Source organism: Geotrypetes seraphini, chromosome 2 (genome assembly GCF_902459505.1).
Source record: "Geotrypetes seraphini chromosome 2, aGeoSer1.1, whole genome shotgun sequence".
Classification (NCBI taxonomy): Eukaryota; Metazoa; Chordata; class Amphibia; order Gymnophiona; family Dermophiidae; genus Geotrypetes; species Geotrypetes seraphini.
Window position 1 is genome coordinate 15,164,585 of NC_047085.1, and position 72,089 is coordinate 15,236,673.

The following is a 72,089-nucleotide window of genomic DNA, read 5'->3' on the forward strand; positions in this document are numbered from 1 at the left end:
TTCGATGACAATACCATGTGCTCTCAGCTGTTTCCCCGGGATGGTTGGTGGGTTGTTTGGGTGAGTGTGACTGGAGGGTATGAATGGATGGGTGTGTGTGGAGTTTGTTGGGTAGGATGAGATCCCATTCTGTGGGTGGGAGGTAGGGGTTCGGTTGTCTTGTTTACCACGTGCTGAGCGGCATAAGAACACAGCTTGCTCAGCATTCTCTTTTCTCTCTTGCTGGTTTCCGGTTATGGGTTGGTGCTTCAGGTTGGGGGTTCAGGTTGGGGTGGGAGTTTGTGCTTCAGAGGGGGGGGGGTTGGGGGATTCTTTGGGGGGGGTGAATAATAAAATTGGTTGTACGTTTGGTGATCTCGACCTTGTGAATGTTGTGTTGTATTGTGTATTACTGATCGTGCACCAATAAAACATGATTTATACTAAATTATTAATAAATTTTACCCAGAGATGTTAAGGACAATAGTATTTTATTTGACACCTGGAAAACCTTGAAATTTATTAACAACTTAACAGATATTCCAGTAGAGAAATCCACGTGTCAATCCTGATGGCTAAACTCCAAGATTCAAATTGGCGAGTCTAAGATCTTCTGGAAGCATTGGATGCAGGCAGGTATACGGACACTAGATGATGTGATATCTAATGGGAAAATGCTTGATTTTTCACGACTGCAACAATCATTTGATATTTCAAAGTCTCAAATTTATAAGTGGTTGCAATTGAAGCACGCCATTCAGAAAGGGTTCACTGATTGGCGAAATCTAAAAAATCAGTATAGCTTGCCGGTCCTATGCTTCCGGACAGATTTCCTAGGGCATCAGGCAGCCCAGTGGTATAAATTAATATCTGGTTATATGAATAAGAAACCAAAAACTAGTCTTAGAGACATTTGGAGCATTGAGATAAAGCATCAGATTTCTGCGTCTCAATGGCCACGAATTTGGACTTGGAGGATGAGATGTAAGGCGTCAGCATCTATGAGAAGTTTTTGGACCCCTGTTAGATTACAGAAATTAGATAGTTCTAAGTCAAATAGATGCTGGCACTGTCATCTAGACATAGGAACACTAGATCATCTGTTATTCTATTGTCCTTTGATACTTAACTTCTGGAAATCTATTTGAGGACATATTAATTTGATTTTAGAAACCGTGATTCCGTTATCTTATGACATAGTTATTTGTGGAACATTATTATCCTCTAAGACACCAATAGACAGGCATAAAAACCGACTGTTAGGAATTATGACTGGGATAGCTTGAATTTTAGTTTTTGGTGGCACTCATTATATTTTTGTTATAGGTTGGAAAAAATGATTAATGATCAAAAGGGTAATACTAAGGTATTCAACTAACTTAATAATAATAATAATAATAATAATAACAGTTTATATACCTCAGGACTGTGAAGTTCTATGCGGTTTACAATGATCAAAAGGTATTACAGATTGAGTGGAATAAACATAGTTCAGAGTTGGCGAATAACAGTTCTAAAGATCATTTGTTGAGGACTAAGATTGTGAGGACTAAGATTGTATAGGTCAGTTACCTAAGTACTTCAGGAACAGATGTGTTTTTAGGCGTTTCCTGAATTCCCTATAAGTAACATGGGGTCTGTTGACTGATTTTATTAATAATAATAATAATTGACTGGTTCATTAATTCACTTCTAATTATAACTTACACATCCAAGGGGTGGGTGGGAGGGTTGGGGTTTGATTTTTACAGAGAAGGAACCTATATATTTATGTTTTTTTTGATTAGTCATTTGGGTGGGTGGGTGGGAGGGAGTAAAAATGATTGTTCATGTATTTCTGAATGATGAATGTGCTTTTTCTAACAAAATTATTCTATGTACAATTGTTTATTGCATTTTGATAGTTTGGAAAATCAATAAAGATTTAATTTTTTTTAAAAATGTATTCCAGGTGGAAAGAAGAATACTATTGTCCTTATATATTCTAGGCAGCTTGATACTCAAAATATGGTTAAGATGTAATGGGGACAGGAGATGACTCTCTAATATCAGCCAATCCGGTAGATTATCCATGGATGCAAAATGAAGTTTGATGATACCTATAAAAATTTGGAAAATTTGCCCTTCCTGCCAATTGTGATTTTTGCAAAGATACTAAGGCTATTCTAGCAGTTTTACCCAGCCAAATAAATTTGTAAGAATCCCATTTAATTTTTTATAAAAGGAACTTTGAAAATAAACTAGTAACATACTCATTTGGTAACAGACCACAGGCAAAATCATCATTTTGACGGTTTGGACTCTCCCCCAAGAAAGATGTAGTGGGTTCCAATGCTAATCTAATCTAATCTAATCTAATCTAACCCTTAGGTTTGTATACCGCATCATCTCCACGCTGCGCTAGGGAGACCAAGTTTCTGGATGTTGTAGGCGATTGCTTCCTGGAACAACTTGTCAAGGAAAATACAAGAGGAAATGCAATTCTGGACTTAATTCTAAATGGACTGTGAGGACCGGCACAAGGTGTAGAAGTAGAAGGGATGCTGGGAAACAGCGATCACAACATGATCCGCTTCGACCTGGACGCAGTGGCGAAACATCGGTCCAGAATGACGGCCACAGCACTGAACTTCCGAAAAGGGAATTACAAAGGGATGAGACTCATGGTAGGGAAGAAGATTAAAAAGAGGATAAGCACTGTAAAAACGCTAGAGCAAGCTTGGTCCCTTTTTAAGGACACAGTCACCAAGGTGCAAAATCTATATATACCGCGTATCAACAAGGGATCCAAGAGGAAAAAGAAGAAGGAACCAGCGTGGCTCACTGTAGAGGTAAAGGAAGCGATCAGAGACAAGAAAACTTCATTTAAGGAATGGAAACGGTCAAGAACGGACGGAAACTGGAACAAGCACAAACAACATCAACGCAGGAGCCATAAGGTGGTAAAAGGGGCCAAAAGAGACTACGAGGAAAAAAATAGCCAAGGAGGCGAAGAACATCAAGCCGTTCTTTCGATATATTAAGGGGAAACATCCCTGGGTATACCAGGAAGGTGCCTAAGACCTCTCGCAATTTAACAACTGAATAAGTTTGTGTCATCAGGAAATTTTATTATCTCACTAGTTATTCCTATCTGTAGATCATCACGTGTAATGTTCCACATCTTATATGTGAATTCCGCAGAGCCACTTATAAACCATTTCATCAACTCCTGGTCAATGTCAGCTAGAAATTTAACAAATAAACTAAAAAAAATTTTTTAACCTGTATAAATCACTTTGAAAAACTGACTTCCCATCAAGATTTCGTTCCTCTAGATAAATTTTTATTGATTTGCTATGGCAGAACATACAGTAAATAATATCTGATAGCATATCCCATAGATATACAGGAAGGAAATAAATGACTGAATCAGCAATATGTCAGGTGCAAGGTGATATCACATGACTGCTTAATATACAAATGAAACAAGTGAAAGACCTATGAAGGTCATATCCAAGTGGGGCAGAGATGGGATCTGGGATGATGACCTTGCCTTACGTGCAAAGGCCCTTGTCACGTACATATAATGACCAAGGAGTGGTTTCTCTATTTATTTACCAAACCAGCCTCTCAGAAATAAACCCTAGCAATAAAGAATATGAACCAGAACAGGAAAGTAGCTCATTCCACTTCCTTGTGCAATTAGTGGATAAACGATAGAGCGAGTGTGAAATCTGCCTCTTCTAGCCTGAAGACATCAGCTGAAGATGAGAAACTCTGCGCTTACCCTGCTGGTCACAGCTCTATGTTTGCACACAGGTGAGTGAGATGCAACATCTGAAGATCAAGTTTATTAGTAAAATGGGAAGGATTATCTTGTTCCCCACTCATCTAGTGTCATCCATGCTTAAAAACTTTCTAACCAGTCGAGATTATGGGATGTGCAAGATATAATAACTTTAAATAAATAAATTTAACACCATTCAGTGCATCAGCTGAAGAGAATGAGAGAGAATTAGAGACGGGAGGAAAAGGAGAGAGATTTGGAGGAATGGGTGGAAAGCCAATAAGGTTGTGGGTGTGACATGTTGAGTATTGCAAACCTTGTGAAGGATACATTTTATGAATGGTGGATTAAGCTAAGTAATTAAGTACAGCTTGGAGAAGAGACGGCTGAGGGGAGATATGATAGAGGTCTACAAAATACTGAGTGGAGTGGAAATAGTAGAGGTGAATTAGAGAATGACACGGGGACTGTTTACCGCGGTAAACCGTGGTCACCACAGTAAATCCACAGGAATGGAGACATTTGCAACTGGTTTATCGCAGGAATGGGGCCAAGACCTTTCACTGACCCATAGGAGCGGTGAAAAGTCTTGCTCCTGTGGTAAAAAAAATTGCGCCCGTGTCAGACTCAGCAACTCCTCCCCAGCTCCTCTTGCGCCTATTTTACCTTCAGGAGCCAGTCATGCCACAATGAAGACAGAAGGAACCCAAAACCAAAGCCTGAGACCAATGTGATTTTTAGAATAAAATTACCAGACAACAAAAAGTAGAAAAAAAATAATTTATTTTATATTTTGTGATTAGAATATTTCAGATTTGAAATATGTGTCCTGCTAGAGCTGGTATTAGACATAATTGAGGACCGCAAAGCCCAGGCTGTGCTTCTTTAGCTTCCAGCTGGCTTAGGGTTCTCTCTCTGATCAGGGGGCAGTTGCCCTCCCCTAACACTATTCTTGCCATGTGTGACTGAACATATAAAAACATAAGAACATAAGAACTACCATCTCCGGACCAGACCTTTGGTCCATCAAGTCCGGCGATCTGCACATGCGGAGGTCCAGCCAAGTGTACACCTGGCGTAATTTTAGTCACCCATATCCCTCTATGCCTCTCGTAAGGAGATGTGCATCTAGTTTGCTTTTAAATCCTAGAACGGTGGATTCCGCAATAACCTCCTCTGGGAGAGCATTCCAGGTGTCCACCACTCGTTGCGTGAAGCAGAACTTCCTGATATTTGTCCTGGACTTGTCCCCCCTTAGCTTCAGTCCATGTCCTCTTGTCCATGTCACATTGGACATTGTAAATAATTTTTTTTCCTGCTCTATTTTGTCGATTCCTTTCAGTATTTTGAAAGTCTGGATCATATTCCCTCACAGTCTCCTTTTCTCAAGGGAGAAAAATCCCAGTTTCTTGAGTCGTTCCTCATATTCCAAGTTCTCCATAATTTTTATTAGCTTTGTTGCTCGTCTCTGCACCCTCTCGAGCAGTTTTATATCCTTCTTTAGGTAGGGAGACCAATGTTGGACACAGTATTCCAAGTGTGATCTGACCATTGCTCTATAAAGCGGCATTATAACTTTCTCCGATCTACTCGTGATTCCTTTCTTTATCATGCCTAACATTCTATTTGCTTTCTTTGCCGCTGCCGCACATTGTGCCGACGGTTTCAGTGTCCTATCTATCAGTACACCCAGGTCCTTTTCTTGTTCGCTCTTACCCAGAGTTGCACCTGACATTCTATACTCGTGTTCCTTGTTCTTTCTGCCTAAATGCATTACTTTGCACTTTTCCACATTAAACTTCATCTGCCATTTCTCTGCCCATTTCTCTAACTGACACAAGTCACTCTGGAGTTCCTCGCTATCCTTCTGCGATCTGATTGCCCGGCATAGCTTTGTGTTATCTGCAAACTTGATGATCTCATTGGATGTTCCTTCTTCTAGGTCATTGATGAAAACATTAAATAAGATGGGCCCAAGTACCGAGCCCTGGGGCAAACCGCTAGTTACTTTCTCCCAGTCTGAGAATTTCCCATTTATGCCCACTCTCTGCTTTCTGTTCTCCAGCCTATCCATCTTAGTATATCTCCCTCTATTCCATGGCTTTGTAGTTTCCTGAGAAGTCTTTCATGTAGAACAGTGGTTCCCAAACCTGTCCTGGGGGACCCCCAGCCAGTCAGGTTTTCAAGATATCCCTAATGAATATGCATGAGAGAGATTTGCATATAATGGAAGTGACAGGTATGCAAATCTCTCTCATGCATATTCATTAGGGATATCTTGAAAACCTGACTGGCTGGGGGTCCCCCAGGACAGGTTTGGGAACCACTGATGTAGAACCTTGTCGAACTTTCTGGAAGTCCAAGTATATTATGTCCACCAGTTCTCGACTATCAATTTGTATTCTGTTAGCTTGATTTTTCTATGTAGCATTCTGTAGTAATTTGGTTTGTTCAGTTTTCACAATAGTGAAGGGGATATTTGTGAAATGGAGGGGAGACAGGGATTTTGCTGATCCTTGCTCTGTTTTGTGTTTATAAAATGACAATTGTACAGAATATTGTCTCTTTTTATACTTTAATAAAATAAGCTCAGTATAAAATCATAACTATTTGAGGCTTGTATGGATGGGATCTGACAGTTTGCAGGGCGGGGACAGGGACTGAGCTCATGGGGACGGGACGGGGTGGGAACGGTGATAAAGTTTTTCCCCGTGTCATTCTCTAATGCAGGGGTAGGGAACTCCGGTCCTCGAGAGCCGTATTCCAGTCGGGTTTTCAGGATTTCCCCAATGAATATGCATGAGATCTATTTGCATGCACTGCTTTCAATGCATATTCATTGGGGGAAATCCTGAAAACCCGACTAGAATACGGCTCTTGAGGAGCAAAGTTCCCTACCCCTGCTCTAATGTGAATCACTTGTTTGATGCGTTTGGGATTCAAGATAAGGTGCTTACTTGGTTCCAAGCATTTTTGAAGCTATGTACCTACCGTGTTCGAATGGCTAATGTCTGTTCTGAAAAGTGGAAGAATCCGTGTGGCGTTCCTCAGGGTTCACAATCACTAAATAAAGTGAAGGCAACATTGTGCTCAAAAATAGAGTACAAAATCAAAAATGAACACACAAAAAAAATGGTAATAGATGTCATCTAGGAAGGGGAAAAGACCTCAAATGTCCCTGTGCCAAAAGCTCATGGCTTGGTTTAAGGGCACCTATGGGGGCAAGGGTATTATCACGGGTCAAAAACCCCTCCTTTTTTATATATACTGTATATATTCAAATATAAACTGGGATTTTGGGGCCCAAAAATTGGCCCAAAAATGGGGGTCCCAGTTTATATTCGGGCCAACGCCCCCTCCCAGAATTTTTTAGGCCGTCGTTGTCACCGCCACCAGGCTCTGCCCTATCCTCATACTTCTGTCAATCCCTGGTGGAGGTGCAGCGGGCAGGAGCAAGCTTTCCGAACTTCTGCCCCGCTGCTAACCGGCTGCGCAGATCCAGTTTCTTCAGCTGAGTGACACGAGCAGCAGCGCGATTTGACGCTGCTTCTCAGCACTGAGCGGCTTCCTTATTGGCTCCTGCGAATTCTTGTGCGAAACAGGGAAAGATACGAGAGAATCAGATGAAGTTCAGATTTCAAGCAAAGCAGTTTAACCAGCAAAGTTCAGAATGGAAATTCAAACCAGCAAAAAAATGAAGGAAGGCACTTATCTGAAATCCCAACGGTGGCCTTAACCGTTTCACCCATCGGCTTCTTCAGGGGATATAATAAGAAAAGCTCATCCATAAACAATGCTGGTGAAGAAAATTCACAGCTTGAAAAAAAGGACCTTGTATGCGTTGCCAGGGATATGCCTTGATCCACTTGACTGGTGTGTAGAGACAGACTTTACGCTCAGATATCTATTACCATTTTTTGTTTGTGTGTGTTCCTTTTTTATTTTGTTCCTCAGGGTTCACCACTCTCTCCCCTTCTATTACATAAGAATAGCCTTACTGGGTCAGACCAATGGTCCATCAAGCCCAGTAGCCCATTCTCACGGTGGCCAATCCAGGTCACTAGTATCTGGCCAAAACCCAAGGTGTAGCAATATTCCATGGTACTGATCCAGGGCAAGTAGTGACTTCTCCCATGTCTTTCTCAATAACAGACTATGGACTTTTCCTCCAGGAACTTGTCCAAACCTTTCTTAAAACCAGCTACGCTATCCGCTTTACCACATCCTCTCGCAACGTGTTCCAGAGCTTAACTATTCTCTGAGTGAGAAAATATTTCCTCCTATTGGTTTTAAAAGTATTTCCCTGTAACTTCATTGCGTGTCCCGTAGTCTTTGTAATTTTTGACAGAGTGAAAAATTGATCCACTACTCCACTCATGATTTTGTAGATTTCAATCGTATCTCACCTCAGCTGTCTCTTTTCCAAACTGAAGAGCTCTAACCGTTTTAGTCTTTCCTCATACGAGAGGAGTTCCATCTCCTTTACCATCTTGGTCGCTCTTCTTTCTTGAGATAAGGAGGCCAGAATTGAACACAATGCTCCAAGTGAGGTAGCACCATGGAGCGATATCGGGGCATTATGACATTCTTAGTCCTGTTAACCATCCCTTTTTTAATAATTCCCAGCATCCTGTTTGCTTTTTTGGCCGCCACTGCACATTGGGCAGAAGGTTTCATTGTATTGTCTACAATGATACCCATATCCTTTCCTTGGGTGCTAACCCCCAAAATGGACCCTAGCATCCAGTAACTGTGATTCAGGTTATTCTTCACTTTGCATCACCCAATATAGCAATGCTTATGTTCTAACATAAATGAAAAAAAATATAATTAACACCAAGCAAAATAGATAAATCAAATAACCATTCAAAATATCTGTGGAAAGAATATATGCTCACTGGATCGCAATTGAAATTTATTCTAAACTTGTTCAACAAATAAAGAAAATGTTACAGAAAAACTCTGTTATCATAGGGACCAACCCAAATCAGAAGATACATCACAGGAAAAAAAAACCTCCATTACAGCTACTGTTAAGAGGTGATAGGCTCCGGAGTAATCTAAGGAAATACTTTTTTACAGAAAGGGGGTAGACGCGTGGAACAGTCTTCCGGAAGAGGCGGTGGAGACAGAGACTGTGTCTGAATTCAAAAGGACCTGGGATAGGCACGTGGGATCTCTCGGAGAGAGAAAGAGATAATGGTTACTGCGGATGGGCAGCTCTATGACCTCACAATGCAGGTGTAAAGAGCCGTAGCCAATAGAAAGAGGAGATGCAAATGTTAAGAGCCTTAGCCAATAGGGAGAGGAGGAGAAAGTGGATACTGCGGATGGGCCATTTGGCCTTTATTTGCCATCATGTTTCTATGTTTCTATATAAAAAAATAACCAACAAATATTCAGAATAGAGCTGCTAATAGTGGAAGGTAACAGGCAGAAAGGCAAGTAACCAACATGGAGAAAAAGACCTCAGTGTTTCAAGGAAACAACCAAGAAACTATATGTTCAGTTATAAACTGCCATACAAAACACATCCCAGGTCAAAAAACTCCATGGAAAAGATTCATAAAGATACAGTTTAAAATACACCAATTAAACTGCAAAAAACTGTAAAAACTTGCACTTATCTTGCATTCATCTCCCACAAGCAGTGGAATGAAATATCCGTTGCTCCAATATGAAACCAAACACACTTTTCAAAGAATGAACTCAGTATTCCCGACAGGCCCTGTTTCGCCAAGTGGCTGCGTCAGGGGAATATCTTTAGAAAGAGATCAACAGCTTCAAAAAATTCACCGTCACCTTTTCAACCTGTTTGGCCATCTTAAGATCATCACAAACAATCCCACCCAAGTCCCGCTCTTCTGTCATGCACATAAATCCTTCACCCCCCCTAAACTACCATTTTGTAGCCCAAATGCATGACCTTGCATTTCTTAGCATTAAATTTTAGCTGCCAAATTTCAGAGCATTCTTCAAGCTTTGCCAGGTCTTTCTTCATGTTATTCACACCTTCCTGGGTGTGTACTCTATGACATTTTTTGGTACCCTCTGCAAAGAGGCAAATCTTACCCGACACCCGTATTTATTCATTGCCTACACACTGAAAAATCTTGAGTAGAGAATGAGTAGGCAGAATCAGGCAATTTGCTTGTTTAATCTATATTCTTATCTTGCAGTCCCTGTCAATAAAAACTCAGAGTCTTGGAAGAAAGCACCTATATCTGCCCATAACCACCTTTCCCCACATATAACCTGACTGGCACAGAAGCAAAAGCGAAGGGCTAAGGAGGTCACAGTCACTACATGAGATTTTTTATTTGCGACTGAAGTCCATTTCTGTGGAACAAGCTCTTTCTGGCTGAGAGAGCAAGTCAAACAATTCTCAATTTCAGCAGGAGCTGGAAGTGTTTTCCCGGATGGACCATTCAGGTTTTTTTAATCTGCCATCATTTACTATGTTACTCACATTTTTTCACGTCTTTTTCTATATTTCTTTATTCAAATTTTTAGTGTCATAAACAAGAATCAACTTGCATAAGGATTGGAAATCAATATCGTAATCGCAATGATTAACTACTGTACAAGAAAAAGGTGAAAAAACCAACACTATTATTTAGTTCACAATTTTGATCCAAGAACAAGGAAAATTAAATAAAAACTTAAGATAATAATACAAGAATTTCAAAAATTAAGCGGAATAGAGTACTCAAATCTACCACCCAGACAACCGGTTCATTAAACTATGGAAGGAGATATTGAACCACCCCTCCCCCTTCGCTAGCCATTTTAAATTCAGATAATTGCTTTGGTTCAAAAATTAGAAAATTCTTCCCATCAATAGAAACGTGGAGGGGCATAATCACAAAAAACATCTAAGTCCTCTTTTGGCCTAAGGGTCTTAAAGTCCCTCCTCGAGGGCCGCAATCCAGTCGGGTTTTCAGGATTTCCCCAATGAATATGCGTTGAAAGCAGTGCATGCACATAGATCTCATGCATATTCATTGGGGAAATCCTGAAAACCCGACTGGATTGCAGCCCTCGAGGAGGGACTTTGAGACCCCGGGCTAGTCTGACAGAGAAATTTAAGCAGACAAAGGGCTAGATCAGACATGGGCAACTCTGGTCCTCGAGGGCCGGAATCCAATCGGGTTTTCAGGATTTCCCCATGAATATGCATTGAAAGCAGTGCATGCACATAGATCTCATGCATATTCATTGGGGAAATCCTGAAAACCCGACTGGATTGCGGCCCTCGAGGAGGGACTTTGAGACCCCTGGCCTAAGGCCCTAAATGCTGAAAGTAGCAGCAGGGAAATGTCCATTCTACAAAAAAATGTCCAAAATGAGGTTTTTTTTCGAAAATGGCCTACCTCTACCTTCAGCAGTTTAAACACCCAGACCACCCCTACGTCTAAACTTACAAAACATTATCAACCAAAAAATAGCCTAAATCCCAAATACCCAAAACAAGACCTTTTAGGCGAAGGAGGGGCCACCGTCGTCAGAATCTAACCCCCCCCCCCCGCAACGATCGTGGCAGGAGAGATGGCTCATCTCCCCTACCACGATTGTCCCACCCCCGAACTGCTGCGACCCTTGGCAGGAGAGATGCCCAATCTCTCCCCCCGCGATCCACCCCCCCCACCCCAGAACCAATACCGACAGGAGGGAGCCTAACTCCTCCTGCTGAGGTGCGAGCCCCGCAATCCCCCCACCCCCCTTAAAATACAGACAGGAGGGATCCCATGCCATCCTGCCCACGGCGCCCCCCCCCCTTAAAATATGGGCAGGATGGAGCCCAACCTCTCCTGCCCACGGCGACCTCTCCCCTTAAAAAACTGACAGGAGGGATATGTCTAAAACCAGCTTTGATTATCAGTATTTGGACTGGCTTTTTGATCGTCCAAGTACCGATTTAGGCCCCTTTTTGGACATTGTTTGGGTTTTTTTTTATTATTAGCCCCATAACATTTAGCAGGAAATATATTTTATTCATTTTGAAAGTATTACTATGTAACTTCATCGAGTGTCCCTTAGTCTTTGTACTTTTTGAAAGAGTAAAAAAAAAAAAATCAATTCACTTTTACCCTTTCTATACCACTCAGGATTTTGTAGGCCTCAATCCTTTCACCCCCTTAGCCATCTGTTTTCCAAGCTGAAACAGAGTGGACGTGCTCGAGGGAGTGGAAAACATGAGACAAGGCGCGCTTTTGTCGTGCGCGCATATGTCTTGCCTGCATTTGTCATACGTGCATTTGATGGTGTACCGCATAATCAGTGGGGTTGTAAGGGGGGTAGGGGGCTCGGTTCACCATAGGCGCCATCGGTAGGGGTGCGGCATCCGTCCCCTGCTCCTTCCCCCCCTCCTACTGCTGAGCGCTTGTGCCGCTTCCCTTCCCCCATACCTCTGTAATGTTCCTGGTGCAAGCAGCAATTCCCAACCTACTGTTGTGCCCACATCAGCTAATGTCACTTCCTGGACCCACACCTAGGAAGTGACGTCAGAGGGCGCACGGCAGTGGGGGGGGGGAGGGGGGAGGTGGACGTGGAAGGAATGTGGAGGGGGCGGGGGAGGAGCATGTAATGTCTTGAGCTGCCTTTGGCCAGGGAGGGAGTTCCATAAGAATTGCCCCAAGAGAAAAGAAAGCACTGTTTCTCATTGGATGGGAGAAATAGATGGAAACTGTAGGAAGAGTCTAGTTGAGGAGTAGTCTAGTCTAGTCTAATCTTCATCGGGTCATCTTGTGGTAGAGCTCGAATCGGTTCACAAATAATTAAAATCAGGTAACATATAAAATGCGAACATGAGAAGAAGATGTTAAAACACTATTAGTTCATCGATTCAGAAGGTAAGTCATTAAGATATTGTGAAAACAATACTGTTTTAAAAACGTTACGGAATTGTTGCAGATGACCTATTAATCTAACTGGGAGTCAGGGAGGTTATTCCAAGTTTCTACCAGTTTAAACACAAGAGATTGACTAAACTTCCCAACAGATTTAATTCCTTTAAAATAATAATAATAATTGTATTTTTATATACCGCCTAACCAAAAAAGGTTCTAGGCGGTTTACAACAAATAAGCACAAGTCATACAGTAGAGCGTACAATTTAAAAAGGAAAAAACAATTCAAAACAAAATACATTAAATAAGAATTGGTCCTACAGTAGAAAATATGATTTAAAAGAAAAATGCAATTTTAAAGAATGGTTCCAAGTGGATTACAATAAATAAGAACCGAGCATACCGTAAAAATGCAATTTAAAAGAAGATACATTGCATGACGGAAGCATCGAATTATTAAACGAAACAACCAGTTAGGATACAAATTTTTCAAAAACTTGGGTCTTCAATAGTTTTCTAAAATCAAGATAAGAAGAGGATCCTAGCAAAATTTTACCGAACCAATCATTCAATTTGGCAGCTTGAAAAGAGAGAAATCTTTTGTAACAACATAATTTAGCGGAAGGAAAAGTAAACGATAGTTTATATTTTTGTATAATTCTCGAGTGGTAAGATCTAGAAGTATTCCAAGGTAAGGGAACAAAAAGGTCAAGAATTCCATAGAGAAACTTGAAGACAATACATGCACACTTAAACTGAATCCTAAAACGAACCAGAAGCCAGTGAAGCTTTCTCAACAAGGGAGAGGCAAGATAAGGAGCTTTGCGCATCGAGGTAAAATTTTGAATTTAATCTGATAGGTCAAGGTTGTTGAACAGAGGGGGTCACATGGTCAAACTTATTGGTCTGACAAAGGACCAAGTAGCTACATTCAGGATAGAGTGTAAGATAGGGAGTGTAAACCGAGGTGGAGTACCATATACTCAAATATAAACCTATCCAAATATAAACTGAGGTAACCCTTTCCCCCCCCCCCCCACAAAGAGGGAAAAAAAGGTTGACTCGAATATAAACCGAGCTTGTGGCAATCTTACAAGATTACTGTGGGAACTCAGGTCGACTGTTTTGAGTAGTGAGACTGCACGGGGCAGGAGCATAGGAGGATCGCTCTCGCCCTGGCTCACCACTGGACCAGCAGGGCTTAAGGTAGGCCCGAGGAGAGGCCTGAGATGAGTCCATATCAGTTTTATCATTCCATCTGTGAGACATTCCCTAACCTCTATTTGTCCGTCTTAATTAGATTGTAAGCTCTATTGAACAGGGATTGTCTCTTACATGTTTAATATACATCGCTGCGTACGCCTAGCAGCACAATACAAATGCTAAGTAGTAAGATTTGAATATAAACCGAGACCCCCATTTTTGGACCATTTTTGTGGCCCCAAAATCTAGGTTTATATTTGAGTATACAGTACTCCCCCGATGGGGGAGCCTGAAGAGGGCAGCGGGAGAGGGCAGCAGGAGAGCAGCCGGAGCGCCGCGAGTGCAGGAAATCACTCGTGGTACGCTCCGATCGCCTCTTCCTGCATTAAGTCGGGCCTTATCCAATCAGGAGCTGCCCGACATAATGCAGGAAGAGGCGGTCAGAGCGTACCGCGAGTGATTGGCGCTCCGGCTGCCCTCTCCTGCCTCTCCCGCTGCCCTATCCTTGTCGGCAGTTTGCGGTCGGAAAATACCGCGAATGACCGGGATCGCGAACTGCTGACCTTGAACGACCGGGGGAACACTGTATAAAGTAGTTAAGATGGGAGATTAATGAGGCTTAAGTTACAATGTGGTATCTAGAAGACCATATACCAATCTGAACCGACACAATCTTCAGAAACATTGATGAATTATATGGCAGTGGCACCCCCAAATACCCTCCTCATCATCCTCCCACCCCCGCACCTTCCGCACCGCACTCGTGCCCTCCCTTCCCCCTGCACCTCTTAAAATCTTCGCCAGGGCAAGCAGCTTCTGCAGCCTGCTGCTCGCGCTGGCTTTCCCTTCTGATGTCACTTCCTGGCCCTGCGACCCAGAAATGATTTCAGAGGGCGCCAGGCCAGGATAAGCAGCGGGCTAGAAGTAATTGCTCACGTTGGTGAAGATTTTAAATAGGTACGGTGGGGCAGGGGAGGGATGGTGGAGTGTGGTATGGAAGGGCGAAGAGGTGCTGGCACCCCCACCAAGATGGCACCTGGGGCGGTTCGCCCCTCCCCCTACACCACTGATTATATGTGCTACCTGTGGTTCAATAGAACATCCCAAGTACCAAAATGATTCTGTTAAGAGGTGCAAAGCAACAGAAGCCAAACTAGATCTCTTTGAAAAATTAATAAATGCTTTGGCAGTGTGACTAAACTGGGGAGCAGACAGGGATGTTGAAATATGTCATATGTTTTCCATTGCAGCTCATACTTTGAAATGTTACTCACGTAATGAAAAGCAAAACAATACTGACTATCTAACGGAGTCTCTCTGCAAACCATTTGAGACCTACTGTAAGACCACAACATTATCTTGTAAGTCTCACCACATTCAGCTAAGATTAAAATATGTGTGTGTATGTTGGGGGGGGAGGAGAGGGGGTGAAATGACCAGGTGGCTCAATGATTCTGTGGAGAAATGATGTTCCTGAGATGGACTTTATTAATATTAAAATAATATTAAAACTTGGCAAACCACATAAAAACCTCTAGGATGCAGTCTGCTGAAAAGCTTTGGACCCTGGACCCAACACGGTCCGTGTTTCGACAGAATGTCTTCTTCAGGGGTCCCTATGAAGTCCTATGGTAAAGATACGTGGATAAAAATGCCAGTCGAAAATAAACACACAGAATCCAGCAGCGAAAATAAGAGCAGTGTCATAGTAAAAGAACGCTGGATGGACGAAACTTCAACGCTCTCACTCCCAGATACAGACGGTAACCTACTCTCGGTAGATCAAATACAGTGACGAGAGTCCTCAACTTTAAAGGCACAGACTTCGAACACATGGGAGATTTTGTCCACCAGGAGCTGCAGAACCAAGCACAAACCGACAACGTGGAGAATATGTGGTCGACTCTGAAATCCACCTTGCATGAAGCAACAAATCGCTATGTAAAAAAGGTCAGCAAAAGTCGGAGAAACAAGAGACCCCAGTGGTTCAGTACTGAAATTTCGGACCTCGTTAATGAGAAGAAAAAAGCATTTATCGCCTACAAACATTTAGGAAAGCAGGAGGCAAAAGAAGACTATCAGGACAGGTCTAAAGCTGTCAAGAAGGCAGTCAGAGAGGCCAAGCTCCGAATAGAGGAGAATCTAGCGCGGAACATTAAGAAAGGGGATAAATCCTTCTTTAGGTATATTAGTGACAGGAAAAGAAACAAAGATGGGATAGAACGACTCAGGAAATCGGACGGGAATTATGCAGAATCGGATTCCACTAAGGCCGAGCTACTAAATGAATACTTCTGCTCGGTTTTCACCTGTGAGGCACCGGGATCCGGTCCACTTTTACAGACAAGGGAAAGCCAGAAAGACCCGTTTCAAGACTTCAAGTTTACGCCCAGTAGCGTCTACTGCGAACTTTCAAGACTCAAAGTGAACAAAGCCATGGGACCAGACAACCTACACCCCAGGGTGCTCAGAGAGTTGAGTGAAGTCCTGGCGGAACCATTGTCTGTGCTCTTCAATCTCTCCCTAAGCACGGGAAGAGTCCCCTTGGACTGGAAAACAGCTAACGTTATTCCACTCCACAAAAAGGGCTGCAGGACAGAGACGGCAAATTACAGACCGGTAAGTCTCACATCCATAGTATGCAAGCTCATGGAAACACTGATCAAACAGAAACTTGATACAATACTGGATGAAGAAAATCTACGTGATCCCCATCAACATGGATTTACCAAGGGCAGGTCCTGCCAATCAAATCTGATTAGCTTCTTCGACTGGGTAACAAGACAACTGGATGCCGGGGAGTCCCTGGACGTAGTGTATTTGGACTTCAGCAGAGCTTTTGATAGCGTCCCACACCGCAGGTTATTGAACAAGTTAAAATCGCTGGGATTAGGGGAAACACTAGCTGCATGGGTTAAAGATTGGCTGAGCGGTAGAATTCAGAGGGTGATGGTAAATGGTACCCCATCCAAAACATCAGATGTGACCAGTGGAGTGCCACAAGGCTCGGTCTTAGGTCCAATCCTATTCAACATATTCATAAGTGATATGACCCAAGGGCTCAGAGGAAAAATATCATTGTTCGCCGATGACGCCAAACTGTGCAACATAGTAGGTAAAAGCACTATGCCTGACAGTATGACGCAGGACCTACTACTATTAGAACAATGGTCATCGACTTGGCAGCTCAACTTCAATGCTAAAAAATGCAAAGTGATGCACCTGGGTAAAAGAAATCTGTGCAGGACTTACACGTTAAATGGTGAGACCTTAGTTAGGACCACGGAAGAACGGGATTTAGGAGTAATCATTAGTGATAACATGAAAACTGCCAATCAAGTGGAAAAGGCTTCCTCCAAGGCAAGGCAAATGATGGGTTGTATCCGTAGAGGTTTTATCAGCAGGATGCCAGAGGTCATAATGCCACTGTACAGGTCCATGGTGAGACCTCATTTGGAATATTGTGTTCAATTCTGGAGACCACATTACCAGAAAGATGTGCTGAGAGTTGAGTCAGTTCAGCGGATGGCCACCAGGATGGTCTCGGGGCTCAAGGATCTTCCGTATGAAGTAAGGCTGAATAAATTGCAGCTGTACTCACTTGAAGAACGAAGAGAGAGAGGAGACATGATTGAGACATTTAAATATATCACGGGTCGTATCGAGGTGGAAGAGGATATCTTTCGTCTTATGGGACCTTCGTCCACCAGAGGGCATCCGCTGAAAATCAGGGGAGGGAAATTTCATGGGGACTCCAGAAAGTATTTCTTCACTGAGAGGGTGGTCGATCATTGGAATGAACTCCCACGGCAGGTGATTGAGGCCAACAGCGTGGCAGATTTCAAAAATAAATGGGATATTCATGTGGGATCTCTGATGAGGTAAGGGCAGGAGGTTGGGGAAAGGGTCACTGGAGTGGGCAGACTTGGTGGGCTTTGGCCCTTTTCTGCCGTCATTTTTTTCTATGTTTCTAAGTGCTTTTCCACTTGCTCGCCAAACCTAGATACAGTGGAAAAGCGCTTCTGTATCTGGGAGTGAGAGCCTTGAAGTTTCGTCCATTCAGTGTTCTTTTACTGTGACACTGCTCTTATTGTCGCTGCTGTGAGTTTATTTCCAACTGGCATTTTTATCCACGTATCTTCACCATAGGACTTCATAGGGACCCCTGAAGAAGACATTCTTTTGAAACACGGACCGTGCTGGGTCCAGGGTCCAAAGCTTTTCAGTGGACTGCGTCCTAGAGGTTTTTATGTGGTTTGTCAAGTTTTAATATTATTTTAATATTAATAAAGTCCATCTCAGGAACATCATTTCTCCACATTGTTTTTTTTGTTTCTTCTTGGACTTGTCTGTGGAGATCATTGGGTCAATTCTCTTATTTTCGGCTCAGTGATTCTAACAGATCAAGACTGCGTTCACAATATTTGGGAAAACTTTAACAGTGAAGAAATCTACCAGTATAATAGCAAAAAAGAAGCAGACTGGAAGGGTTACCATATGGCTCCAGAAAAAGGTGGACGGATCGAGACATCCAGGTTTTACTTCTTCTGAAACCAATGGAAGTAAAACCTGGATGTCTCAATCCGTCCTCCTTTTTCTAGAGCCATATGGTAACCCTAAGACTGGTAGACTTACTTCAGGATTCAGAGTAAAATGCAATCTCTTTGCTTTGTATGGTGGTCTAGAGCAGTGGTTCCCAACCCTGTCCTGGAGGAACACCAGGCCAATCGGGTTTTCAGGCTAGCCCTAATGAATATGCATGAAGCAAATTTGCATGCCTCTCACTTCCATCATATGCAAATCTCTCTCATGCATATTCATTAGGGCTAGCCTGAAAACCCGATTGGCCTGGTGTTCCTCCAGGACAGGGTTGGGAATCACTGGTCTAGAGGCCTAGTTGGGGCAGGAGTGATCCCCAGTTGCTCGTGCCCATGCTGTCTCTGCCATCAAAATGAATGCTGCAGCATTCAATGGCAGTCTTGTGAGATTGCTGCTGAAGGTCACAGCAGCCATTTTGAGAGGAGTGACTGAGGATCATGTCTGCCCTGACTAGGTCACTAGAGCACAAGGATTTAAGGTGGGCCCAGGGAGGTCTATAGGTGGGTCCAGAAAAGGGGAGGCACAGGAACATGAGGCTTGTTCTGTTTGGAGGGGGGATGGGTAGAGAGGGAGGGAGGAGGAAGGACACAAGGTTCCTTCTATTTGAGGGGCAAGGAATGGTTTGGGGGACAATAGAAAAACAAATAGGCAGTTCCTCCTGTTAAAGGGGATGGAGGGACATATAGATGGTTCTTTGTAAAATACATTTAAGGCTATGAGAAAAGCATGTGTAGTTGGCAGCATGTACGGTAGAAATGATGAAAATGGAAATTCAATAGACATTTATCATCAATAACAAATGTGTTTTCTTCTTCTTTTTCATTTTTGTTGGTTTAGGTTTCTCTGGAGTTACTACTTTCAGTACCTTGTGTGCTATGCTTTGTTTCCCAGCTTTTGTAAATCTTGGTGTAATAAATTTTTCTGTTTCCTGCTGCAAAACTGACCTATGTAACTATATTGAAACAACAACAATTGCTGCAGGAAATGGAATAACTAGTGGACCAACAACTATACCAACATATGAAGGAACAAATGGAGGAATGAGCACACCAACGAGTGGAGGAACGTTTGGACCATCAAAAGAACCAACAAATGGAGGAATGAGTGGACCAACAAGTGGACCAACGTATGAAGGAACAAGCGGACCAACAAATGGAGGAATGAGCAGACCAACAAGTGGAGGAACTATTGGACCAACAGAAGAACCAACGAATGGAGGAACGAGTGGACCAACAAATGGACCAACGTATGAAGGAACAAGCGGACCAACAAATGGAGGAATGAGCAGACCAACAAGTGGAGGAACAATTGGATCAACAAATGGAGGAATGAATGGACCAACAAATAGCTCAATGAATGCAGGAACAAGTGAACCAGTTAATGGAGGAGCAAGTGGACCGAGTGGAACAACGAGTGGAGCAATGAGTGAATCAACAAGTGGAACATCAAGTGAAGTAACAAATGGAGCAACGCTCGTGGGCATCAGCCACCTGTTCTTGGTCATCTCAATGGGATTCATCAGCACTCTGCTGTGAGCTGGACTCTGATATGGGATGGAAGAAGCAGAAGAACTAGTTTATCCAAGACTTCTTCCTGTTCTGAGCCTGGGATATAAAGTTCTCTACAAAGGCTCCCACATGTGCTTTAACTTTAGCTGCCTGCATCTAACATGCATTTGTAGCACTAGATTCTCATGCAACCAACTCCAAGCTATTTTCTGATGTTTTTTTTTTCTTTCTTTCAGTCCTATATTATAATACAAATAAAATTACACTCATTAAATGAAAACATAACTGGTGACTTAGGTGGCAACTGCTGCACTTGAACCTGGGGAAGATCCCCAGGTTGACACACAATTTAGATCTTCTGATCCTGGGCTAGGTTAAAACTGAAGAAACTGCAACTTTGCTGCTCTTGTATAACCAAATCCAAGTTGTTAGATTACACTATAGCAGAAGTTCAACACCCCCCTCTGCTGATGCACCCGCCGATAATCCTCATAATTTCTGAGATTATGCTTAATTGAGTAAATATAACACACACACTCACAGTAGACAAATTTCTCAGAGAGAAAATCCCTTCTGGGTACAGCTTTCTTGTTCCAGTATGATGCAGAGGTGGTGAGGGGGAGAGGTAAGGCAGATACTGAAAGGTCCAAGTGCCAGAGAGGATAGCAGGATGATTCTTGCGTGAGGTCAGATGGAATAAAGGTGAAAACGATGCTCCTCTAATGAAAGAAGGACATCAGGGTGGTCTGAGCAGCCATGCGGCCATAGACCATGTGGTCAAACATGTGGCCAGAAGCATGTGGCCAGGAGTGTCTTCCAGTAGAGCTACAGCATGACTGAGAATAGAACAAAGGGTCTGCCGGGAAGTCTCCCAGGTAAGATGAGGAGTGTGTGTGTGCAAAAGAGAGGTCAGTCAGAGCTGAGATTAGCTCTAGGTGGCTGAGGAAAGGAAGCACCTTGAATGACCTTATCAGGCAGAGGTCAGAGATGGCCATATCAAATCCTAGATTAGTTGACCTGAGCTCTCACTCTGGCTCTGAAGATTATCAGCAGTTTAAACTCATTGAACCCGTCGCTTATAATACGAGGGTCATTTCATAAATAATGCACACTATTTTATTTTATTTTTTTAATTTACATGTTTTATTTTTTTTCAAGTTTTTCTTTTCAATATAGTCTCCCTGCTTTGCAATGACCGAGTCCCAACGTCCGGGAAGCTTCATTACTCCATCCATGACACTGTTTTTGTTCAGTTGCCGAATGGCTCAAGTACCGGTGGAAGAAAGCTCTTCCAGAGAAGCAAAACGATGTCCACGCTTAGGTTGTTTCAACTTTGGAAAAAGGTCGAAGTCTGGTGGACTCGTGTCTGGACTGTAGGGAGCATGGGATGACACCTCCCAGCCGTGTTCGCGTAGTTTTTCAATGATGACATTCCCTATGTGTGGATGAGCATTGTCTTGAATAATGAGTGGCCCAACCAAGAACAACTGAGGTCGGGTTTTTTGCATTTTTCTGCACATTTTTTTTGCAAAATAATCACAATAATACATTGCTGTGACACTTCTTCCACATGGAATTTTGTGTGTGATTATGATGCCTTCATGATCATAAGCAAAAATCATCATTTGTTTGTCTTTTGATTGAGCTCATCAAAATTTTTTGGGTCGTGGGGAAGATGGAGCTCTCCACTCGTCATTGATAAACTATGTGAATACAGACTTCGACCTTTTTCCAAAGTTGAAACAACCCATGCGTGGACATTGTTTTGCATCTCTGGAAGAGCTTTTTCCGCCGGTACCTGAGCCATTCGGCATCTGAACAAAAACAGTGTCTTGGATGGAATAATGATACTTCCCGGACGTTGGGACTCAGTCATTGCAAAACAGGGAGACTATATTGAAGGATTGTAAAGAAATACTTGAAAAAAACTAAACATGTAAATTAAAAAAATAGTGTGCATTATTTATAAAATGACCCTCGTGTTATCAGACTGGACTCTGTATTCCTTACGTAAGACCCCTTGGGTACCCAGCTACTATGTAGGGGCCGTGAGCCAGGACCAGCGCTAAGCTGGCAGGCCGTGGCAAGCACTCCTCACACTGTCTCTCGCTCCTCCAAATAAGCCAGACTATTCCAGCAGTGGTGAAAATAAAGTCCAGTTTTATTCGTTGTTCAACGGGAACAAGAGATACTTCAAAACAATAAAGCTCCAACTGCTTCAACTGCTATTTACAGTAGGGTTACCAGTCGTCCAGATTTGCCCCGGACGTATCTTCCTTTTGAGGACACGTCTGGGGATCCGGATGGCCTTTCAAAACCCGGCACTTTGTCTGGGTTTTGAAAAGCCTCCTCTCAATTGCATCAGGCAATGGGGCAGAGCTAGTGTGGGAGATGGGCGGGCCTGGGGGCGGGCAGCGGCAGGAGGGAGTGGGCATCCCTCCTGCCTCTCTTTATTTTTGTTCTGTGCTGTGAGCGGGGTGCCACTGGGGTGAGGCCATCATGGGGGGGAGGGGGGGGTCAGCACAACTTTTTTTTTTTAATGGGGCAGATATTATGCATGTGTTACAAACATACAACGTCCGTGGCCCATAGAAAAAATATGGCAGACCTGTCAGTAATACAGATACCGTATTTTGCTTGAGATCTTTATTTATACTATACAGCATTCACACTATATTCATCAAAAATATAATTTGGACCCCTAGTAATCCAGATACCGACAGGTCTACTGGACCTGTTGGATTTGGGGGGTTGGTATTAGCAGTCGCTAAAATTCATTTATGCCTTTGTCATGTTAGGCCATCGATCGGATGGCTCATTATAATATTAATGACCTCATATTAATACTAATGAGGTTGTTTGCGTGGCAGAGTCGGAGAACGTACGAATGCACAGAAAACCACGCGGTGAACTGCTCTGTACGTCGGGTCGGCAAATTTGGTCGGTCGCGACTGCATCGTTAGACGATCGGCGTATTTAGGCCTGATCATTTCAGGCTGCCAACTCCAAACTTACACACCATTTCCAGTGCTTGCCGTCACGGGGAACAAATGCACTGCGCCTTACCGCCAGAGCATAACATTCACCCAGGGCTACACTTGTCACTGGGACATTTTCAGGTGGTGAGGAGTGGCCTGTTACCTGAGCACCCTGAGGTCATGGGATCAAATCCCAGCACTGGTCCCTGTAACCAAGTTTCCACTGGTCCCTGTATCCAGTGCTGGGATTTGATCCCATGACCTCAGGGTGCTCAGGTAACAGGCCACTCCTCACCACCTGAAAATGTCCCAGTGACAAGTGTAGCCCTGGGTGAATGCTATGCCCTGGCGGTAAAGAGCAGTGCATTTGTTCCCCGTGACGGCAAGTACTGAAAATGGTGTATAAGTTTCCAAGTTTTCCAAGTTTATTATATAATTCGATTAATCGCCTATTCCAAGTTCTAGGCGATGTACAATTGCTAAAATGGCCAAATATGGGTAACAAATCGCACAGACATAAATCTAATCAAATTAAAATGACAAATACAAACATTCCTATACAAAGTTTAAATTAATTAAATTAAGTGACTTATACATACAATATCAAAATAAAGGGAAAATTATTAAGGGATTACAATCAATTTTTAATTCAATATATTTAAGGTAAAAACATTAGGAGGGGAAACAAATATGGTTTACAATGAAAGATTAGAGAAAAAGAGAAAAAAAGCATTGTGTTTATTCACCAAAAGCATCTTTAAAGAGAAAAGTTTGGTCTTGAATTTGTCCAAATTCTTTTCCTCTCTTATCTATAATGGGAGGTCATTCCAGGACTGGGCAAGTCATTTACCCCCCCTACCCCCCCCCCCTCCTTTTACAAAACCATACAAGCGGTTTTTAGCACCGGCCGGAGCGCTGAATGCTCTGCGCTGCTCCTCTGCTCATAGAGCTCCTATGAATGTTGGAGCCGTGCAGAGCATTCAATTCGCCGGCCAGCGCTAAAAATCGCTTGCACGGTTTTGTAAAAAGGGAGAGGGTTAATTCTCCATTGCCCCAGTACCTGCATATTACATTACATATTACACATTACATATTACATTACATTAGTGATTTCTATTCCGCCTTTACCTTGCGGTTCAAGGTGGATTACATAAGAGTTGTTATGACAATAAGAAGTACAAATTGTTAAGAAATTAAGAGGTACTTAAGGAATAGTTTGAGTATTTTCTAATTTGTTAAGGAGTATTTGGTAATTGCAGGAGGAGCCCGTTTGGTTGTGTTATATTGGTTTCTTGTCAACCACTTTGCATGTGTAAACACAAAAAGGCAGTGTGGAAGCCCCATCCCCCTTTCTTTCAGGAAAAAAGGGGGTCATGGGTCTGGATGTTCATTCTAGAAGATCTGGTAACCCTAAGTGATGCCATGCCCTTATATGGCAGTTTGACCAAGAGAATGACACGGTGACAAAATTCATCACCGTTCCCGTCCCCGCGGATAACTGCGGGAAATAATCCCATGTCATTTTCTAGTGTCTATTTCAACCTCGGTCCTTCTACACCAGCATTCTTCAAAGCAAAGCTTGCGGGTCAGTGGTTGTGGCCATTCATACTCTGATTCTTATGTGAGCCAAGGATAATGAAGCCATTGTGACATCACTGATGTGATTGGCTCTTAGGCACTGGTGGAATGAGGCATTATGACATCACAATATCTGCTCTGGATACCAGAGACTGTCATTCTGTAGTGTCTGTTTCAACCTCGGTCCTTCTACACCAGCATTCTTCAAAGCAAAGCTTGCGGGTCAATGGTTGTGGCCATTCATACTCTGATTCTTCCCTCTCTCCTTAAAGAATGACATGAAGATGGGTTACCGCAGTTATCCACGGGAACGGGAACGGTGATGAATTTTGTCACCGTGTCATTCTCTAGTTTGACCCTTACGGAGACTATCTCTTGAGGTCAGAGCCACCATTTTGATGGTGGAGGAATCTCTGGGGATCACTGCTATGTATGCTTCTATTAACCCACTAAGGATACCCCTAGTAACTGCTGGGCAGGGAGGGGGTCTCAGTGCTGATTAAGGGCTGGGCAGAGGGGTTGTGGGAATGCTGATGGGAGGGTGTCAATGCTGATGAAGGGGCGAAGGGAGGAGTGTTTTGGAGATTCCTGTTAGGTTTCTTTGAACAGCATCGCCACAGTAATACCAGTGTACTCAAGGCCTCCTCTTGAGGAAATGTTGCTTATCGTGCACCTGCTCTGTTAACCACTTCCCCTTCCCTTGCTGGAGCAAGCAGTTCCCCTGAGAATTAGTGTATGGTAACTGCTTACCATACTCGAGTGCACAGGTTCCCAGGTGTGATAATATATCAAGCCATTAGATATTACTTTTAACTAATTTCAAAGGATGGACTTTAGAGTTTAATCACAGTTTAATCACTGTCCCATGGGTGCTTCTCCATCACTGGCTGACATTACACACAGAAACCAACAGCAAATTACATAGTTCAGCCTCTAGGTGTGGTCACACAAGAAACATTAAGAAACCTCACGGTTCAGTCACTAGGTTTCACAGTGCAGCCTACAGCAAAGAAAATTAAATATATCGTATTTTTCGTTCCATAAGACGCACCTCACCATAAGACGCACCCCAGATTTACACCTTTAAATTCTCTTCCAGCCCCCCCATCAATCATCATTTTTACATACCCCATTATCTTTAAATTCCATCCCAGCCCTCCCAATCAATCAATCATCACTTTTACATATTCCCAGGACATTTAAATTCAATCCCAGCCCCCCAACACCGCTAAATTCCGTCCCACCCACCCCCACCCCGGCGGTACCTTTAAATGTTGGAGGTCGGTGGATGGCTGCCTGCTGATTACCGGGGCCAGTGGCACACAAGCGTGCTGCTGTATGGGCGGGCGCCACTTCTGAATGGATGCTCAGTTCTACTGATCCTTCTGTGTATCTGCACATGTGTCTTTATGATTTATGAGAACGTGTGAACAAAAAGAGGAGTCCAGAGCATAAAACATCAATTATTGCTAAAGAGGTATGATGAGCTTTCAGAATGTTCCACTGATACCAGTCCAGTTCTGAATAGGGTTTCCGGATTTTTGTCTGAGAAACCTGGACACACAGAGCTCCCATGGCAGAGTACCGGGAGAGATATTGAGGAGCTGCAAAGTGAATACACTTATAGGTCAGTAAGAGAAGTTTGAACTGTACGTAGTAGAGGACAGAAAACCAATGAAGCGACTTGAGGAGTAGGGTAACATGAGCATACAATGGCATAGTAAGTGGGGAGCATGGGGTGCTGTCCTCCCAGGATGCCATATTGGTAGGGGCACATTATATTACATTACATTAGTGATTTCTATTCCGCTTGTACCTTGCGGTTCAAAGCGGATTACAGTAGAAGAGAGCTGGACATTTCCAGGAGGATGCATTACATTGGAAAATTGCTGGTACAGGTTACAAAATTGAGGTTCAGATTACATTACATAGGAAATTATTTCTGGTTACGTTACATAGAAGATTATCCGGTTTCCTTACATTGGTAGGTAGATGGTTTTGGTAGGAGATGTTAGGTTTCAGGTTGATTACTTGGGTTTCCGGTTACTTTTTTGGGACATTGAGGAGATGGTATCAGGGAGTGGGCTATACTTGGGAAAATTATAGAGGGGATAGGAGAGTCCTCAAGACACACCTAGCCAGTCAGGTTTTCATAGGGTTACTAGATTTTCTATTTGGAAAAACCGGACCCCCCCTAGATCTGCCCCCAGGCCTTTTTGGGCGCTTATACCTGTTTTTAGATCACCTAAGTCACAACGTATAAGCTCTGTCTAAGCAGTCTCATCAAACCTTCGATGATCTCTACAGTATGACTAAGTCTAGGTCGGCCCACATCCCTCCTTAACCACTCCTCCCAAAGCACCCCTTTCTTCTCTGGGCGCACAGTGGGATTCAGAGGCCTAAGAAGTCTCTGGATACGTCTAAAAACCCATTTCGATTATCGGCACTTGAACGACCTTTCTTTTTGATCGTCCAAGTGCTGACTTGGGTGGGTTTTTAGATGCATTTTTGTTTCGATTATGAGCCCCTTAGGCAATAAGTGGTATATAAATGCTTAAATAAATAACTATGCTGACTTTGAAATGCAGGAAGGCAGGAAGTCCCAGGAAAGGCTGTCTGGAGTGCTCTACATCCTTGGACCATTCTTCAGTGAGACAAGTCCATCCCTACATGAATTTGGGGGTTTAGTTAGCAATATTGGGGTAGATATTTAGCCCATAGTTGTCAGTCATTTTAAGCCTGAATATTCAATGCCAACTCATGTCAATATTTTGAATACCTGACTAGCTAGGTATGTCCCAAAGACTGGGTTCAGAACCTCAGCATTATAAGAATGAATGCTTCAACAGTATTATAATTTTTTTTTCCCTTTAGGTTTCTAGTTTAATAGTCCTTTTATTAGTAACTTACAATCATAAACTATATGGAGTGTAACAATACAAATTTCCTGAGATTTTATATTAGTTCAATGCTGAATTACACTCAGGCTTTATACCTTATATTAAAAAATCCTCTATATGTGGTGTATAATCATGAATAAGTTAATCAATCCTTTGCATAACCAAATAATTGTATGTGCTAAAGGAGCGGAAGTTGCTGACTGGGACCATTATAACCACAGTATAGTCCCATAAAGTGCATCATGTATAACAGTGGTCTGGCGGCCCGGGGGCTACATGCGGCCCACCAGGTCCTATTTTGAGGCCCTCGGTATGTTTAACATAATCACAAAAGTAAAATAAAACAGTTTCTTGATCATATGTCTCTTTAGCTATAAATGACAATATTATTATTAAGACTTAGCCAAAAGGAAAGATTTATAAACTATAAATAGTTTTACCTCATGCATTAACTATTTTTTCTGAGGCCCTCCAAGTACCTCCAAATCCCAAATGTGGCCCTGCAAAGGGTTGGAGTTGGAGACCACTGATGTATAACTTTTAAAGCCCAGATAAAAAGGTCAGTGTACTTATCTGGGAACGATGCAACATTTCTCTGATAAATATCCTCTGCTGAAGAAGTGAACAAAATAAACCAAAAACACCTCAAGATCAACAGTGCACACCCGGTCATCCAGCCACTTCCCGAGGCAGTTCACTCCCTCCTGACAACGCGTGGAGCGAAACTCGAGTTGAGGGACCAGATGTAGGCACCTTCGGCTGTGCACTGTTGATTCTGAGGTGTTTTTGGTTTATTTTGTTCCCTTCTACAGCAGAGGATATTCATCAGAGAAATGTTGCATTGTTCCAAGGTAAGTACAGTACTCCCCTGATATTCGCGGGGGTTCCGTTCCAGGAACCCCCGCGAATCTTGAAAAACCGCGAATACGGTTTTTCATGGGAGAGACTGGAGAGGGCATCGGGAGAGGCAGGAGAGAGCAGACGGAGCGCCCGGTGAGTGAAGGAAATCACTCGCCGTATGCTCCGACCGCTTCTGCGTGTCAAAGCAGCTCCTGATTGGCGAGGCCCGACTTTAGTACAGGAAAGGGCGGTCGGAGCATACCGCGAGTGATTTCCTTCACTCGCCGGCGCTCCGGCTGCCCTCTCCTGCTGTCCTCTCCTGGTCGGCGGTTCGTGGTCGGAAAATAGAAACATAGAAGATGACGGCAGAAAAGGGCCATAGCCCAACAAGTCTGCCCACTCTATTGACCTACCCCCCTTGATTTTACCTCCTTAGAGAACCCACGTGTGTATCCCATTTCTTTTAAAATCCGGCACACTGCTGGCCTCAATCACCTGAAGTGAAAGTTCATTCAATGATCAACCACCCTTTCGGTGAAGAAATACTTCTTGGTGTCGCCATGAAATTTCCCACCCCTGACTTTCAGCGGATGCCCTCTTGTGGCCGAGGGCCCTTTAAGAAAGAAGATATCATCTTCCACCTCAATACGGCCCGTGATATATTTAAACGTCTCTATCATGTCTCCTTGAATGACCGGGACCGCAAACCACCGACCGCGAATTTGCAGGAGAGCACTGTACGCTTTTTTTATCTGGGTTTTAAAAAGTTATACATGATGCACTTTATGGGACTATACTGTGGTTATGATGATCCCAGCCAGCAACTTCCGTTCTCAATCTCCGTTCTAGATATCACATTGATTTCATTTGAGCACTGAGGTCTTTAGCACATACAATTATTTGGTTATGCAAAGGATTGATTAACTTATTCATGGTTATATACCACATATAGAGGATTTTTCAATATAAGGTATAGAGCCTGAGTGTATTTCACCTTTTATTAGTAAACAGAGAGCCGTAATCTTCTTCCTGTTTCTAGTAAATGAGAAGGTTAGAGCAAAACTGCTTTTTCTATTTATTGCTAAATCCACTTTTGTAACATCCCTGGAGAAATCAGTTTGAGCAACGGAAAGAGCCACAACGCAGCAATATATCGCGTTCAGGATCCAAACTGGGAAAATAGGCTGAGGCTCCTCAGTTTGCTCCTGTCAGACAAATACGTCTCTCTCACTTGACCTGTTTCACCTTGTCTCTGAAGACCAATAGGAGTATAAAAGATTAATTAATATGCTTTTGAAAGGTGAATTATCAAAATACCAGCATATGTCTTGTAAAATATACAAAATATTATGGAAAAATAAAATTTGCTAGAATATTAAATATATAATGTGAAAAGTGCCCAGTGCCCTTTGTCTCCTGCACTTACGGTGCCGCTAAGAGAACAAGTTTGGGATAGAGGTCTGCACGGGTACAGGGATCGCGGTAATCCCGCTGGTCCCGCGGGAGTCCCGCAGGAATATCTCCTTAACCCACGGGATTCCCATGGGGACCCCTCTCTGGCCTACGGGACTCCCACGGGGACCCCCCTCAAGCCAACGGAACTCCCACGGGGATGGAAGGCTTTGGAAGCAGGGTTCGTCCATATAATATAATGGACACGTCAGCCTTAGTAAAAGAGGGGGTTTATAAGTTAATTACCTGAACAGAAAACAAAAAAAGGGTTCCACCAAAGAGATTCCACAAGGAAAACAACAGCGCAAGCACAAAAGAAACTGTGGAATTGATGATCCTGTCAGAAGTAATTGCTGCTTTTTATGGGGATGAGCAGGGATGGAGGTAATTCCATACGGGGATGGGTGGGGACGGAGAGGATCCTGGCGGGGACGGGTGGGGATGGAGAGGATCCTGGCGGGGACGGGTGGGGATGGGTGGGATTTCTGTCCCCACGCAACTCTCTATTTGGGACCACCATAACACGCCTCTGTCCTAGTACAGAAATATTGCTAATTCTCTGCTACCTTAATTGATAAAATTGAAAAACAGTAGCACTTATCTTGTATTTGAAGTAACTGGTTTTGTTCATTCAGTGGCCTGGCAGGGAATTTTTCTTTTTTAAAAAAAATATCTTTTCTATTATGCTTCAAGGTGGTTCGTGCGTGCTCGAAGGATGCGCATAACTTGACCGCTCCTCTACTCAGACCCAGGTTTATTACCCCCTGGTGATTTTCTTTAAGTCCAAGAAAGCTCGCAAATGGTCTGGAACAAAGAAGGTATATTTTGTCCCTAAATACACAGCGGAGGTTTCTACCGGAGCGCTAAACGCTCCAATGCTACTCCAACGCTCATAGAAAATAAATGCAAATACAAATATAATCCGAATTATTGTTTTATTATTGACTATTGTTGATTGCTTTATATTATGTGTTGTATATTAAACCTAAAATTCTTAAATGATACAACTCAGCGGCACAGAGGCGCATTTTCGATATGACATCTAAATCCGAGCCTAGACATTTTGGGGCTCATAAAACATCCAGACGCCCAAAAACCCGCCCAAGTTGGCACTTGGACATCCTAGTCGACAGGACGTGCAAGTGCCAAGTTTCGAAAGCAACTTTCTGGACCTCCAGAAGGACTTCTAAGCTGCTGTGCGTCCGGCGCTCAAAGGGGTGTGTTGGGAGGAGCATGATGGGCGGCGTTTGGGCGGGCTCTGGCCAGGACTTAAGACATCCTACAGGGATAATCAAATGTTTGGCAGATGTTCTGGACGGAACTTCTACGTTTTGAGTTGGACCTGTTTTAAAAGGGTATACGTGTTAAAAAGGTACCCAAAGCAGCCTCCTGTGTTCATAATGCTTTATTTCATTCATTTATTTGAGAATGTATCACTTGTAAGGAGAGTAGGTCATTTGAGATTGAAGAGCAGAGTGTTTGGTTCATTTGAGGGAGTTTTGGCTTGTTGAAGTACATGCTGGGGCTCTTTTCCCTGGAGAAGCGGAGGCTTAGAGGTGACATGATTGAGATTTATAAGATCATGAAGGGCATAGAGAAAGTGGAGAGGGACAGATTCTTCAAACTTTCGACAACTACAAAAATGAGAGGCCATTTGGAAAAATTAAGAGGGGACAGATTCAGAACCAATGCTAGGGAGTTCTTCTTCACCCAACGGGTGGTGGACACCTGGAATGCATTTCCAGCGGGTGTGATAGGACAAGGTACGGTATTGGAGTTCAAGAAGGGTTACTATACAGGTCCTGGACCTGGTGGGCCCCCGCGTGAGCAGACTGCTGGGCATGATGGACTTCTGGTCTTACCCAGCAGAGGCACTTCATATATTCTTATGCAATTCCTTCCTGTAGGCAGCTGCATTAAGTAAGATTCCTTTTTTCTTTTGGGTTCTTCAGGAGCTTAGGAATAAACCTCTCTCATAAGACTTATTGCATTACAAAAATTTGTCTTCATAGATTACAATTAATTCAGAATACTTCTGCGAAGCTGATCTTTGGAAAACGTAAATTTGACCATGTGACCCCTTTGCTTCAGAGTCTTCATTGGCTCCTGGTTTATTTTAGAATTCTTTTAAAATTCTACATGGTGTCTTTAATCCTCATATTCCTTTATTTTGGAACGTTTACCGATTCTCCTTTGCAAGAGGTATCCAACCATTTAAACTCTCCCTTCCTTCTAAAAAAGGGATTAAAGGCGTCAAGATCTTCTGTCAATCTTTGGTCTTTAAACTCTCTCAACTCTGGAACGTTCTCCCCTTTTTTTTAAAGGAGTTCCAGTTCATTTTGATTTTTCCGTAAATCTTTAAAAACTGCTCTATTTGCCAAACATTTTGAAAATTAATTCTTTTGAAATTTTGCTATTATCTTCTATTTATCATTTGTAAAACATTCTCTGTTTATTTAATTGCTGTAAACCGAGTCGAGCCTTCTCAGAATGATGCCTCGGTAGACAAAGTTAAGCTTTAGTTTAGTTTAGTTTTAAACAATGGCTGTTTGTTTCTCCACTCCATTTGTTTCACAATCGTTACATTGTCTTACCAACCACCACGGTGTCCTTTCTTCACAACTCCAACCATTCTGTGAAGAAATATTTCCTTATGTTAACCGTGGGTCTGCCCTTAATGAGCCTCATACCATGACTTCCTGACCTATCAATCTTCTTGCCCCTTAATGTCCTGAGCAACAGATAAATTAAAACCCTGCTAAATGTGGAGACCTCTGTTTCTTACCTATATAATACGTAGTGGGGCATCCCAGAGAACAAACATGTTTTCTTTAAAATTATTCTTTCCTGTATACTGTATGGAGGGCCTGGCAGGAGCCAGGAATTGGCCTGCTCTGTTATGGTAGAGACTTTAAAACAGACTGCTCAATATCCCAAGTTTATCTGTTCAAATGTTACTCAGGGGGTAAGAGCGGTTAATGTAGCCGATTTTAAAAAAGGGTTTGGACAGGTTCCTGGAGGAAAAGTCCAGAAACTGCTGCTGAGACAGACATGGGGGACGCCACTGCTACTCTTCAAGGTTCCAGAATCTTGCTATTCTTAGGATTCTGGAATGCTGCTACTATTTGAGTTTTTGCCCAGGTATTTGTGACTTGGATTGGCCTCCATTATAACGGGATACTGGGCTAGATGGACCTAGTATGGCAGTTCATATATGAGCCAAGTATGGGACATCACTGCTGAGGTTGGCTCTTAGGCATTGGTGGAATGAGGCATTATGACATCACAATATGAGCTCTGGAATGTTTCTGTTCTTTGGGTTTCTGCCAGGTACTTGTGACTTGGATTGGCCTCTATGAAGACAGGGTACTGGGCTAGATGGCCCATTGGTCTGATCCAGTAAGGCTAATCTTATACTTAGAACCTACGTTTCGCCATAGAGGGCCTTCAAGCACACCTGGCCATTGATGGAAATACGGTGTAGTACAAGTCAACTTAGGTCATATGTTCTGGCATTTTAACTTAGTAGCAGGACTATGGAAGCAGATCTGGAGCTCCTATAAATCCCTACATGAAGGTGGTTTGAAAAGTCTGGTAAATTTCCACGAGATGAGTGCCATAGTCCATTAAGTCATCGATGCCGTCAATGAGCAATTTGCAGAGTTTGACATAACCAATTTTCCCGATGGGATGAAAAAAATTGGAAACTCACTGAACTAAGGCCCTGATTCTCGAAACGACGCCCTAAGTTAGGGCCTAATTTAATTGGCTTCATTGATTTTAATTGGTGTGGAAAATGACCGCGTCATTTAAAATCAATTAATTGCACGTTAAAAAAAGCGTGGGGGGGGGGGGGGTACTGGCGCACAGCTGAAGATTGAAAGAGGATATCAGGGCAAGAAACTTTCAGGTTTAGGAGTCCGAGGTGTGCTCGGCATGAATGTTAAAATCACCACAGCTCCACACAGGAGGTGGACCACCTGGTTACTAATGAAATAAGTCTGACAGAATTCTTGGAGCATAGTCAGGATGTGATCCAGAGTAGGTCCACTTTGATAATAACATGCATGAGTGAGATAGATAAAATGTTAATAATGAAAACTTACTTTAAAAATAGGCTGACAAAATTTTGTGGAGATTTGGTTAGGATTTTTCCTGATGTATCAAGAGCTACGCAATTAAGAAGGAAATAATTTTTAAAATTAAAAACAAGGGTCTTAGCCCTTGATGCGTCGTATTATTTAAAATTTCCAATGTAAATGTCTTGTTAAATTACAAGACATTGAATATGTATTTTGGGATCTTATTCAATTGCAACAATTCTTACTAGTTAGAGAACAGAAATGAGTTTTTAATCTTCAATGTTGTTTCATAACTGAGAATTGGAGGAGGTAAGAGTCCCAAATAGTATGGAAGGGTTTAAGATTCATAAGGATGAATTGAGAACCAATTCTTAGTTTTCTTCTTGTTTTTTTCGTAATTGAATGGTGGCATGTCTTCTCATTGTTGTGGGCTTTGAAAGGAATTTTGTTTGTTATGTAAAAATACTGTATAATTATGTTAAGATCCTTTTTTTCCTTGTGTCATCTGATATTGTAACTATTAAACTTGCATAATTAAAAAAAAAAAAAAAATCATCACAGCTACGATCAGTGTATCGCAAACTGTGTGCCGTGGCACACCAGTGTGTCTCCTGAGCTTTCAGGTGTGCCGCGACACACTGGTGAGGAGGAGAGTCACATCACGTAGGCAGTCAGCTGGCGCAGATGACTCTCTTCCTTGCCGGCATCTCTCCTCCTCTCCCCGCACCTCCCCTCCTTCCAGATCCCTTCACCGAAGCGGGTTGCGGCCAAATGGGTCCCCGCGCTTGCACGGACGTCGATGAAATGAAGTTATGCATGCGCGTGACATCATTGCATCAACGACCGCACACTTCCGGGTGCCTTCCGGCCGGGGCATTGGGATTAGTGTACAGCCGGACGAAAAGTTTGCAAGACACTGGTGTAGATCTTCAAAGCTCTCTTGTAACTTTGCAATCCGTTGAGTGTTGAGGAAAGGCTAAAGAGGTCGGGGCTGAGGAGAGATATGATTGAAGACTACAAAATCCTGAGTGGGGTAGAACGGGTACAAGTGGATCAGTACTCCATTAAAATTTACAAAGACTGAGGGACGGTCAATGAAGTTACAGGGAAATACTTTCAAGACCAATAGGAGAAAATATTTTTTCACTGAAAGAATAGTTTAGCTCTGGAATTCATAGCCAGAGGATGTGGTAAGAGCGGATAGCGTAGCTGGTTTTAAGAAAGGTTTGGACAAGTTCCTGGAAGAAAAGTCCATAGTCTGTTATTGAGAAAAACATGGGGGAAGCCACTGCTTGCCCTGGATCGGTAGCATGGAATGTTGCTACTCTTTGGGATTCTAGAATCTTGTTACTCTCTGGGATTCCGGAATCTTGCTACCTCTTGGGGTTCTGTTTAGAATGTTGCTACACCTTGGGATTCTAGAATCTTGTTACTCTTTTGGATTCCGGAATCTTGCTACCCCTTGGGGTTCTGTTTGGAATATTGCTACACCTTGGGATTCTAGAATCTTGTTACTCTTTGGGATTCCGGAATCTTGCTACCCCTTGGGGTTCTGTTTGGAATGTTGCTACACCTTGGGATTCTAGAATCTTGTTACTCTGTGGGATTCCGGAATCTTGCTACCCCTTGGGGTTCTGTTTGGAATGTTGCTACACCTTGGGATTCTAGAATCTTGTTACTCTTTGGGATTCCAGAATCTTGCTACTCCTTGGGTTTTGGCCAGGCAGCTGGATTGGCCACTGTGGGAACTGGTTACTGGGATTGATGGACCATTGGTCTGACCCAGTAAATCTATTCTTATGTTCGTATGAATGTAACCACACAGAAAATGCACTTTACCTTTCCTTTGCTGTAAGATCTGAGGAAATAGCCAAGCAGTGGCCTAGCGGGGATGAGAGGCACCCGGAGCGGTAGTGCCTCGCCCTCGTCTCCACCCCGATCCCCCCTGCTGCACATCCCTCTTCCCTTCCCCTGTACCCCTAATAGAAGTTGTTGCTTGCTGCGGTCCACTTCCTGCTCCTTGCGACCCCGTTGGCTCTCTCTCTCTGACATCACTTCCTATATGCGGCACCCGGAAGGGACGTCAGCAGGAGAGCCGACCGGGTCGCAAGGAGCACGTTGTTGACCGCCTTGAGCAACAACTTAAACTAGAGTTACGGGGAAGGGAAAGGGGGCATATGTGTGGCGAGGGGAGGAGTAGGAAGAGGCAGGGGCAGAGAGGAGGAGGAGTGTTTGTGCCCCCACCAACATAGTGCCTGGGGCAGACTGCTCCCCCTTATTATGCCACTTTAGCCAAGTGTTGTTAGACAGTAGAAAACATTTGGTGGAAGCTGACTGCAGAGCTCAGGGCTTAAGCTGCCACCTTGGAAGCCTCCCAAGACCCCCCTCCCCCCGTTCAAAATTATTAACTTAAATGTCTTTAAATAAAAACACTGTTCTCTTCAATTTATACCACACCACTATTCATGACATTAGAAATTGTGAACCTGGAACTGAGTACAAGAAAAGCCTTTACCAGAAATTGCAATTGTAAAAAATATATTCATGGCTGCTCTTTTGCAAAATATACATCAGATACATGATCAGAGATAGGTGGATTATGAATTCAAGAGAGAAAAAACCCTGAGTACATCAAATTAAACCTCATGAATTCAACGGTACTGCACCTGCCTATCTAAACGATCGCCTAAACTGTAACCTTCCACCCAGAACAAGAAGAACACTGACACCATTCTCATACCCACCACTTAATGGCACTCATCGTAAAAAGCTTTATGATAACCTCATAGCAACGCATGCAGCAAAACTTGAATCCTCTATCACCAGGCTATTAACCTCAACATCTGACTTCAAAGCATTCCGTAAAGAAATCAAAACGCTGCTATTCAAAAAGTATATACAATCTACCTAACCTCCCTCTCCTCTCCCCCTAGAAATCAAAACACTACTGTTCAATACCATTACAATCTTCCTATCTCCCTCTCCTCCTCCACTTACACCGACCAGGTTCTATGCACTCCCTGGCACCATACCCTCAATCGACAAAAAAAAAAAATATCGATAAAAAATCGATTAAAAATAAAAAAATTAGAACCTAAATCATCTTACCGAAACCAATTACCTACCAACATATGGAAACAGACAATCTGCTATGTAATGTAATGTAACCAGATTTACCTTCCAATGTTATTATGTCTTACACTCATTCTGTTATTAAGTCTATTCCCTCAACCTGTATTCTCCAATGTCATGTACCCTCCTGGAAATGTCCAGTTCTCTTCTTGTGTAATCCGCTTTGAACCGCAAGGTACAAGCGGAATAGAAATCAGTAATGTAGAAAACATAGAAACATAGAAAAAAGCGGCAGAAAAGGGCTACAGCCCACCAAGTCTGCCCATTCCAAGTATCCCCCCCCTGAATTTACTTCCTTAAAGATCCCACAAGAGTATCCCATTTATTCTTAAAATCCGTCACGCTGCTGGCCTTTACCACCTGGAGTGGTAGTCTGTTCCAATGATCCACCACTCTTTCGGTGAAGAAGTACTTCCTGGAGTCGCCGTGAAACTTCCCTCCCCTGATTTTCAGCGGATGTCCTCTGGTGGTCGAGGGACCCATGGGCCAGGAGATATCATCTTCTGGCTCGATGCGTCCCGTGATGTATTTATACGTTTCGATCATATCTCCCCGTTCTCTTCTTTCCTCGAGTGAGTACAGTCGCAACTTCTGTAGTCTTTCTTCATATGGGAGTAATGTAATGTAATGTAATAACACTAATAAAAAGCCCGAGAGCTTGTCTGGACGGGCGTATGGTAACACGGGGCTGGGAGGCCCTTGTATCGCCCGCGAGGCAAGTTGGGGGGAGGGACAGTTGTAGGTGAGAGATAGGACGGTAACAGGGAGGGAGGGGTTTGCGCCAAAAGGCGTGTAAAGGATTGGGCCAGCAGGATGATTGACGGCGCGGGGGAGTTAATATAACTGGGACCTTGGAGGACTCGTTTTTTTCTAGGGTCCTCCAGGGCAGTTATTTCCCCCACCCGCCCACCCTTGTGTGGAGAGATATGGTCGCTCGTGAGGGCGGGTCTCCCGAGCTACTGGGTGCTGGGGCTCATCCGGCGATGAGCGTCGGGCTGGCTGGGAGCCGTGCCTTGGGGTCAGGTGGCCCGGGTTAAAGGGGCATGAGGTCATGCCACCCCTCAGGCTCTTGCTGTTGGTGGCGGGGTCGGGGGCAATAGGTTGATGTTTTCACAGGGTAGCTCAGGAGGAGCTTGCTGATGTTGTTCAATTGAGGTTCAGGGTGTTAATGATGTCAATATATGCAAAGGTGATTAATAAGGAGCTGCAGCTATGTTCCATAATACTATGTGTTGTTTTATTAGTTGGTTGGGTCAGGAGAAAGAGTGGTATGTGCACGGGTGGTAGCAGGGACTGTCCAGACTCCGCTGTTAACTTGCATTAGGTGACTCAAAATGAAATTTTGTAACGGTTAGTATCATTTCTGTGAGTCAATGTGTTGGATGTGGTTGGTTGGGGGGGGGGTTTTGCACAATGAACCCAAGAGCATTTACCAACTGGGTATATAAGACTCTCCTAGCCGATCCTGCCTCCTGGGGTCTGAAGGCATCAACTGAAGATGAAGACGTTCCTGCTCTCTCTGCTGGCGGCAGCGCTGTGTCTGCACCTCGGTAAGTGAGACACAAGAACTGGAATATCACGTCCCCCGTTACCTTTGAGCCTGATAGAGCCTTTTTTCCTTTAAAGAATTATCTTTAATAGTTGCATTATTTTATTACAGTTGTATTTATTAATTGCCTTTATAAAGATATTCACCTAAGGCGGTGTACAGCAAGCAGCTCGTGAAATAGAGAACTTACCCTCTAGTTTCAAGTTTATTAGGTTTTTCTATACCGCCTGTCAAGATTATCTAAGTGGTTTTACAATCAGGTACTCAAGTATTTGAGGGAAAATATGCAAGGCATTAAACGTGTGAAAATAAAAGTTTTTAGGATGCCTCTTAGCACATCCTAAGAGTCTTTTAGAATGTTAATGTGCTACTAAATTATTAAAATAGTTCGTGATCAGCTCTGTTGCTGATGGCATTTTTGTGTGCTGCTTAATAGACATCTACAGCGGTACCGTATTTTTTGGTCTATAAGACGCACCTGTCCATAAGACGCACCCCCCTGTAGAGGAGAAAAAAACCAAAGAAAAAAGTTTTCTCCTCTTCAGAGGGGTGCGTCTGGTGTGTCTGGTGCTAAGCAGCTTGAAGCAGCCCGCTCGCAGCCCACAGCCACCCGCCTGCAGCCACCTACACCCGATGCAGCCAGCCCACAGCCAGAATCTGCCCGCACCTGAAGCCACCCGCAGCGAAGGAGCCCGCCCAATGCTGCCCGCGCGTGAAGCCTCCTGCCTGCAGCCCAGTCAAGCCGTCGCAGTAAAGGAGCCCACTTGACGCTGCCCGCACGTGAAGCCTCCCATCTGCAGCCCAGTCAAGCCGTCGCAGTAAAGGAACCCACTTGACGCTGCCCGCACGTGAAGCCTCCCATCTGCAGCCCAGTCAAGCCGTCGCAGTGAAGGAGCCTGCCCGACGACGCCCACACCCGAAGCCGCCCTGGTACCTTTTTAAAGTTGCGGTGCTCTCCTTGGTTGTTTTTGGAAGCAGTGCAGAGCGGCGCGACGCAGGAGCGCGACCTTTGCCCTTCTTGTTGGGTCCCGTGCCGCTCAGTGATTGGCTGAAGTCAGTTCTCAATGAAAACTGACCTCAGCCAATCACTGAGCGGCGCGCGACCCGGCAGGAAGCGCAAAGGTCATGCTCCTGCGTCAAGACACTCTGCTCTGCTTCCAAAGACAGCCGTCCAGCAGGAGAGCACCGCAACTTTTAAAAGGGGGGGAGGGGAAGGTGTATTCGCTCCATAAGATGCACCCACAAAAAGTGCACCTTATGGAGCGAAAAATACGGTAATCAGATTACAAAATAAAAATATTGCATTATGAGACAAACCCCCTCTTTTACTAAGGTGCGCTAGGCTTTCTAGTGTGCGCTAATCACACGCTTACACGTGCATGTTATCCTATGGACACGTTAGCGGTTAGCGCACGCTAAAACGCTCAGCGCACCTTTGGAAAAGAGGGCCAAAGAGTGATATTTTTCAAGGCATTTCTAAAATCAATAGATTGAGAATCTGCAGGTTCAGAGGAATCCTATTCGCAGCAGAGCAATCGTACGCTCACAGCTGGCAGAGAGGTGAACACAGGGACAGGCAAATTAACCCCGGTCCTTTTGCAAAACCGCAGCGCGGTTTGCTGCGCTGGCCGCGGCGGTGACAGCTCCGACGTTCGTAGAATTCCTACACGCGTCGGAGCCGTTACTGCCACCGCCGGCGCTAAAAACCGCTACGGTTTTCTAAAAGCAGGGTAAATCCTGGAAATAGCAATAAAACTCGGTCGTACTGCAAGTATAACCGAAAGTTTAACGAGGCTGCCTGGACAGAAGTTGAACGTTGTGACTTAGGCCGTGTAAAACCAGGTCTAAGTGGCAAAAAAGTATCCAAAGTGACCACATAAGCACCGCAGACACAAAGTACAGACCCCCACACACTGCCCCCCCAACACCATAAAAATCGGAATTAAAACCTGGCATAGCAAAGCCTAGTACTGTAGATCAGAGGTGGCTTAAGTAGTGTGGGGGGTGGTTTAGTGAACCATAGCAAGGAGGACCCAGGCCCATAAACCACTCTAACCACTGCATTTATGGTGGAACATGTGCGCCCCCCCCCCCCCCAAACCTCCTCAAACCCTATTGTACTGCATACAGGTACCACCTGCAGCTGTGAGGACTATTGGGGTTGTAGACAGGTGAGTCCAGTAGATTTTGGGGGGGATCACCATGACCTATAAGGGAGTTGTGGTGAGATGTTTATGTGGCACCCTTTTTGTGAAGTTCGCAGCAGTGCCCTGTAAGGCACACCACTGCTGTGTTGCCATGTCTGGGTGTCCAGTCTGTCGCTTTGCTGGCCCCTCCCACGTCCAAAAGGTCTTGTTCTAGCTGTTTCTGACTTGGAGAAAATTTTGGGACGAGAACAGGTTATAAAGACAGGCAACTTAGCGGTCTGGGCAATCAAACGGCTGGATGTACAGTTAGACGATTCTCGAAAAAAAAAAAATATATATATATATATATATTTTGGACGTATTTTTCGAGAATGGACTTTAGGCACTGCCGATTTTGGACGACTAGTGACTTAGGCCCAAAACAGACTTAGATGTTTCTTTTGATTATGCCCCTCCACAAGGTTTACATTCAGGGACTCAAGCATTTTGCCCCATCTCTCCTGGTGGGCAATGGGGGGATTAAGGGACTTGCCCAGGGTCACAAGGAGGTGAATAGAACATTCACATAATAAATTTTGGGAGTGTATGGCGCAGGGGGTTAGAGATACATCCACAGCACCCTGAGGCTGTATCGCTGCTCCTTGTGACCCTGGGCAGGTCTCTTAATCCCCTCATTGCCTCAGGTACACTAGATAGACTGTGAGCCCCCCAGGACAAACAGGGAAAATACTTGAAGGACCTGTATGTAAAACTGCTTTGAGTGTGGTTATACAAGTCCCAGCCCCTTTCCCTGATGTCAAGTGCCTGGCAGAAACCCAAAGAGCAGCAACATTTTAGAACTGAGACTGTGATGTCATAATGCCTCATTCCACCAATGCCTAAGAGCCAACCTCAGCAGTGATGTCACAATGGCTGGATTGTCTAGTACTTAGCTCAGTTTTACTACATTATGATTTCTAGAGTGGCGCAGTGGTTAGAGCTACAACCTCAGCACCCTGAGGTTGTGGGTTCAAATCCCATGCTACTTGTGACCTTGGGCAAGTCACTTAATCCCCCATTGCCCCAGGTTCATTAGATAGACTGTGAGCCCCCCAGGACAATCAGGGAAAATGCTTGAAGGACCTGTATGTAAAACTGCTTTGAGTGTGGTTATACAAGTCCCAGCCCCTTTCCCTGATGTCAAGTGCCTGGCAGAAACCCAAAGAGTAAGCAACATTCTAGAACTGAGACTGTGATGTCATAATGCCTCATTCCACCAATGCCTAAGAGCCAACCTCAGCAGTGATGTCACAGTGGCTTCCCTTCTGATATTGGAGGAGAATGTGGCACAGTGCTTAGAGCTTCAGCCTCAGCACCCTGAGGCTGTGGGTTCAAATCCCTCACTGCCCTTGTGATGCTGGGCAAGCCACTTAATCCCCTCATTGCCCCAGGTACACTAGATAGAATTTGAGCCGACTGGGATAGACAGGGAAATATGATAAAGTGCCTGAATGTAAAACCACTTAGAATATAAGTAATAAAGTTACATAAATAAATATTGTGCTCATGACGTCAACAAAATAGAAATAATAGAGAACACTTCCACAATGGTCAGATGCACCCTGTCTGATGGTGTATTGAAAAGCAAAGTGCAGAGTGAGATTACAGTTCCCAACGGAGGAAAAGGCCTCAGACAAGGGCCCTCCCACCTCCACAATGGTGGAATAACGGTGGTTGAGCGTCAACCTCACTGGCTAAAAAAACACTGCACTGCTTAAAAGTATAATCAAAAAAATGTATATACTGTGTGATAGATGAAAATATCAACTTATCTTAGTTGATCGGTACACCGACGGTGGCCAGCGTTTCACTCTTCAGCTACCTCAGGGTGTAACATCTCCGATCAAAACTTTAAATCGGACCCTCAATGCACTTTGCTTTTCAATACACCATCAGACAGTCTTTTCACCTTTTCCGAGTCTTTTTGGCTTTTACCTGCTTCCTGAAGTAGAGGCAGTTACGGCTTCGGCACAGACCCTCTGGGTGGGAGTTTCAGCAGATAAAACGGATAACAACAACAGTTCTCTATCATCTATCCTCGATACTACAGCTATCACAACTCTAATTCATTCACTTGTCATCTCTCACCTTGATTATTGTAATTCTCTTTACAATGGACTCCCTCAAAAAGAACTACGGCGACTCCAACTCATACAAAATACAGCCATCAAACTTATTTACAAATTGGGAAAATATGACCATGTTACACCTCTCCTGAAAGAAGCTCATTGGTTACCTATAACCCATCGTGTCACATATAAAACAATTATGCAAGTCTTCAAAATCAGATTCTCCCGTCAACCATCTTTTCTAGATAAACTTCTAACATAGTAGATGACGGCAGATAAAGACCCGAATGGTCCATCCAGTCTGCCCAACCTGATTCAATTTAAAAAAATTTTTTTTTTTTTTTTTTTTTTTTCTTCTTCTTAGCTATTTCTGGGCGAGAATCCAAAGCTTTACCCGGTACTGTGCTTGGGTTCCAACTGCCGAAATCTCTGTTAAGACTTACTCCAGCCCATCTACACCCTCCCAGCCATTGAAGCCCTCCCCTGCCCATCCTCCTCCAAACGGCCATACATAGACGCAGACCGTACAAGTCTGCCCAGTAACTGGCCTAGTTCAATCTTTAATATTATTTTCTGATTCTAAATCTTCTGTGTTCATCCCATGCTTCTTTGAACTCAGTCACAGTTTTACTCTCCACCACCTCTCTCGGGAGCGCATTCCAGGCATCCACCACCCTCTCCGTAAAGTAGAATTTCCTAACATTGCCCCTGAATCTACCACCCCTCAACCTCAAATTATGTCCTCTGGTTTTACCATTTTCCTTTCTCTGGAAAAGATTTTGTTCTACGTTAATACCCTTTAAGTATTTGAACGTCTGAATCATATCTCCCCTGCCTCTCCTTTCCTCTAGGGTATACATATTCAGGGCTTCCAGTCTCTCCTCATACGTCTTCTGGCGCAAGCCTCCTATCATTTTCGTCGCCCTCCTCTGGACCGCTTCAAGTCTTCTTACGTCTTTCGCCAGATACGGTCTCCAAAACTGAACACAATACTCCAAGTGGGGCCTCCCCAATGACCTGTACAGGGGCATCAACACCTTCTTCCTTCTACTGACTATGCCTCTCTTTATACAGCCCAGAATCCTTCTGGCAGCAGCCACTGCCTTGTCACACTGTTTTTTCGCCTTTAGATCTTCGGACACTATCACCCCAAGGTCCCTCTCCCCGTCCGTGCATATCAGCTTCTCTCCTCCCAGCATATACGGTTCCTTCCGATTATTAATCCCCAAATGCATTACTCTGCATTTCTTTGCATTGAATTTTAGTTGCCAGGCATTAGACCATTCCTCTAACTTTTGCAGATCCTTTTTCATATTTTCCACTCCCTCTTCGGTGTCTACTCTGTTACAAATCTTGGTATCATCTGCAAAAAGACACACTTTTCCTTCTAACCCTTCAGCAATGTCACTCACAAACATATTGAACAGGATTGGCCCCAGCACCGAACCCTGAGGGACTCCACTAGTCACCTTTCCTTCCTTCGAGCGACTTCCATTAACCACCACCCTCTGGCGTCTGTCCGACAGCCAGTTTCTGACCCAGTTCACCACTTTGGGTCCTAACTTCAGCCCTTCAAGTTTGTTCAACAGCCTCCTATGAGGAACTGTATCAAAGGCTAATCCCCTACTGTTCATCTCGGACCCTTAGATCAGCCGATCAAAACCTACTATCTATTCCCACAATCAAAGATTTCTTTTATACGAGAAAGACCAACTTTTCGGTAGTCGCTCCCACCCTATGGAACTCATTGCCATCTCATTCGTCAGGAGACATCACTTGATAAATTTAAGGCTAAATTAAAAACTTTCTTATTCCAAGACGCTTTCTCCTATTCCCAAATATAACTTATTCTTCAACACCTCAACCGCTTTTAAGAAGCGATCCCATTCCTTATGTTTCATCCTTCCCTTTTCAAAAAAATTTTTTTTTTTTGAATAATGTATTTTTTTCCCCTTCTATTTTATTATACCCCGCCCTCACTTTCCAGTATGTCTAGTTAAAGTTTAAATGTCCACAATCCCCTTTTCTTTTTTTTTCCTTTTCAATTATATTATTTATTGTACTATTTTTAACTTGTAAACCGGCTAGATACTCGTTGATGGTCGGTATAGAAAAAATTTAATAAACTTGAAACTTATATCCAGCACATCACTTCTGTTCAAAAAATTACCTGCGCTAGAGATATGGGCACTACAAGTGAGAGCATAAGTATAGCCTTACTGGGTCAGACTATTGGTCCATCAAGTCCAGTAGCCCGTTCTCACAGGGGCCAATCCAGGTCCCTAGTACCTGGCCAAAACCCAAAGAGTAGCAACATTCCAGAACTGAGATTGTGATGTCATAATGCCTCATTCCACCAATGCCTAAGAGCCAACCTCATCAGTGATGTCACAATTTCTTGATTGTCCTATACTTGGCTCATATAAGAGCATAAGAACAGCCATACTAGATCTGACCAAAGGCCCACCAAGCCCAGCAGCCCGTTCTCATGGTGGCCAATCCAGGTCACTAATACCTGGCCAAAACCCAACGAGTAGCAATATTCCATGCTACCGATTCAGTATACGTTACTGCTGAAACTATTAAAAAAGAAAATAAATGAAATACTGTCCACTGTCATCTGCACATCAGAGGTTTTATGGGCTTTGAAAGCTAACGTCGCAGGCCCTGCCCCGATGCCTGGTACCTTAGACACTGCTTACAAAGTGAAATGGTGGCGTTTCTGCTGTGGAAGCGGTGGAGGAGGGGGGGTTGTGGTTTACAAATGTGTCTGCAGAAGCTGATGTGTGATTAGAGTGTGTTTTTTTGTGGGGGTTGGGGAGGTTCATCCTTGCAGGATTTCATCTTCAAACTGATCGCCCGTTAACAGAATTTCTTTGCAGAATCACAGATGAGAGGCATAATAGATTTAATATGATCCAAATTTATTCCTAAGATTGATAGAACATTTTGGAATATTTTGCATTGTATTCAATAATGCTTCTCCTAGGACAAGCAGGATGAGTCAGCCACATATGGGTGTTGTCCCAACAGCTCCCAATTTGCGGATAAGCTCTCCAATAGCTCAGAGAGATTTTTTTTTTTTTTTTTTTCTGAGCACGTGCAGTGCCCGGGCCCCACTGGGCATGCCCGAGCCCTACCCATTTCCTCCTGCTTCCCCCTAATCCCCAGTCTTTAGTTTCCGCCCGTTCCCATCGGTCGGATTTTCTACAGCTCTCCATCTAATCACAGTCCAAAGTATTTATGGCGGAAGCTATCCTCCTGGTCTAATGTAATAAAGTCAGTTTACCATTATAGGCAATGAGACTGTGGTATTGCAAGGGTGGTATATCAGTGGTATAGCGAGGGTGGTATATCAAAAGTATATCAGTGGTATAGCGAAGGTGAGAAGTGCCCCCACCCTTGCCCTCTTCTTCGCCCCCCTTCCTTCCTGTCCCCTCCCCCATCGTGCATGTATCCCTTTCCCTTCCCTTCCCTCGTACCTTTTTAATTGTCTAGGAGGAAGCAATGTCACAAACTTGCTGCCCACGTCGCATCGGCCATCCCTGTGATGTCACTTCCTAGACGCGGGGCCCGGAAGTGACATCAGAGAGAGGCGACGCTGATGTGAGCAGCAAGTTTGCAATGCTGCTCAAGCAGGCACGAGGGGAGGGGAGGGGCATACGCGCACTTCAGGGGAAGGAGTGGGCGGGGGGGGGGGTGCGGAGGGGAGAACGGGTGCCAGCACCCCTACCAAGACTGCGCCCATGGCAGACCCCCCCCCTGCTCCCTCTTACTATGCCACTGGCTACAATAACTTGATTTGTTGAAAAATAGCCTGACGTAACAGTAGCCCACATCGATCACTTTCCCTCTGAGTCTTCTCAGTGCAGGTGATCGAGGCAGACAGCGTGCCAGACTTTAAGAATAAATGGGATACCCATGTGGGATCCCTACGAGGGTCAAGATAAGGAGATTGGGTCATTAGGGCATAGACAGGGGGTGGGTAAGCAGAGTGGGCAGACTTGATGGGCTGTAGCCCTTTTCTGCCGTCATCTTCTATGTTTCTATGTTTCTATGATGGGTCATTTGGCCTTTATCTGCCATCATGTTTCTATAATGAGAAAGTTCTATGACATCACAATGCAGGTGTAAAGAGCCTTAGCCTATAGGAAGAGGAGATGCAAATGTTAAGAGCCTTAGCCAATAGGGAGAGGAGGAGAGAGTGGCTGCTGCAGACACCAGAAAGTATTTTTTCACAGAGAGAGTGGTTGATCATTGGAACAAGCTTCCAGTGCAGGTGATCGAGGCAGACAGCGTGCCAGACTTTAAGAATAAATGGGATCCCCATGTGGGATCCCTACGAGGGTCAAGATAAGGAAATTGGGTCATTAGGGCATAGACAGGGGGTGGGTAAGCAGAGTGGGCAGACTTGATGGGCTGGAGCCATTTTCTGCCGTCGTCTTCTATGTTTCTATATTTAGGAATCTATAGTTCTGCCTTTTCACATTCTTATTTCTCCATCTGATTATGAATTCTTCAGTTCTCTCAAATAAGCCATTCAGAAAACTGAGCTGGAAAGGCTGGGACATTTCATCCAGCTAAAGAGAGATTTTTATTCTGTTTTCTATCTTTTTTTTTTTCTCACACAACATCAGAACTAATTTTCTAACTCAGACTAATCCATGTGTACTTTATTTCTCTGCCATGCAATTTGCTTTCTATCTTACTACACACTTCCTTTGGCTTAACCTTCTTGTGTGTCTCTAATAGAGAATGACACGGGGACAAATTTTTCTCTGTCCCCACAGGAACTCAATTTTCCTGTCCCGCTCCTGCGAGTTTTGTCACTGTCCCTGTCCTATTCCTTTAAGCTCAGCCTTAGCCGCTCAAGCCTGAGCTCTAGAATGTTGCTACTTAGGATTTTAAAGTATTTGAGGCTTGTGCAGATGAGGACGGAGCTTAGGCATTGGTGGAATGAGGCATTATGACATCACAATCTCAGCTCTAGAATGTTGCTACTTAGATTTTAAAGTATTTGAGGCTTGAGCAGATGAGGACGGAGCTTAGGCATTGGTGGAATGAGGCATTATGTCATCACAATCTGAGCTCTAGAATGTTGCTACTTAGGATTTGAAAGTGTTTGAGGCTTGTGCAAATGAGGACGGAGCTTAGGCATTGGTGGAATGAGGCATTATGACATCAGAATCTGAGCTCTAGAATGTTGCTACTTAGGATTTGAAAGTGTTTGAGGCTTGTGCAAATGAGGACGGAGCTTAGGCATTGGTGGAATGAGGCATTATGACATCAGAATCTGAGCTCTAGAATGTTGCTACTTAGGATTTGAAAGTGTTTGAGGCTTGTGCAGACGAGGACGGAGCTTAGGCATTGGTGGAATGAGGAATTATGACATCATAATCTCAGCTCTAGAATGTTGCTACTTAGGATTTTAAAGCATTTGAGGCTTGTGCAGATGAGGACGGGGCTTGCAGGAATGAGGCAGAGACAGGAAAAGAACTCATGGGGATGGGATGGAAAAATGAGTTCCTGCGAGGCTGGGGATAAATTTGTCCCCTTGTCATTCTCTATTATTACAGGTATAGTGTTATTACACACCCCCTCCCCCCACACTCCTTTTAACAAAACCATGGAAGCAGTTTTTAGTGCAGGCACGTTGAATACTCTGCAGTGTTCCCGACCCGAACTCTATGAGCGTTGGTAGCAGCACACAGCATTCAGCGCATCAGCCAATGCTAAAAACTGCTTTCACGGTTTTGTAAAAGGGGAGGGGTTGGGGTTAGTTTGCTAGTTGCTTACAATGAGTGTTGGGTTTGAAAATTCATGAGAGCACTCAAAATGTGGCTGTCCATGCTGTTTTCTCTTTCCCCTTTCCTGTTTTACTACTCCGCTACCTCACTCAGAGAACAGTTAAGCTCTGGGGCGTGTTGCCAGAGGTTGTGGTAAAAGCGGATAGCGTAGCTGGTTTTAAGAAAGATTTGGACAAATTCCTGGAGGAAAAGTCCATAGTCATGGGGGAAGCCTCTGCTTGCCTTGGTTCGGCAGCATGGAATGTTGCTACTCCTTGGGTTTTTGCCAGGTACTAGTGACCTGGATTGGCCACCAGAACGTGGTTCTGGGCTTGATGGACCATTGGTCTGACCCAGTAAGGCTATTCTTATGTTCACAGCTTTAGTGATGATCGCTGTTACCAATCTGATGCACAAAATGGCCCACCACGTGTTTTTCCCCTCCATTGTACATTTTCTGATCCAGCCCCTTATACCTAGGAGCAGGAGGCATGCTCAGTCCCTCCTCCAAAGACACCAAGTCTACAATGCTGGGCCTTCCCTTCCCGGTTCATCATGTGATACACGAAAAGAAGCCTAAGGAAGTCCCTGATTGGCTCAGATGCCTCAGACCCCTCCCAAGGCGTATTAGGCATCTGAGCCAATCAGGAACTTCCTTAGGCTCCTTTCTCTGTATCCCGGATACAAGGGGGAAGAGCCTAAGGCCCTGATTGGCTTGACTGAGTTGATCAGGGTCTTAGGCTCCTCTCCCTTGTATCCGGGATACAGAGGAAGGAACCTTAGGAAGTCCCTGATTGACTCAGACAGCTATGTCTGAGGGGAGGGGCCTGAGGTAACTGAGCCAATCAGGGCCTTAGGCCCCTCCTTCTGCATCACATGATGCACAGGGAGGGGAAGGCCCAGTATTGTAGACTTGGCATCCTCAGAGGAGGGACTGAGCACCCCTCCTGCTCCCAACTTAAAAGGTACAAAGGGGGGGAGGATTGAGGGGGCCTCCGGTGGCAGGAGGGAGTGGGAATCCCGCCTGCCTTTTTTGGGGGGCGGGAGGATAGGGGATGATTGGAGGAGGGGGAGCAATTGGCACGAGGGGCCTTCGTGACAGGAGGGAGTGGGTATCCCTCCTGCCCTTTTTTAGGGGGGTAGGGGATGATTGGTGGGAGCCGATTGGCACGGGGGGGGCTATGTGGCAGGAGGGAGAGAGCATCCCTCCTGCAGTTTTGCCATGGGGGTGTCATCGGGATGGCAGGAGGGGGGGCGATTGGCTCGGGAGTAGGCGTCCCTCTTGCCATTATGCCACAGAGGGTGGGGGTCAGTTGGGATGGCAGGAGGGACATCCTTCCTGCCATTTTGGAGGGGTTTGGGGGGACGGTAGTTCGGGGGTGCCTGGCGCGGGGGGGGGGGGGGGCTCTTTTCTTTTTTTTAATGGGACAGATTGTGCATGTGTAATACACACACATCTGTGCCATTAACAAAAAATAAAACCCATTACAGCAGTGACAGGAGGCTGCTTCCCCTGTCACTGCTGTTAGGGTTCTGCGCATGAGTCAATTGTTCACTGAGTGATGGATCGGTCACGTTTGCATGCAAATGATTTGCACCTCCATACAAATCATATGCATGCAAACTTGATAGCACATCGATCGCTGCTGGAGAATTGGCCAATAGCAATTGAGCAGTATCTTTAGTGCATCTGGCCCTTATTCCCCCATTGCCTCATATACATTAGATCAGGGGTAGGGAACTCCGGTCCTCGAGAGCCGTATTCCAGTCGGGTTTTCAGGATTTCCCCCAATGAATATGCATTGAAAGCAGTGCCTGCAAATAGATCTCATGCATATTCATTGGAGAAATCCCGAAAACCCGACTGGAATACGGCTCTCGAGGAGCGGAGTTCCCTACCCCTGCATTAGATAGATTGTGAGCTCACTGGAACTGACAGGGAAAATGCTTGAGTCCCTGTATATAAACCTCTTTGAATGCAGCTGTGAAACTCCAAAAAGGCAGTGTACAGGTCCCTCTCCCTTATGTTTTTTTCCCTGTCAGCTCTGGCCCATACCAAAGTGTAAGTAGAGCAATCATTGATTGAATCCTGATTCATGAAATTGTGTTCTATCAGCAAAGCAATATTACTGTCATTGTTAAGGATAGATAAAAAGAGTAAAATTCTAGACCAGACATGGGCAACTCTGGTCCTCGAGGGCCGGAATCCAATCGGGTTTTCAGGATTTCTCCAATGAATATGCATTGAAAGCAGGCCTGCAAATAGATCTCGTGCACGTTCATTGGGGAAATCCTGATAGCCCGATTGGATTCCGGCCCTCGAGGACCGGAGTTGCCCATGTCTGTTCTAGACAATATTCACTGTTTAAGAATGAGATTCATTCCTATCGTGTTAAGCACTGAATAAATCCATCTGGAGACACTACCGGAGGGGGGAGAAAAATGCAATGTATTCTCCAAACACCTGATAATAATTCTGCTTGAAAAATATCTAAACTTAGCAGGTGAAGGAAATATGGATTAGTCTTATTTAGTACAACAAGCCTGTGAACATAATTAAATGATTAAACTTCTGGGTTTTCTTACAGCTGACTCTCTGAAATGCCACACATGTGAGGTGGCAAGCAAAAGCAGTGATTGTACTAAAGAAAAAACTTGCTCATCAAGGGAAATGTTTTGTAAGAAGATTGTTGCTTCAGCATCTGGTAAGTTTCATTGGGTCCATTCTCCATGAATACTCTCAGGTGTAGTGATTTTACAAAGCTTCACATGAGGTTTAAAACATGTGGATCTATAGCCCACGTGTGGGTAGGAGCAGATTCTTAAAATCACTGATTCCCTTCTTCATGCTGAAGTGAAGGGCTGCTACTTCACCCCACCGGAGGCCCGATGTGATAATAACCCCCCCCCCCCGGCAAAAAAAAGTTAAAATAAAAACCATTTACATTGTATATTCCAAAGCAAATAACTTTTTATTCTAGTAATAAGTATTATAGCAGCATTTGTCAAATCAGAATTAAATCACTTTGGACATATACATTAGAGAGAAAAAACCCTCATACGAACAGTGCCGGCATCTGTAAGCATGGCGTAGTCACTCTAAAGAAACTGCCAGAGATTTTATACAGAAAGTATCTTTTTCTCAGATTCTTCCCCTGGCTGGGAATATGTATCACCCTATTGGATAAATCAAATGCCTATCCAACTCCCTCTCCTAGTCCACGCCTCCATTCTTCCCTGGAGGGCCCTGGACAGGCATAGCTTCTAGAACTTTCTTCTTCTTGAAGTTTCCATTCTTCACACGGGTACATCGGTATCAGTGCCTGAGCGCATTAGCCTGGCATCACTTTATCAGTTCTTAGGTTCCCGGATGGAGTGTTCTGCTGACTGGCATTGTCTTTACAGCACTGTTTGGTGTCCTTGATAAACTCTTCACAGCAAGAAATCTACACACTCACATGCCACACATTAGCATCTCAGCATCAGAACTGAAACCAGTTTGCACAAGCCCGTGACTAACAACTTCAGCAAAATGTAGGAATAGAAACATAGAAACATAGAAATAGACGGCAGATAAGGGCCCACGGCCCATCTAATCTGCCCACCTTAATGTCCCTCCCCTACCTTTGCCCTGTGAATAGGTTTCACAACCTATAAAAGTCTCCCACAGCATCCTATCATCCTATAACTTCCCCTCCCAACACACACTCATTTACATTGCTTCCTTGGCCCCCTAACAATACGGTTACGATATGGCTCAGATGTCACGCATCTGTCCTCTTTATTCTGGAGCCTTAAGGTAACTCTACGCAACAAGGCATCCCTCCCCCCCCCCCCCATTTTATGTTATTTTTGCCCAAAATAATAGAAACTCTCCACCACTTGATTTTGAAGAGTTTCATGTGTCACGAACAACAGTAAAAACAAAACTAAAATTTTTGACCTACATCCCCCTGTCATATATCTCCACTTCAGTAGGGGTAGAAGCCAGGACATTTTAGTCTCATTTCCTGCAATGATATGTATGTAAGCCCCCCTTCCTGTATGGGATGCTTTCCATCATCTTTCCCCCTACCTTTTGTAGTTGGCTAGTTGGCCGGCCGGAGGGACCCTTCCAGCCTCCGGCCAGCAAACCCACCTTCACCAAAATGGTGGGCCTTCCCCTTCCCAGTGCATCATGGCATGCACCGGGGAGGGGCCTAAGGCCCTGATTGGCCCAGACACCTAAGGCTCCTCCCATAGGAGGGGCCTTAGGCACCTGGGCCAACCGGAATCTTAGGCCTGACTCTCAGAGGGATGGGCCTTAGGCACCTGGGCCAATCAGGGCCTTAGCCCCCCCCCCTGTTTCTTCCCATGATACAATGGGAAGGCTCACCATTTTGGTGAAAATATGCCTGCAGGCTGGAGGCTGTAAGGGTCCCTCTAGCTGACCAACTAGAAAAGGTAGGGGGGTTCTGGCTGGGCTGGGGTTCAGGCAGCCTACCTTGGCAGGGGGGTTCAGGGTGTCCAGCAGGAAGGACTGGGCATCTATCCTGCCAGCGATGCTTGTGGAGGGGGGGAGGGGTCGGGGGATTGCAGCAGTTTCAAGCAGGAGGGATTGGGCATCCCTCCTGCTGGGGAAGGTTGCGGGGGATCATGGCAGGCTCGGGCAGGAAGGATTGGACATCCCTTCTGCCAGGGAAGGTTGCGGGGGATTAGGGCAGGAGGGATTGGGCATCCCTTCTGCTGGGTGAGGTTGTGGGGGATCACAGCTGGAGGGACTGGGCATCCTTCCTGCCGTGATCATTGCTGGGGAGGGTGGGGGAATGGTTCCAAGATTCTATAACTGGCACTTATGACAGATGCCGGTTAGAGAATCGTGGTTTTAGATGAAGGGCTGGTCCCTCCCATGCTTAAAAGGTCTTGTTTTGGGCGTTTGGGACTTGGGCGATTTTTTTTTTTTTCAAGAATAGGGCTTACAGGTAGACATAGTGGCGGTCTGGGAAATTAAATGCCTGAATGTACAGGTAGGACATTCTCGAAAAAAAACAAACACATTTTGGACGTTTTTATGAGAATGGATATTTCCCTGCTGCCTATTTTGGGCTTAAAGCCTTAGGCCAAAAAGGGACTTAGACTTTTTTTTATTATTATGCCTCTTCATGTGTTTTAGATTAACATGACTATTATTTCCATTGTTTTTAAACATGTTATAGCGCAAATAGACTCTTGACAAAGGTATTGATTCTGAAACACTGTCAGTGTCGAGTCTTCACTGTGCTACTACCAATAAAGCGTATTTTGAATTATATACCTGTGGCTGAATTATTGACATCTTTTATCTTCATGACATCTGAAGCTAAGCATGTCCAAGACTGAGCGGCTCCTCTTTCTTCCTAAACCCTCCACTCCTCTTCGTCTGTTCTCCATCTCTGTAAATAATACTGTCATCGTCCCAGTTTCCTCTGCCTGCAACCTTGGAGTCGTCTTCAATTCTGACCTCATTTTCTAAGTACTGTACTGTATATCCAACAAGCTGCTAAGACCTGTCGCTTCTGTCTCTTCAATATCACCAAAATTTGCCCCTTCCTCTCTGAGCACACTACCCGGACCCTTGTCCAAGCTCTCGTAACCTCACGCTTAGATGACTGCAATCTACTCCTAACTGGTATCCCTTAGTGTCGCCTCTCCCCCTTGCAATCTGTGCAAACCTCTGCTGCGCGACTCATCTTCTACCAACCTCGCTACGCTCATGTTACCCCTCTTCTTAAGACATTGCACCGGCTCCCTATCTGCCATCGCATACAGTTCAAGATCTTACGCTGACATACAAGTGGGTTCATTCTGCTGCCCCTCAATGTCTCTTCTCGCTTCTCTCTCCTTATACACCTCCCAGAGAACTCCGTTCCTCAGATCAGCCGCTTTTATCTGTACCCTTCTCCTCCATTGCCAATTCCAGACTTTGTTTCTTTCATCTAGCTGCCCCCTATGCCTGGAATAAATTACCCGAGTTTGTCCGCCAAGCTCCTTCCCTTACCTTGTTTAAAAGCAGACTGAAAACCCACCTTTCTGATATAGCCTTCAATCCATAACCCTACTCCCCACTGCCCACCACCCTAGCCAGCAGATTAACCGTTCCCCTTAAATGTATCCATGACATCCTGTTTGTCTGTCTTGGCTGTTTGGATTGTAAGCTCCTTCAAGCAGGGACTGTCTCCTCCGTGACTCTGTACACTGCTGCATACGTCTGGTTGACGCTATTGAAATAATTACTAGTAGCATTAGTAGGCCAAAACCAGAAGCCTCCACTTTCACTTTTGGCAGTGTCTCCAGTGCCGTTTCATCAAAGCGTCCCCTGAAGGAGGCGTCAACTAAACGCCGAAACTGGGATCCTCGTTGGGACCATTGCTTGCAATAAAGACTGATCATTGGTTGAAAAGACACCTCCCTTGCCTTTTCTTTCTTTGACTGAATGGACTTAAAGATGTCATCGCTTTTCATGCAGTACTTTTTTCTTTTCTGTGTAGGAGAAACCATTGTCTCTAAAGATTGTACATCAGATTGCTCAGAAGGGAAAGCACAAATCGCTGGGGTGCAAGCTTCTGTTTATTGCTGCCAGAGTGACCTGTGTAACGGAGCGATGAGTGTGAAGATCAGCTTCCTGGCCCTGGTCATCTCCGTAGGTTTCGTGGGCTCCCTGCTGCGAGCTGGACTCTAGCGTGGCCGTGGGAGGCGCCTCTCATTCTGCGCCTGGGACATAAACCTGTTACCCCTGAATATATTTCTGCAGTAAAAATTCAAACTTCTGCAATACTCTGCTTACTTACCATGTAACCCGCTCTGGGCTCCCTGGGGAGGACGAGATATAAATAGAATTAATTAAATAAATAAATACCGTCTTTTTAAAAATAACAAAACATCATATATTCACTCTCTATGAATAAAAATTGATTAAATGCTGTTTAAAAATGTTATTAGTCACAGGTGCAGGATTGTGTTGCGTGTTAATGGGTTAATGGGCTATCACACAGCTGGTCCCTCGCCCTCTCTCTTCTCCCTCTTTCCCCAGGACTAACCCCCCTTTCCTGTCTTCTCTCCCTCCACACCTCCCCGTTCCTGTCAGTTCTTAGGCTTCTTCCCCTCCTCCACATACATCGGGGGTGGCGGGGTCTAGCCCCGCTGCCCTCTTCCTGAGGCTTCGTATAGACCCAGCACTTCGGTCTCCTTCTGGTCCTAAAATCAAATTAAAAATTCTGCACGGGAGGGAAATAGTAGAATTGCACTGGGGTAACATCTGCTAAATATTCATTCACGAAGGGTCTTTTTTGAATGGTCCGCACAATCTCTGAATGTTTCTTCCTGGGTAATCTTAGCTGCCTGATTCCAGCTTGGATGTTTTATCTCTAATACATATATAGAAAACAAATAATAAATAATTCTCTGATCCATTTCACACCATCTCATACTGTATAACATTAAGCCAAAGGAAGCCTAATTTCTTATTTAGCTAAAACATGGCTGTATTTTCTAGTTTGCCTCCTGTCAGCATCTATTAAACTGTGACCTTTGCTTTCCACATGCCTCAGTGTGATTTTGGTTTTTTTCCTATTACTTTAAATGTTTAGTTATTCAGGACCTGGAATCTTTGGGCTACATTCACTAAGCAAACCAATCGGTTTGCGACCCCTTTGCGACCTGATTTTACTCCTGTCCGATTCACTTACCCCTCTGCCGATCCGATTCCGATCCGCACATGCAAATAAGGGGGATGGCAGGGACGGCAGGGACGCGATTCACAAAACAAATTTTGCGAAACGACTGGGCTGGTTGATCAACCCAAGAAGCGACTGTGGGGGACCAGTTGCAAACGTCCTTTCCGACTCTCCAGCTCCATTGCTGCCCTGCTCCCTGATGCCCTGACAATTAGCTATCTGCCCCGAATCTCTCCTGCCTGCCACCCTGAATTGCCGCCCTGCTCTGCCCCGAATCTCTCCTGCCTGCTGCCCCAAATCGCCACCCTGCTGTCCCCTGAACCTCTCCTGCCTGCCGCCCTGTTCCCCCGAATCTCACCTCCCTGCCGCCCTGAATTGCCGCCCTGCTCTGCCCCGAATCTCTCCTGCCTGCTGCCCCAAATCGCCACCCTGCTGTCCCCTGAACCTCTCCTGCCTGCCGCCCTGTTCCCCCGAATCTCACCTCCCTGCCGCCCTGAATTGCCACCCTGCTCTCCCCCGAATCTCTCCTGCACTTCCCCGCACAGCGAGCCCATGGTTTTAACCCACAGGTTTAAGCAGGTTAATACCACAGGCTCGCAAAGAAGTTGAGAAAAAAAGTTTTAAAAAGAGGCTGCTCCTGCCGCTGGGAATGAAGTCGGGCCCCCCCAAACCCCCCAAACAGCAACAAAACCACAGCAAAAGACCACGAACCCATGCGCAGACCATCCACAGGAAAAACAGATGGTCTGCGCATGCGTCTGGATCGCACATCCATTGGAATACTATGGCTTGAAGAATCCATCGGACCTGCCAGGATCGGACATGGATCGGTCACGATTGGGCAGGCTAGTGAATCTAGCCCTTGGTCTGATACAACTAATTAATTTACCGTGCCAGCCTGCACTGTCGGGCTTTGTGGGGAAAATCCAATGTGATGGGGTGTGGAGCTTTCTGCTTGAAGACAGATACCTCTAACGTAGGGACAGACTCAGACGTTATTTCCAACTCATTTCTCAGTCATTTAGGGCTTCACTCTTCCCCTAAGATTTAGGAAGTTTTTTTAGGCTCATTTTACATATTAGAGCATGCATTAGAACTTTTTCATATGCCTTAATGAACTTTACATGTGTTAATTTGTAAGGCTATAATGCTCTTATGCTCTTATCCTTGACATAGGGATAAGAGCATAAGAGCATAAGAATAGCCTTACTGGGTCAGACCAATGGTCCATCAAGTCCAGTAGCCCGTCCTCACGGTGGCCAATCCAGGTCACTAGTACCTGGCCAAAACCCAAAGAGTAGCAACATTACATACAGAATCCAAAGGAGTAGCAACATTCCAGAATCCCAGAGAGTAGCAACATTCCATACAGAATCACAAGGATTAGCAAGATTCCGGAATCCCAAAGAGTAGCAACATTCCATGTGGAATCGCCAAAGGAGTAGCAACATTCCAGAATCCCAGAGAGTAGCAACATTCCATACAGAATCCCAAGGATTAGCAAGATTCCGGAATCCCAAAGAGTAGCAAGATTCTGGAATCCCAAAGAGTAACAACATTCCATGTGGAATCGCCAAAGGAGTAGCAACATTCCAGAATCCCAGAGAGTAGCAACATTCCATACAGAATCCCAAGGATTAGCAAGATTCCGGAATCTCAAAGAGTAGCAAGATTCTGGAATCCCAAAGAGTAGCAACATTCCATGTGGAATCGCCAAAGGAGTAGCAACATTCCAGAATCCCAGAGAGTAGCAACATTCCATACAGAATCCCAAGGATTAGCAAGATTCCGGAGTCCCAAAGAGTAGCAAAATTCCGGAATCCCAAAGAGTAACAAGATTCCAGAATCGCCAAAGAGTAGCAACAGTCCAGAATCGCCAAAGAGTAGCAACATTCCAGAATCCCAGAGAGTAGCAACATTCTATACAGAATCCCAGGGATTAGCAAAATTCCGGAATCCCAAAGAGTAACAAGATTCCAGAATCCCAAAGAGTAGCAACATTCTATGTGGAATCGCCAAAGAGTAGCAACAGTCCAGAATCGCCAAAGAGTAGCAACATTCCAGAATCCCAGAGAGTAGCAACATTCCATACAGAATCCCAAGGATTAGCAAGATTCCGGAGTCCCAAAGAGTAGCAAAATTCCGTAATCCCAAAGAGTAACAAGATTCCAGAATCCCAAAGAGTAGCAACATTCTATGTGGAATCGCCAAAGAGTAGCAACAGTCCAGAATCGCCAAAGAGTAGCAACATTCCAGAATCCCAGAGAGTAGCAACATTCTATACAGAATCCCAGGGATTAGCAAAATTCCGGAATCCCAAAGAGTAACAAGATTCCAGAATCCCAAAGAGTAGCAACATTCTATGTGGAATCGCCAAAGAGTAGCAACAGTCCAGAATCGCCAAAGAGTAGCAACATTCCAGAATCCCAGAGAGTAGCAACATTCTATACAGAATCCCAGGGATTAGCAAGATTCTGGAATCCCAAATAGTAGCAACATTCCATGCTACCGATCCAGGGCAAGCAGTGGCTTCCCCTATGCCTTTCTCAATAACAGACTATGGACTTTTTTCTTCAGGAAATTGTTCAAACCCTTTTTAAAAACCAGTTACGCTATCTGCTCTTACCATAACCTCTGGCAATGCGTTCCAGATCTTAACTATGTTCTGAGTGAAAAAATATTTTCTCCTATTGGTTTTAAAAATATTTTCCTGTAACTTCATCGATTTCTGGTCATTGTGAACATGACAATGAAGAACCGTCTGGAGGGTGAGGGAATGGAGACCTTGGTCAAGTGGGATATGTACAGGCCAAGGCAGATATTTGCAAATTAGGGTGTGGGATAAAGGAAGCAGCGGAGCATAACATAACATAACATTGTACCTATTAACCGCGTAGCCCTAAGTTTAATGTGATTTACAAAAGATTATTAACAGTAAACATGATTCGTAGAATAGAATGAGTTAATTGGCCAGGTATTTAGAAAAAAGCTGTCTTCAACTGTATTCTGAAGTGTTTATAAGAATGAGCTTTGAGCAACAGCGATCAAAATTCTTTGTCATGGGAAGCTGCCTGAAATGCTAAAGTATGATTAAGAAAATTTTTGCTTATACAGTGGAACCTTGGTTTACGAGCATAATTCGTTCCAGAAGCATGCTCGTAAACCAAAGTACTCGTATATCAAAGCGAGTTTCCCCACAGAAACTAAGGGAAACTCGCTTGATACGTTCCCACCCACCCACCCCCCGAGGCCAGCGGCACTGCTCTACCCCCCCGAAAACCGGCATTGCTCCCCTGCTCACGAAGGCCCCCCCCCCCGCGTGATCCACCATCCCCCCCCCACGATCGGACATACCCCAGCACCCACCCATCCGAACACATTGCTTACCCCCATCTGGCACCGGCACCAGCACCAACGCACAGAACATGCCGGTGCCCGAAGATCTGTTCTCTTCCTTGTGCTGGGCCTTGAGCATCTGCGCATGCTCAAGGCCTTCTAGTTCTCGCTCTCTCCGAGATGTGTTTGAGTGGGGGCATGGAGGATACCAGATCGTGGGGGTGGGGGTGGGGCGACACGAGCGAGGGGGATGCCGGATCGCAGGGGGCGCTTGTAAATCGAGTCAAGCTCGGTTCCCGAGGCGCCGATTTTGCGAATGCTTTGCTCGTCTTGCAAAACACTCGCAAACCGGTGCACTCGTAAACTGAGGTTTGACTGGACAACCCTGTACAGAAGGGAAATAACATTGGGACTCGTACATCAGCCGCACTCCTCATATACATCTCATATTCACCCCACCCCTTTTCCAAATAATTCAAATACGCAAAAAGTTGGCCGCAGCTTTATTTAACATCATCTTCAATATTCAGTTTATTATAACATTTAACATATAACCAATTCCTCAAAATTTTCTTGGATCAATTCCTGGTGCTAATCAGCATCGAACTAGCCCCAGTCTCCACCTATCCTCCTTTACATTCTCCGGTGACCCACGGTGTCATCAAGCCACCTCAACTCATGCCGGTGCCACCCACAAGGACATAATTCAACTCCTATCTCATATATATTAATTTTCAAACCATTTGTAATAAAATGCTCTCCTCTAGGCCCATCCCCCCAGCTGCGACCCCTCCCCACACAGTCCCCCAAACACCAATCTCCACAATGTACCCCTCTTCCCCAATTCTCCTACCCAACTGGGTGGGAGGGAGAGGAACGCCGACTCCTCTCGCACCACCCTCTTCTTCCCCTTTCTCACAAAAACTAATTTTACCCATTTAAACTCGACTCCCAATCCCTTTCTTACCTCTCTATCAGCCAATCCCGCTCTCCTCACTCCCACCAATCCTATTACTTCCATTTTGCATCTATCCTAATCCTTCTCCTTTTCCCCTGCCCCCACCCAATTTTTTCTCTATGAGCTTTGACTTCGCCCAATGTTATTAGCCACCCAGTTTAAACTGGGTGGCTCCTTTTAAACAGAGCATGAGTTTTTCTGCTATGTTTGTGTGAAGCTATGGAAAATCTATTAACCAAGTAGGTAGGGGCTGTACCCTAGAGCCTTATAACAGAAACAACCCAGCTTGAACAGTACCCGGGCCTCCATAGGCAGCCAAGGCAGCTCACAAAAAAATAACGTGACATGGTCATATTTCTTCAAATGTGGTTTGAATGAAATTTCATACCTCTGCAGAATTTGCAGAGTGAAATAAGTTTGTGGTCACAGAGAGAGCAAGGGGAACTTAGGGAGGTGCTTGGGAGAGTGTGGGCTGATAAAGACAGGTTCTAGAAAATGGAAAATGAAGTCAACAGGAAAACCACATAAAAAGGTCTAAACTAAACCTTAAGTTTGTATACCACATCATCTCCATAAAGATAGAGCTCGGCACAGTTTACAGGTAATTCAATAAATGAGGGAAGGACATAATAAGAAATTAGAGGTCATGAAGAGGATAGCTAGCCTTACATTTTAAATAGATAGCTTCACGTTTTGGAGAAAAGCCAGGTTTTCAGATGCTTTCAGAATAATTGGAATGAGCCTAGGTTCCGCAGCGGGGCAGGGAGGGGAAAGATAGTTTGAGTATGTGGGCGGATCTGGTAGTGTCAGGTCTTGAAGAATTGCAGGATAGTGGGATTAGGGGAGGAAGAATGCCATGTAGGATCTTGAAAATTAGGCAGGTACATTTAAAGTGAATCTTAGAAATCACCGGAAGCCAGTGAAGTTGTGACAGAAGTGGGAAACATGATCGAATTTGCTTTTTGCGAAGATCAACCACCGTAGTGTTCTGGATCCGCTGAAGTCTTTGAAGATTTTTATTGGTTAGACTTAGATAGATGGAATTACAATAGTCTAGTCTGGAAAGAATGATTGATTGTACAAGGACAGCAAAATGTTGTTGGCGGAAGCAGGATCTCACTTTCCTCAACATGTGAAGACTAAAAAAACATTTTTTTTACCAGAGAGTTGAGATGATCATTAAAAGGAAAGTGTGGAGTCAATAATGATGCCCAAAATTTTGCTTGAGAATTTGATCTGCAGTGTGGGACCAGAAGGTAGTGGAATGAGCGTGGGTAACTGATCTAATTTTGGGCCAAGCCAGAGTAGTTTTGTTTTGGACTCATTCAGCTTCATTTGTACAGAGAGAGCCCAGGATTGGAGTTTCGTTATGCAAGCTGTTATATTTTTGGTGAGGTTATTGAGGTTCGAATCTATCTTGAGAAGGACAAGGATGTCATCTGCATATGTAAATAGAGTTTCAAAGGGAGATAGATGGAAGAATTTCAAAGAAGACATATAAATGTTGAAAAGAATAGGGGACAGGGGTGATCCCTGGGGAACACCACATAGAGTATATTAAGGGTATAGAGTGAGTAGGTGGGGTTTGGGTAGGAACTGGTCGTGTTAGATAGGTTTTATGTATTTTTTGAAGAGTAGGGTTTTAGTAACTTTCTTGAAGGTTTTGTAGTCGATCACAGACTATAAAACCTTCAAGTTGCATACCGTGAAGTTGCATGAATATTGTGAAGTTTGATCATTATTATTATTGTAAAGTTTTATAATCAGCCTCATATTCATATTTGTACTGCGTCTCTACTATCACCAAGGCCATATCTGTTTCACCCATAGCCAAAATGAGGGCATCAAATACCACACAGATAGTATTATGCATCATCTACCTAACTTACTATAGATGCCAGTGTAACGACGAAAGACCCCCTGAACAAATCCCAATCCACATCTCCTGGCAAAGGCCACTCAAACAGACAAAACCAACTCCCTCTCCTCAAACCCTTTTTAACTGCTCAGAACTCGGTCCTTTTCAAATACCCGCAGTAAACCCTAAATATAAAGCATCCAAACAACACAGAAACAAGACCAAAAACAAAAAAAACTTAAAACAACTGAAACATATTGAAACCCCCACCCCCAAACAATACAGGAACTTCAAAGGATACTATCTCAACGCCCGGTCGGTGAGAAATAAGGCACACATCATACATGACTGGATAGAACACAAAAACCCGGACATCATATTCCTAACCGAAACATGGATGATCTCAGACACAGATGTCATTATGAAGGAAATGTTACCGCTGGGCTATAAAATCGTCCCAATAACTAGAAGCTGGAAAAGAGGAGGGGGCCTAGCGATAATCCTTAAATGCTACTTTGACTTCACCAGAATGGACTCAAAAATCACAGAAGATCTGGAAATCATCACCTGCAAGATCACCAACCCCGAACTGGAAGAATCTCTAATAGCCACACTATTCTACACCCCCCCCAATAAATGGTCAAGTGCAAAAGAAGAATTCTTTGAATACCTTTCATCCAATACCATAAAAGGCCCATACAACTTACTTCTGGGAGACATAAATGTTCACCTAAGAAAAAGGAAAAACCGGAAGTGACAGAAATCGACTTGTTCCTAAATACCCTGGGCTTTGAAATTCCTGACAAAGAGGAAACACATGAAAAGGGACACCAACTGGACATCGTCACTTTTTCCCACAAAGACCCTGACACAAAAAAAATACAATACCATGCAGGAAAATGGGTTAAGAACATATGGTCAGACCACTATACTTTCAATTTTGAATTATGTTGGCAAAAGAAACACTCAACAGCAAAACATATAAACAAAACCAGTTTGAAAAAAACAGTCACCTGCAGAAACATCACCAATCCAACAGAATTCTGGACCCATTATGAACTACACCCCAAAATAGATGAAGAGCAAGACTTCCCCACTAGATGGGACAAATTCACAAAAGACACACTAAATCAAATAGCTCCTGTTCAATCATACAAAAAGAACACAAGAAAAGAATGGTATGAAGCTGAATTATTAGCCCTCAAACAAGATCTCAGAAAACTGGAAAGAGTATGGCAAAAAAAACAGACAAAGTGGAAGATAAAATTAAATGGAAACAAAAAATGAAAAATTACAAGAATCGGATCAAAGAAAAGCGTTATAACTGTTATGCACAGAAAATAGGAACAACCAATACAAACAGTAGAGAACTATTCAAACTAGTAAGCAAAATAACAGACACCACACAGATACTACAGAACCATCATGATCAAATCCCAGAGGTCTCCACCCTAGCCAACCACTTTAGGAAAAAAATCACCGACCTCAGAGCCTCAATACCCCCTCCTCCACCCAATCTTGAATTCAACCTCAAAACGCAGAGTAGTGAATCCAAAGGCGATATGAGCTGGAACCACTTCGAGCCCCCAGATTGGAATAACTTCCTTGCACTTTTCAACAAATACTCCAAATCAAATTGTCTACTAATGAATGTCCATCTAAGATCATGCAAGATGCAATACCAGAATTTAAGAGGGACCTATTTAACTGGGCAACTTACTCTCTCAAAAATGGAACCTACCTGGAAAATATGGGACACATCCTAATCACACCCATACCCAAAGACCAGAAGATCTCGCTCACACTGGCGTCCAACTACAGACCCATAGCGAGCACCCCCTTTTTCACCAAAATGCTGGAAGGGCTGGTCAATTTGGAATTAGTAAATCACTTAGATAAGTACTCTCTCCTAAATGACCACCAATCTGGATTCAGAAAAGGATTCAGCACCGAGACAGTCCTAGGCTCTCTCATTAACCACCTATACGACCTTTTCAATCAAGGTTCCAGCGCCTTGATCCTACAGTTAGACTTCAGCAGTGCCTTCGATCTCGTGGACCACGAAACTATGCTTAGGTGCCTCGACGAAATGGGAATATCAGGAAGAGTGTGGACCTGGTTCCAAGGTTTCCTAACCAAACGATCTTATCAAGTGGTCCATGAAGGAAATTACTCTGAACCCTGGAAAAGCCCCTCGGGAGTCCCACAAGGATCCCCCCCTATCTCCCACCTTGTTCAATATATACATCTCTTCTCTAGGCCACCTTTTACAAAAGCTTAACCTAACTTATTATATATACGCAGACGACATCTCCATATTAATACCAATAACAAATGTGACCTCAACCAACTCAAAACATATCTCCTCCATCATGCTCGAAATAGAAAAATGGACTTTAAACTTCAAACTGAAATTAAACTCAGAAAAGACAAAGATTTTCCTTGCTAGCCCAAACGAGAAAATCTCCGCAACTACAATATATGTAAACGGCCATGATCACTCAATACTAAAAACCATAAAAATACTGGGAGTCACCCTGGATACCCACCTGTCCCTGACCGAGCACATAAACTCGGTGACTAAAAAATGCTTCTTCATCCTTTGGAAACTGAAAACCATAAAAAAATACTTCGACCCGCTATCCTTCAGAATATTGGTACAATCACTGATTTTATCCACCCTGGACTACTGTAACATTGTCTACTTGGGAATATCTAAAAAAAAATGTGAGAAAACTGAGAATAGTTCAAAATACGGCCATCCGTCTAATATTCGGACTAAAGAAGAGCGATCATGTTAGTCCATTCTACAAACTCCTTCATTGGTTACCAATTGAAGCACGAATTCTATTCAAATTCTCCTGCCTCTGCTATAAACTAATCTGGGGACTGGCCCCCAGCTACCTACTACCTCACTTCGAATTCCACTCCTCGATTAGGCCTACCAGAAACCGTAACCTCTTTACCTACCCAAATATCATAGGCTGTAGATATCGCACCTTCTTTGATAGAACATTCAAATTCCAAGCAGGTAGACTGCAAACTTGGACAGGCTACTTCACTTATGCCGCCAGAGAATCATATAGTATCTTTAGGAAAGAACTAAAAACCACATTGTTTAAGAAATTTATAACCTAACCAGACTTCTCCCCTAAAATCGGAGCCTCCTCCCATCCCAAGGAGTCCGTCTACCCTCTTCTGCCACAATTTCTATCTTTAATTGTTACCAGTTTTTCCCACTGGTGCCCGTCCTTCGTTCAAATGTACCAAGTTAACAACTTACTTCTCATCAACATCTTATGTTATCTTTTTCACCTTCGCAGCCTTGCACCTTTGTAACTCAAAGCGCAATCTCCTTTCTCTTCTCCTACTTATGCTCTGAATATCGTCGACTGTATAATGCTACTCATTGTGAAACCGTGTAATACACAGCCCTGTAACTCTCCTGTTACTATCACTTGATGTTCAATGCTATACTCTGTAATTCGCTGTCTGTACAGTTTCTCTTCATTGTAAACCGCCTAGAAGTCGCAAGATTGTTGGCGGTATATAAGAATAAAGTTATTATTATTATTAATGTAATGTAATAGCGGTCTCCAAGGAGAAGACATGGTTCCATTCATGTTAACAGTGTAAGATCGGGATCGTAAAAAATTTGAGAACCAGTCTAAGACTATGGAATCAATGCCTATCTCAGAAAGTTGATAAATTAGGATATTGTGGTGGACAACATCAAAGGCCGCAGATAGATCGAATTGTAGTAGGATAGCAAACTTATTACGAGATCGAAGTTGTTGAATCTTTGAGATTAAAGAGGCTAGCAGTGTACCCAATAATGTTTTGATATACAGTGCTATCCTGTGAATTTGCGGTCGGCAGTTCGCAGTCCCGGTCATTCGCGGTATTTTCCAATTACGAATGACCGGGCAGGAGAGGGCAGCTAGAGAGGCAGGAGAGGGCAGCTCCTGATTGGTGAGGCCCGACTTTAGTACAGGAAGAGACGGTCAGAGCATACAGCGAGTGATTTCCTTCACTCGCTGGTGCTCCGGCTGCCCTCTCCTGTCTAAAAACCATATTAGGCAAGGGAGACAGGAGAGGGCAGCTGGAACGGAACCCCCGCAAATTTTGGGGGAGTACTGTACAGAGGTCAGACATAGGCTGAGATGGAAGGAGTGGTCAAAACTTGACATGGAAAATAAGAAATGTGATAACCAAATGTTCCCCAGAATTGACAGCAAGCCCCCTAACGCCCCCTCTCCGGAATTACCTGGCCACACGCCCGCCCCTTTCCCCCTTCATTGATCGCTGTCTTCCAGCTCACTTACCCTCCTCCTTCTTCAAGTTTCAAGTTTCAAGTTTATTGGTTTTTGATATCCCGATCATAAAATAAATATCTGACCGGTTAACAATAAAAATAAATTTTTTTAAAATAAGAGTAAAAACTAGTTATGGGGGTGTAGAAATATATTGGTGAAACATATTGGACATATACAGACAGACGTGACTGTGGGGTTAAAAGAAGAAGGAGGGAAAAAGTTACATAAGATAAAAAGAAATGGGATAGAGGGGAGGAATGAACATAAGGACAGGGGTGCTTGGTGTGAGTGGTATCCTCAAGAAAAATTGAAATGAGAAAAGCAAGAAGTAGGATTTTTGGTAGCAAGAAGTAGGACTGTTGGTATAAGGTAATAAGTAAGTGGTTAAAAGAGATTAGGATTTATTAAAGGCATCTTGAAATAGGAAAGTTTTAAGATTAGTTTTGAATTTGGCTAAATGGGTTTCATCCCGTAAGAATTGAGGGAGAGAGTTCCATAGCGTAGGTGCTGTTACGGCAAAATTAGTCTTTCTAGTATAGTATGATTCTTTTAGTGAAGGGATGAAGAGGAGTTTTTGGTCTGTAGATCGCAGAGCACGGGGAGAGCTTTGAGGGATTAACAATTTATCTAAGAATAGAGGCAGGTGAGAGGATTTAATTTTGAAGGAGAGTAGTAGAATTTTATAGGTTATACGGTGTGTGACTGGAAGCCAATGAGCCTCCCTAAGGAGCGGAGTAACGTGTTCGAATTTACCTATTTTGTGGATGAGTTTAATGGCGGTGTTTTGTATAATCTGCAAACGGCGTAGTTCTTTTTGAGGTAGTCCATTTAATAGTGAGTTGCAGTAATCTAAATGAGATATAACTAGAGAGTGAATAAGGATCTTAATCGAGTCTGTATTTAAAATGGAGATAAGTGAACGAATAATACGAAGTTTCATCAGCCAAGTTCGGCTAAAGTTGTTGTAAATCCAATAAATCGTGGTAAATCGGCCCGTTCGGCCCTTCCCCCCCCCCACACTTTATTGACCGCTTTCCTCCTCTACTTCCCACTCCCTCTTCTTCAGCCATGTTCGGCAGAAGGTGTTCTAAACCCAATACATTGTTTGTAAATCGGCAGGTCAATGCGGATCCTAATGTAATTATTGTGAACCGCCTAGAACTTGATGGGCATGGCGGTATATAAGAATAAAATTATTATTATTATTATTATCTATGATAATAGCAACATAGTAAATGATAGCAGATAAAGACCTGAACGGTCCATCATACTCATTATACAGTATATTCATGGTTAAGTGGTCTTTTCTTTAATATTTTTGGGCAATGGACCATAGAAGTCCCCCTGGTACTGTCTTTAGGTTCCCACTGCTGGATTTTGCCATCGAAGCCCACTCCAGCCTATCCTAACCATCCTGTCACTGAAGCTTCTCTCAAAGCCCTCCCCAGCTCATCCTAAACCAAATCACCGGCCTTAGTTTGTTTTATAACCTTCATTTTCTAATTAGAGATCCTCTATTTTTATCCCACACTTTTTTGAATTCCATCACCGTTTTCCTCTCCACCACTTCCCTCAATAGGGCATTCCGGGCATCCACCACCCTCTCCATGAAGAAGAATTTCCTAACATTGCTCCTGAGTCTTCCTCCCTGTAATCTCAAATTATGCCCTCTAGTTTTACCATTTTCTCTTCTCTGGAAAAGATTTGATTCTATATTAATGCCTTTCAAGTATTTAAACATCTGTATCATATCTCCCCTGTCTCTCCTCTCCTCCAGAGTATACATACCGGTATTTAGGTCTTCCAGTCTTTTCTCATACTTCTTTTGGTTTAAACCTCTTACCATTTTCGTCACTTTCCTCTGGATCCCTTCAAGTTTTTTTTATATCCTGAAGACCTCCAAAACTGAAAACAATACTCTAAGTATGGCCTCACCAACGACCTATACAGATGCAACAACACCTCCCTTCTTCTGCTGGTTAATCCTCTTTCTATACAGCCTTGCATCCTTCTAACTATGGACACTGCCTTATTACACTGTTTAGATGCCTTTAGATCCCCAGACACAATAAGAACATAAGAATAGCCTTACTGGGTCAGACCCATGGTCCATCAAGCCCAATAGCCCGTTCTCACGGTGGCCAATCTAGGTCACTCTCTCCATCAGTGCTTATCAACCTCTCATCTCCCAGCACATACAGTTCCCTTGGATTTCTACCCCCCCCCCCCCAAAGCATCACTCTGCATTGAATTATAATTGCCAGACGCTAGACCATTCTAACTTTTGCAGATCTTTTTTCATGTTTTCTACTTCCTCCGGGGTTTCCACTCAGTTACAACATAAGAACATAAGAATAGCCTTACTGGGTCAGACCTATGGTCCATCAAGCCCAATAGCCCATTCTCATGGTGGCCAATCCAGGTCACTAGTACCTGGCCAAAACCCAAGGTGTAGCAATATTCCGTGCTACCGATCCAGGGCAAGCAGTGGCTTCCCCCTTGTCTTTCTCAATAACAGACTATGGACTTTTCCTCCAAGAATCTTGGTATCATCCGTAAAAAGGCAAACCTTACCTTCCAACCCTTCAACAATGTCGCTCACAAATATATTGAATAGAATCGGTTCTAGCACTGATCTTTGAGGCACTCCACTATCCACCTTTCCCTCCTCCGAGCAAATTCCATTAATCACCACCCTCTGGCGTCTGTCTGTCAACCAGTTTCTAGTCCAGTTTACCACTTTGGACTCTAACTTCAGCCTGTGGAGTTTATTTAAGAGCCTTCTATGAGGAACCGTGTCAAATGCTTTCCCGAAGTCTAAGTAAATTACATCTAGCGCACGTCCTTGATCCAATTTTCTGGTCACCCAGTCACAGAATTCAGTCAGATTCGTTTGGCACATTTTATCTTTAGTAAACCCAGGTTGCCTCAAATCTTGTAATCCATCAGATTCTAAGAATTTCACTATCCTTTCCTTCAGCAACGCTTCTATTATTTTTCCAATAAATGAAGTGAGGCTTACCGGCCTGTAGTTTCCCGCTTCATCTCTGCGACCAGTTTTGTGAAGAGGAACCACATCCGCTCTTCTCCAGTCCCATGGAACCTCTCCCATCTCTGAGGATTTATTGAACAAGTCTTTAAGAGGACTCACCAGAACCTCTCAGAGTTCCCTGGGATGGATCCTGTCCAGTCCCATAGCTTTGCCCACCTTCAATTTTTCAAGTTATTCATAAACATTTTCTTCTGTGAATGGTACGGTATCCACCCCATTCTCAGATGTAACTTTGCTAGTCAATCGTGGTTCTTCTCCAGTTTTTTCTTCCATAAACACTGAACAGAAGTATTTGTATAGCATGTTTGCTTTTTTAATGTATACCTTTTTTTAAAAAATCTATGTATACTTTTCTGTCCAACATGGGAAGATTTCATTTGTGCTATAATTTCAAGGCATTCAGATGGTAGTTCTCCAATTTGATTAATCATACACATTTGATTTGGTGGATCTTGATTGTCTACTAAATCAATTGGTTGAGTCAGAGAGTGTATAAGAACATAAGAATTGCCATATTGGGATAGACCGAAGGTCCATCAAGCCCAGTATCCTGTTTCCAACAGTGGTCAACCCAGGTCCCAAGTACCTAGCTAGATCCCAAGTAGCAAAACAGATTCTATGCTGCTTATCCTAGGAATAAACAGTGAATTTCCCCAAGCCATCACAATAATGGCATATGGACTTCCTTTTTAGGAAATTATCCAAACCTTTTTTAAACCCCGCTAAGCTAACTGATTTCAGCACATTCTCTGGCAACAAATTCCAGAGATTAATTACATGTTGTGTGAAGAAATATTTTCTCCGGTTTGTTTTCAATCTACTACTTATTAGCTTCAACACATGCCCCCTAGTCCTAGTATTTTTGGAAAGAGTGAACAAGCGATTCACATCTACCCTTTCCACTCCACTCAGTATTTTATGTACCTCTATTATATTACCCCTGAGATGTCTCCTCTCCAAGCTGAAGAGCCCTGGCCGCTGTAGCCTTTCCTCATAGGGAAGTTGTCCTACCCCTTTTATCATCCTCATCGCCCTTCTCTGTACCTTTTCTAATTCCAAGTAATTCCGCTAGGTAAATCTTTTTTCAGTTAGGTGTCACAGGGAGTGTACGCTCATGGTTTACAGTTTATTTTTTTTAAATTGAGAGATCATATCAAGTGACAACAAAGGGATAATCTAATATAATAAAATGGTAAGCCGCGCATGCGCACTTCCTAAGCGTGCGTCCGTTTTCTGTGAGCTGTAGCTAGGAAGTGCGCATGCGCGGCTCACCCCCTGCCCTCTCCGTCACCTCCCAGCTCCAGCGCATGACAGTTTTCAAAGAGGCGCGTGATTCTTTCAACGCGGAACCACCAGCCGTTAAAGCTCCTGGCGTTGACTCCCGACGGTGGAGGAGAGGCAAGGTAGAAGAAGATTTCCGCTGCCCGACACCCAAGTCCTTTGCCGCCCCCCCCTTCCCTTACCGCGGCCCCGACTGGCGATTTCAGCAGCGTGTCCAGCAGTCTTCACACGCTGCTTCGGGCCCTTCTACTGCCCTGATTTGCTCCGGACGTGCCAGAGTAAATCAGGCCAGTAGAAGGACCCGAAGCAGCGTGTGAAGACTGCTGGACACGCTGCTTGAATCGCCATGTGTAGTCGGACCCGCGGGAAGGGAAGGGAAGGGGGGGCGCCAAAGGACTCGGGCCCGCGTTTGTAGTCGCTACTGTGGGAAGGGAAAGGGGGTAGAGGAAACAATAATGCTGCTGCACAGGGAACTGGTGTGGGGGGAGGGAAATGGAAGGGGGAGGGAATGTTGCATTGGACACACAGACAGAGGGAGGAAGGGAGACAGAAAGACAAGAAGAAAGACATTGGGGCAGGTGCACAGGGAACTGGTGTGGGGGGAGGGAAATGGAGAGGGAGGGAATGCTGCTTTGGACACACAGACATAAGGAGGAAGGGAGACAGAAAGACAAGAAGAAAGACATTGGGGCAGGTGCACAGGGAACTGGTGTGGGGGGAGAGAAATGGAGGGGGAGGGAATGCTGCTTTGGACAGACAGACAGAGGGAGGAAGGGAGACAGAAAGACACAGGGGCAGGTGCATAGGGAACTGGTGTGGGGGGAGGGAAATGGAGGGGGAGGGAATGCTGCATTGGACACACAGACAGAGGGAGGAAGGGAGACAGAAAGACAAGAAGAAAGACATTGGGGCAGGTGCACAGGGAACTGGTGTGGGGGGAGAGAAATGGAGGGGGAGGGAATGCTGCTTTGGACAGACAGACAGAGGGAGGAAGGGAGACAGAAAGACAAGAAGAAAGACACAGGGGCAGGTGCACAGGGAACTGGTGTGGGGGGAGGGAAATGGAGGGGAAGGGAATGCTGCTTTGGACACACAGATGGAGGAAGGGAGACAGAAAGACAAGAAGAAAGACACAGGG

General features: G+C 44.2%; 1 protein-coding gene across 1 annotated transcript; it reads left to right on the plus strand.

The window, feature by feature from the left end:
- The first annotated feature begins 38,313 nt into the window (after window positions 1–38,313).
- LOC117355367 (lymphocyte antigen 6E-like) lies at window positions 38,314–56,016 on the plus strand. The gene is made up of 3 exons (XM_033933809.1): window positions 38,314–38,419; window positions 51,048–51,164; window positions 54,966–56,016. Exons 1-3 carry the CDS (start codon window positions 38,368–38,370, stop codon window positions 55,154–55,156), a joined length of 360 nt encoding a protein of 119 aa, XP_033789700.1. The 5' UTR covers window positions 38,314–38,367; the 3' UTR covers window positions 55,157–56,016.
- Window positions 56,017–72,089: the final 16,073 nt, after the last annotated feature.

What these genes read in the sequence shown, in the direction of transcription:
- LOC117355367 (XM_033933809.1), top strand. Translation starts at nt 38,368, where the DNA reads ATGAAGACGTTCCTGCTCTCTCTGCTGGCGGCAGCGCTGTGTCTGCAC. An exon ending in AGCGCTGTGTCTGCACCTCG is followed by an intron (nt 38,420 to 51,047) that starts GTAAGTGAGACA and finishes GTTTTCTTACAG; the next exon opens with CTGACTCTCTGAAATGCCAC. An exon ending in GATTGTTGCTTCAGCATCTG is followed by an intron (nt 51,165 to 54,965) that starts GTAAGTTTCATT and finishes TTTTCTGTGTAG; the next exon opens with GAGAAACCATTGTCTCTAAA.